At 44.0% G+C, this 71,409-nt stretch overlaps 1 protein-coding gene and 1 non-coding gene across 4 annotated transcripts; one reads left to right on the top strand and one right to left on the bottom strand.

The window, feature by feature from the left end:
* Nucleotides 1–5,123: 5,123 nt before the first annotated feature.
* Nucleotides 5,124–5,250, bottom strand: LOC141422943 (small nucleolar RNA SNORA51). Its single transcript, XR_012447634.1, has one exon. It is a non-coding gene; the product is annotated as a small nucleolar RNA SNORA51 (small nucleolar RNA).
* A 27,754-nt stretch (nt 5,251–33,004) lies between these two features.
* Lipg (lipase G, endothelial type) lies at nt 33,005–57,877 on the top strand. Of its 3 annotated transcripts, none has more exons than XM_074069847.1 (10): nt 33,005–33,282; nt 37,441–37,622; nt 39,219–39,398; nt 40,604–40,715; nt 45,969–46,190; nt 47,733–47,975; nt 48,762–48,882; nt 49,941–50,159; nt 52,824–52,928; nt 55,772–57,877. In XM_074069847.1, exons 2-10 carry the CDS (start codon nt 37,584–37,586, stop codon nt 55,791–55,793), a joined length of 1,263 nt encoding a protein of 420 aa, XP_073925948.1. In that variant the 5' UTR covers nt 33,005–33,282; nt 37,441–37,583; the 3' UTR covers nt 55,794–57,877. The 3 variants fall into 3 exon arrangements, with proteins under 3 accessions (XP_073925948.1, XP_073925949.1, XP_020037788.1); XM_074069848.1 differs by lacking the exon at nt 33,005–33,282 and adding an exon at nt 33,630–33,833; XM_020182199.2 differs by lacking the exon at nt 33,005–33,282 and adding an exon at nt 34,129–34,487.
* The last annotated feature ends 13,532 nt before the right edge of the window (nt 57,878–71,409 follow it).

Below are 71,409 nucleotides of genomic sequence, written 5' to 3'. Positions count from 1 at the left end.
ACAAACATGTTCTACTTCTGAGTTTATATATGGTCATGCTTGTTTTTGTGTATATGTTTATCTTTGTATTTATCTTCCACATACGAGAGAAAACACACATCTTTTGTGTTTCTGATCTTGGTTACCTTCACTTAACATGACATCCTCCAGTTGCATTCATTTACCTTCAAACCCCATGTCATTATTCCTTGTGGCTGAGTAATACTCCATTGTGTATATACACCATAATTTCATGATCCATCATCAGTTGTAGGGCACCTGGGTTGTTTCCAGTGCTTAGCTATTGTGAATAGTACTGCAATGAACATTGGTGTACAGGTGTCTCTACTGTATCCTGCTTCATGTTCTTTTGTGTAGATGCCCAAGAGTGATATCACTGGATCTTATGGCAGTTCTATCTCTAGTTTTTTGAGGAATCTCCATACTACTTTCCATAGTGGTTGTACTAATTTGCATTCCCACTAGCACTGTATAAGGGTTCCTGTTTCACCACATCTTCACCAGCATTTGTTGTTGTTATTACCCTTGATTATGGCCATTCTAACTGGGGTGAGATGAAATCTAAGTGTTTTGATTTGCATCTCTTTTATACACAGGGAATTTGAGCACTTCTTCATGTATTTACTGTCCATTTGTTCCTCTTCCTTTGAGAATTCACTGTTTAATTCATGTGCCCATCTCTTCATTGGGGTGTTGATTCTTTAGGGGCTGAGTTTTTTGAGTTCCCTGTAGATTCTGGATATTAGTCCCTTATCGGATGAGTAGCTGGCAAAGATTTCTCTTCCATTCTATGGGCTGTGTCTTGAGTCTGATGACTCTTTCCTTTGCTGTGCAGAAATTCTTTAGTTTGATGCACTTCCATTTGTTCGTTGTTTCTCTTAGATGCTGAGCCTTTTGAGTTCTGTTTAGGAAGTCATTCCCTATCTGTTCCAGTGTATTTCCTACTGCTTCTTCAAGTTGTTTCAAAGTTTCAAGCATTATATTAAGGTCTTTGATCCATTTTTGAATTGATCTTGGTAAAGGGTGAAAGACAGGGATCTAGTTTCAGTCTTCTGCATGTGGATATCCTGTTTTCCCAGCAGCATTTGTTGAAGAGGTTGTCTTTTCTCCATTTTGGGCTCCTTTGTTGAAGGTCAGCTGGCTATAAATGCATGGCCTTAGGTCTGGATCTCCTAGTCTGATCCATTGGTCTTCCTGTCTGTTTTTGTGCCAATACCATACTGATTTTATTGTTTTGGCTCTGTAGTAGTTTGTGGTCAGGTGTTGTGATGCCTCCAGCATTGGACGTTTTGCTCAGAATTGCTTTTGCTATGAGAGGTCTTTTGTGTTTCCATACATACTTCATGATTGCTTTTTCTATTTCTGTACAGAATGTCATTGGAATTTTGATAGGGATTACATCAAACACGTAGATTGCTTTTGGTAGTATGGCCATTTTCACAATGTTGATTCTACCAGTCCACGAGCATGGAAGTTCTTTCCATCTTCTGAAGTCTTCTTTGATTTCTCTCTTCAGTGGTTCCAGTGGTTTCTAGTTTTCATTAAAAAGGTCTTTGGTCTCTTTTGTTAAATTTATTCCAAGGTACTTGTTCTTGAGGCTATTATAAATGAAATTGTTTCCATGACTTCTTTCTCAGTCTGTGTGTTGTTGGGTATATAGAAAAGCTACTGATTTCTGTATGTTAATTTTGTATCCTGTTACTTTGTTGAAAGAGTTTATGATTTCTAGTAGTTTTTTGGTGGTTATTGGGGTCTCTCAGGTATAGGATCATGCCATCGGCAAACAGGGATACAATTACATCATCTCCTGACGATAGGCCTCTATCTCTGAAGCCACCCCTCAAACCTAATAGTGACCAAGCCAAGGTAACTGTAGTGGAGGCTAAAGATTTTAAAACAGACCATTGCAATTAAAACTGGTTATGGGGAAACTAATGCCTGGTTGAAATGGATTAAATTTTCTGTCTGCATCTTAAACAAAAGCAAAGTTACTAGTGTGTGATAGGAAGGCTAGACCCTCAAGTTGTCCCTTTCTCTTTGGGATGGACCTCAGACTCTATTAAGTAAAATATATAATAATACTCTTCCCAAAAAAGGACAGCCTGGCACAATGAGTCTTGTACAACCTTGTCACTACTGTTTCCTGTGGCTACTCCAAGTAGATTAGACCCCCATCCTAGAACTCTGACTTACACCTCGTGTCTCTCAGGGTTGGGGGAAGAATTAGAGTTCCTGGGAAATGCATCCAGGTACAGCGAAGGCCAATCCTTTGAAGAGATGAGCAATAAGTCTGCTCTAACTGTCGCCAGGGCAGATGTCTGGTGGTATTGCAGTGAACCTTTACTTAAGACTCTTCCAGTCAAATGGAGTGGGACTTGCACTCTAGTCCAATTGGCTATCCCTTTCATTCTGGCATTCAAGTAACCCAAACCTTCCCTAACCAAGGAAAGACAGAAACGAGATCTTGTTTCCCCTGGAGGATCGTTTGACTCCCATGTCTACATAGATGCCATTGGGGTCCCATAAGAAGTCCCTGATGAACTCAAAGCATGGAACCAGATAGCATCAGGATTTGAATGAGCACTATTCTGGTGGTCCACTATTAATAAAAATGTGGACTGGATTAACTGTATTTATTATAACCAGCAGAGATTTGTCAACTATACTAGGGATTTAGTGAGGGGAATTGCAGAACAACTAGACTCCACCAGTAAGATGACATGAGAAAACTGAATGGTTATAGACGTGATTCTGGCAGAAAAAAGGCGGGGGGGGGTTAATGTGTACTGATTGGGGGTGAATGCTGTACATTCATCCCCAGCAACACAGCTCCAGATGGAACCATAACCAAGGCTCCCAAGGCCTGACAGCCTTGTCAAAGGAACTGGCTAAGAACTCAGGAATAAATGAATCCCTTACTAACTGGCTAGAGCAATGGTTTGGGAAATGGAAGGGGGTGATGACCTCAATCTCAACATCCTTCCTTGTTGTATTTGGGGCAATGGCTTTAATTGGGTGTTGTGTTATACTCTGTATATGAGGACTAATTCTTAGACTCATAGAAACTGCCCTAACTAAACAAACTCCCGTATCATACCATTTGTTGTTGAGAATGGTGGAAATAGTCAGATAATGTTAAATGAGTTTGAAGAAAAGAATGGAAAATAAAAAGAGGGGGGAGCTGCGAGGAAAACAGACTTTTCAATCAAAGTGTGTTGCCATCTTAGCTGCTTGCAGTTCTGGGTTCTTATTCACTGAACTCCATTTTCACACCAAAATTACTACCTACCCTGCTCCCAAATTCTAAGTGTAGAGTTAGCCAATTGCAAGCAGATAGTGCACCTGAACTCAATTGATCTGAGTAAAGGCGTCAGATATAAAAATGCAGACCTATGGTCTACTCTTTGTGCGTGCTGTGCCGTGTGCCTGCGTACCCTTCTGCAGAAGTAAATTTTGCCTTGCCAATGACAATTCTCTGTCTCTGTGTCTTCAATTGTGACCCTGGTGGTCTTCGGGGGTCTTATTCTAACATTAGGTATGGATAGTTTGACTTCTTCTTTCCCTATTTGAATCCCTTTTGTTTCTTGCTCTTGTCTTATTGCTCTGGCTAGGAATACCAAACTATATTGAATAGGAGTGGAGAAAGTGGACAGCCCTGTCTCATTCCTGACTTTAACAGGAACGGTTTCAGTTTTTCTCCATTTAGTATGATGTTGGCTCTAGGTTTGTCATATATAGCCTTTATTGTGTTGAAGAATGTTCCTTCAATTCCTAGTTTCTTCAGAACTTCTTCATGTCTTCTAATATGCAATCTAAATTTCAGATTCCCGGGCTGGTGGAGTGGCTCAAGTAGTAGAGTGCCTGCCTAGCAAGCTCAAGGCCCTGAGTTCAGGCCCCAGTACTACAAAACAACAAAAACAAAAAACCCCAATAACAAATTTCAGATTCCCTAGTTGTTCCTCAAATGTCCTTTACATTTGCTTTGTTCAAAGCAGGCCCTAATCCAGGTCCCACAAGATATCTGGTCCTTTCCATCCTCCCCAGGTCCTTTCTCTGTGGTGAGGTCTGGCGGGAGAGGCCATGCCAGTCAAGCTGCAGAAGTGACATCCTCCATATTTTCACAGTGGTTCTTCACAGTACCTCCTGGCTTTTCACTCGGTGATGCAAGACAAGTGTTTTTGACGAGGGTACGTTCTACACTGACGTTGTCTTCTTCACACGATGGCACTCTAGAAGACACAGTGTCCCAGTGACCTGCCATGAGGATGCTAAGATTGACCACTAAGTGTGGGATAACAATCTGATCCCCTTGAGATTGCACAGAGGTTGGTAAATCTTTTTTTTTTTTAAAGGGCCAGACTACAAATAATTCAAGTTTTGTAGATTAACAGACTCTGTTGAAACCATTTGACTCTGTTGTAGTGCAAAATCAATGATAGACAAGTAAAAAATGGGCCTATCTGTATTGGGATAAAATTTTCTTTACTAAAACAGGTGGTAGGCATGATCTGGCTGTAACTTGTCAATTCTACAAACTTGAAAATAATCCATATGTTAGTATTGTGACTGTGTAAGTGTCAATTCCTCATCAAACATTTATCTAATATTTTGCATAGTGTGCACACACATTGGGGATCAAACCCTGGACCTTGTGCACATAAGGCATGTACTCTACCATTGAGCCATGTGCCTAACCCTACCTAATATCTTATTAACCAATTACTGATATTTTCCAGAATCAAAATTACCAGGGCCAGGCATGGTAGTGCATACCTGTAATCCTAGGGGGCTGAGGCAGGAGTTTAAGGCCAGCCTGGTCTACAGAGCAAGATTCTGCTTCAAAAAAATAACAAAAAATTATTAGGGCTTATAATGCAAATTTTCTTATTTCTATCATTTTTTACTTAGCTAACGTTTTTTCTTTTTAAAAAATTGTAAAATTTTCTACTTTGAAATAATTTCAAACTTACAAGGAAAAAATTTAAGTCTAATGCAATCATTGCAATATACTCTTACTTAGACTCACTAATTGTGAATACTTTGTCTCATTTCTCATTTTGTAAATGTACCTATGTATACACATGTATACACACATGTGTATTTATTTATTTTTCCCCCCTACCTCATGTTTCCCCACTCACAATGCAGACCAGGCATACGGCCTGGGCTGAGGTGCATATGGGGTAGATTTACTTTGCCTCCTCTTTCTATACAGTGTGAGAACACAGCTGTGGTAAGCACCAGGAGGCCACACATGTGTATTTGTATATAGACATGTTATGTGTATATTTACCTAAACATACAACATTCATGCTGTTATTTTTTTCTGACTCATTTGAGAGTAACTTACAGATATGTTGCTCTTTGTGTTCAAATACTTTACCATTTATTTTTGTTTTTTTTTCAGTATTGGGGTTTGAACTCAGGGCGTCATGCTTGCTAGGCAGATGTTCTACCACTTGAGCCACTCCACCAGCCTTTTTTGTGTTGGGTCTTTTCAAGATAGGGTCTCATGAGATATTTGCCCAGGCTGGCTTCGAACCATGATCCTCCTGATTTTGGCCTCCTGAATAGCTAGAATTACAGGCAGGAGCCACTGGCACTCAGCTTAGTATGGAGTAGTTTGATACTCTTTTTTTCTGGCAGCACTGGAGTTTGAACTCAGGGCCTCACACTTGCAAGGCAGGCACTCTTACCACTTGATCCAGATCCATCAGCCCTTTTTTGTGATTTTTTTTTTTTAAGACAGGAGCTTGAGAACTATTTGCCCAGGCTTTTAACCTCTGATCCTCCTGTTCTTTGCCTCCTGAGTAGCTAGGCTTACAGGCATGAGCCACTGGCGCCTGGCTTGTTTGTTTGTTTTTGAGATAGGGCTCTCACTCTGAAGTCCAGTCTGGCCTCAAACTCACAATTCTGCTCATCCTCCTCAGTGTTGGAATTACAGGCGTGTACCTGTAATTGTTTGACACTCTTTAAAAAAGAGCTTTCTCTCACTAATTAGGGTTGTTAGGTTTTCCTAAAATACAATTTCTAGAAGTGCAAGTGAAACACCAATTTTAATTCTAATGCTGTCCCAACTAAGTTATCTCAGCTGCCTATAAATGTAGTATTTAAAAAATATAAACTATAAGGGTGGGATTATAGCTCAGTGGCAGAGGGCTTGCCTAGGATGTCTGAAGCCCTGGGTTTCATCCCCAGCACTGCAAAAAGGAAAGAAAAATAAATAAATAAATACAAACCATATGATATAACATTCCCCCACTTCTGACCATGGTAGCTGCCAGATTAAGACTCTCTTTCTCTCTGTCTTTTTTTTTTCAGATTAGAACTCTTGAAAGACTTCTCAATTCCCTCAGAATGAAGTTTATACTCTTTCCTGTTGTGTGCAAGGCTGATCTCAGCCTCTAGGGTAGCTAGGATTACAGGCTTAAGCCACCAGTGTCCAGCCCAAATTATCTCTTTTTTATTAGTTTTCTTGTTAAATTTGTTACTCCCTTTCCAAAAATGTAAGTTTCATGAAAACATAGTCTTTGTTCCCCTCCACCACCAAATACCTTGAATAATTCCTGTTTATAACATGTGCTCAATAAATATTGATTGAAGTTGTGATACACAAGGCTGATCTCTTTCTGAGTCATGAAGTAGATACCAAGAAGAGAAAGAATAGAAAAGAAAAAAAGTTATGCACAATTATGAAGGAAGTTGATTGTCATAGGGGTTCCTTGGGAGCATGAAACAGAAACCCATTAAAGTCATGAGACAGACACACAGACAGATAATGCCTCAGGGAGGGTCTTCTACCATAATTAAACATCTCTGGAAACATGCTCGCAGACACACAGCAGAGGTGCGCATTACTAATCTTAGGTGCTCCTCCATCCAATCAAGTTCACCATGCAGATTAACCATCACAATGGCAGAGCAGGAAGAAGACTGGCGCCCAGGCTTCCTGGCGCGAATCCTCTCTGTTCAGTACTCTACTTCTGAGTGTCACTGAATATTCTGGGTAACTGGAAAGCAATTTGGGAGCTCAGAGAAGATAGGACAGATCCATGTCAGAGGGCTGGAAGAAACAGGAATGGAACTGATATTCAGCAAGCGTCTGCTTAAATGTCAATTGCTATGTATGTTTTCTCATACATGGTCTCCCTAATGGCTTTGTAAGGAAAGTTGACTTACCATGTTGCACAGGAGACAGACTGAGAGTCAAGGTCCTACATCCAATAGTTGGTTGAGTATGCATTTGATGTGGAGAGAGGTAGGCCTGACTCTGTTTGCTTTTTCATCATGTCTGCTTGTCACTGGGGAGAATTCCAGAAAGGGGTACTGGATTTCTGGGAGAAAAATGCCTTGGATTTTGCTAAGGGCTAGTCCAGAAAGAAACCATAGTACTACTCACAGACTTCACTGAACAGACATGTGTTATGAGTAGCTGAGTGGTACCCCAGGCCACTAGATGGCATCAGTTCAGCGTTGGAGAAGCTTTCTCCATCACTTGTGGGCAAAGGACACATGTGGCAGGTTTTCTTTGACATGTAAAATATGACTGATCTAAGGAACAATGTATTTCTTCAAAACTTGGCTGACTACATCTTTCAATGGTGAGATTGTGAACAGTGGTGGAGACTGAGAACGAGGACGCCTGAGTCTCGTTTAGGGTAGGGGATAATACAGTACTCAACCTATGATCCCACAGCTAGGAACACCTGAGAGTCATGGGGTTGGAAGGAGATCTTTTGACCTTACTCTATGTAAGTGAAGAAACATTTCTCCATTGTTCTATGCAAGGGAGCCCCTTCCCCAATTTATCCAATCAATCTAATACAAAAATATTGGCTGGACATGTCCTGTCTTGTGGCCTTCCCAGTTGAGGTCTGTTGTAAGGCAACCTTACAAAAGGGTGCAAATTTTGCTTCTCTCCCTTTGTTTCCTACGGGAATTTCTTTTCTCTTTGCCTACTTGAAACTCTCTAGATAATTTTTTCAAGCATTTTTTTTCTCCTTTAAAGCATAACACAGGCTGGGCACACAAGCTTACACCTGTAATCTTAGCTACTTAGGAGGCAGAGATCAGGAGGATTGCAGTTTGAAGTCAGCTGGGACAAGTAATTTGAGAGATCCTATCTCAAAAAAACCTATTATGAAAAAGCCAGGGGAGTGGCTCAAGGAGTAGGCCGAGTTCAAACCTCACTACTGCAAAAAATAAAATAAAATAAAAGTATAACACACATATAATGCGTATATTACATATTGGTATTACATTTATCTGGTTCCAAAATAAAAACAATTTAAGAAGGTAGCCAATAAAAAAATCTCACACCAGGGTTCACAGAGCTTCCAGATTTTTGGTCACATGAAGGTTTCTGAAGGGTGGAGTTGCTCTTCCCAACACCTCACCCTATACATCTCTTCACCTGGCTGTCCATCTGTATCCTTTGTAACATCCTGTATGATTAATAGGCAAATGTAAGTAAAGTGTTTCCCTGAGTTTTGGGTGCTCTCCATAAGTAATCAAACCTGAGGAGGGGGTCATGGGAACCCTGATTTATAGCATTGGGTCAGAAGTATAGGTGAAGAGTACTACTTGTGGTTGGTGTCTCAAGTGGAGGAGGGGCGGTCTTGTGGGACTGAGTCTTTTACCTGTGCAGTAGTGTCTAACCCCAGGCAGATAGGATCAGAATTGAATTGAATTGAATTATAGGGTACCTAGTTGGTGTCAGAAGTGAATAGTGAGTGGTGTTTGGGAGTAGGGAGAAAAAAAGTGTGTTTTCTTCCAATGCCTATACGGCATGGGAGATTACACAAGGGAATGAGTACCATTCAGTGGGTTTCAGAGGGGCATCTTAGAGGCTGTCTGTCATAGGATCTTTGCATGGGCATTTCTTTTCTTATCATATAGGTAAGGAAAATGAAGATTGGCAAGATTAAGTAACTTGCCAAGGGTGCTTAGGTAGAATGTCATAGGGAAGGAATTCCAAACACAGCCCATCAGATGGGATGCTCTGACTGCATTGTTACACTAAGCTGAAGGTATGGTGGCCTGGAGAAGAGAAGGCTTAGATGTGGGATTCATGCTGGCAGCCTTCTGGAATTTGGGTCACTTCATGGATGAGGATGGAGGGAATCATCAGAAATAGATTTCATGTCAAATAAAGGACTCACTCTTAGCATTACAGAGACCTGAATGCAGTGAGCAAATTGTTCTCCAAGTGATCATTTCCTTCAATACATGGGGTCAACCAGCATGCATGGTGACATAAACCCTACCCCTGGAAGGGGGAGCTGTTGGGGCCAGATTCTGGTTGTTCACGTCTGTAATCCTAGTTACTCAGGAGGCAGAGATCAGGATGATCGTGGTTTGAAGCCAGTCCTGGGCAAATAGTTCCCAACACCCTATCTTGAAAAAAAAACCTAACACAAAACAGGACTGATAGAGTAGCTCAAGTGGTTGTAGAATGCCTGCCTAGCAAGCATGAGGCCCTGAGTTCAAACCCTCATACTGCCAGAGGAGAAAAGATCGCACAGTCACTCTGCTTTTCTTAGAGTTATTCAGAGTGTGCAAACATCCTGGAGGAAGTTGAACTTCACCCTGATGACAATCTATGGAGGTTTGAAGCCCCACCAGAGAGCCCTGCCCCCATGATTCCCCTTCCTTCACTGCTGAGAGTCTGCTGGGGAGGTTGAGGTCAGGATGACGTCAGCAGTTGTTCCCACATGAAAGTGCCTTCTGAAGGCTCCAACAATAAGGAGGCTGACTGGCCAGGGTGGAGAAGGTGGAGGCCACCATGCTGTATCTTTGGCAGGTCACACTCAATCCTTTTCTGCTGGCTTCAGCCAGGGTTGTAACAGTTATGATGTATCACAGATGGTCACCTGATGGTGGAGCCAAGTACATCTGAAGGCCCCAGACCAATGAGCTGAGTGAATGCCTCACCCCACTCCTTACCGCCTCAAGAACAGATCCTTGTCTTGTTGCAATTGTGCCAAATGTTTTCAACTCTGGAATGACTTGCATATCTTTGCATGAAAGAGAAAGTTCTATTTGTTTTGCTGAATAGAATCACTATTACTTCTGTGAATGTCTGATGTAAAGTCAGGCAAGGCGGATGGAAGCTTTTCTTTTGTCATATTTACGGTGCTCATTGGATTTGGAGCTGGCTCTGACAGGGGCTGGGGACCTGTAGTCAAAGCTATCCTTTGGAATCCTGGCTCAGCCTATGCAGAGTTAGCACTTTGATTCTTGTTCCATGCTCTCTCAGGAAGAGTTGTACTTTAAGGTAAACAGGGAGGGTGCATGTGTGCGTGTCGCTGTGGGTGTAAGTGTGTGTACTTGTCCTTTGGGAATGGATCCCCACTTTTCTTGGCTTTTCTTTCATTGGACCAGTCAGCCTGGCTTGTCCACTCTTTCCCTTGTACCTCTGGGCCTTTCTGCCTGGCTATGCCCTGTGCTGGAAAGCCTTGTTCCTGATATCAGTTATTTAATAGGGAAACCTACCTGTATCCCAGATTCTGGCATTGCCATGCTGGCAACACTGCTCACAGCACCTGGCCTCTTTGTACATCTTGTCCTGATGGGTAGCAGAAAAATCTTTTTTTTTTCCCTCTCAGCACTGGGGATTGAATTTAGGGCCTCACTCTTGCTAGGCAAGTGCTCTTCTACTTAATCTATGCCCCCACGTGTTTTGTTTTTACTTTGGTTTTGAGACTGGGTCTTGATAACTTTGCCTAGGCTGGCCTTCAACTCAAGATCCTTCTGCCTCTGCCTCTCAGGTAGCTGGGATTACAGTTGTAAGCCATCACCTCTGATTTGTAGGAAATCTTTGTTGACTGAAATTGTGCCTGTGGGTTCATGAAGGGATCAAATGAAGTTTAATTAATTTAATTAACGAATTGAAAGTAGGATTCCTTTTTGACTCTATTGATTACCGATGCACAGGCTGGAGCTTCTGTGCTGCACCAGCACACAAGGAACATCCTTAGATCTGTCACTTCCCTAGCCTCATTCTGTCTGTTTTTTTTTTTGGGGGGGGTGGAACTGGGATTTGAACTCAGGGCTTCACATTTGCAAAGCTGGCACTCTATTGCTTGAGCCACACTTCTAGTTCATTTTGCTCTGGTTATTTTGGAGATTGTGGGGGGGTCTCGAGAACTATTTGTCCAGGCTGGGTTTGAACTTTGATCCTCCCAATCTCAGCCTCCCAAGTAGCTAGAATTATAGGGATGAGCCATGGCACCTGGCCTACCTTGTTTATTTATGATCTGTTTATGTGTTGTGCTTTATTCACTCTTCTTGCCCATAGGTCTTTCTCTGATCTTTTGGATCTTTTCAATGCCTAGGGTGATACCTTAATCATTCCTGGGTTTGGTATTTCTTTGTGGGTTGACTACTTAATTGAGGCTGGCACTGCACAGGAGGGGTATTTTAAAGGGACCACCCAATGCAAGGGCCTGAAGTTGAAATAATTTTATGCCCTCTTTCATAGTAGAATGAAGAATGAATAACACAGTCTGAATGAATAATTCAGTGTCTCATGAATTGAGAAAGGAGAGAAAAAGAAGGAATCTATACATGTCATTTTCAGTCATCTTGACTTGAATCGCCTGGTTTGTTTTTTTTTTTTTTTTCTGGCCAAACAATGTGAGCTGGGGAAAACTGTGAAACTTATTATTTGGGTCTTTGAGACAAATTAACTGGCTGCCTGTCTTTTCGTCTCAGCAGAATTTGCTGACCCTAGAAGCCACAGCCAGGGATAAAAGAGGCAATAGGATCATAGCCGGGGAGGAAGTAGAAACTAACAACATCTTTATTTTTGCCTTATTGATGTAACTTTGTTCACAAAGACACACAAAAGAAAGGACTTGAAGAATGGGAGAGGGGAGAGGAAAGAAGGATTGTAAGGAAGTAAATAAACCCACCAGGTACAGTCTGGGGAGTATTCAAAGTTACATGGCAGAATGAGGGGGTGGGGGCTGGCTCCACAGGCTGGGGAGCATTGCTTAGATCGGCCTTCCTCCCAGCTGTTCCCAGAGCATGGTCAGTGTCCAGCCTACAGGTGAGTGACACTCAAGACCCTGCCCACTCTCCTGTGGGCAGCAAAGTTTCCTCACTTCTGCCTTTGCCCAAATCTCTGCTCAGAGATTTCCTTGAGGCCTGGGGAGCTGCTGACAGTTCTTTAAAGAAACAGAACCACCTGGGGGTGACCGGGGGTGGGGGGGGGCATGCCTGTAATCCTAGCTATTCAGGAGGCAGAGATGAGGAGGATTGCAGTTCAAAGCCAGCCTGGGCAAATAGTTCACGAGACCCTGTCTCAAAAATACCCAACACAAAACAGGGCAGGCAGAGTGGCTCAAGTGGTAGAGTGTCAGCCTAGCAAATGTGAGGCCCTGAGTTCAAATCCTAGTACCGCCAAAAAAAAAAAAAAAAGAAACAGAACCAACATGTGTATGGAAATATCCCAGTGAAACTCCTTTGTACAATAAATGCACACTAAGAAAATAAACAGAAATTCTGGAGTTTTTTCTCTATTAGCCCACATTGATTGTCCAGACTCTTCTCGGAGCATCGGTACCCTCCCTGTGATGCACGTGGGGGCTGTCTCCAATCTGATGCTATTGCAAACCTCTGCAGGAAATGTCCATATTTGTCATTGAAGGGCTTCCTTCCTTCCGTCCTTCCCTCCTTCCCTCTTTCTTTCTTTCCTTCCTTCCTTATTTCTTTTTGGTGGAATTGGGGTTTGAACTTAGGCCTTTGCATTTGCAAAACAGGCACTCTACCACTTGAGTCATGCCTCCAGTCCATTTTATTCTGGTTATTTTGGAGATGGGGGTCTCATGAACTATTTCCCTGGACTTGCCTTGAACCGTGATCCTCCTGATCATAGCCTCCCAAGTAGTTAGGATTACAGGCGTGAGCCCAGGGCCCCTGGCTGAGGAACCCTTGTCTTGCTTGTACCCTTGACTCCCTGAATTCAGCCTTCAGATGAACTCAATCCTGTTTTTCTCTCCAGGTCACTCCTGCCTTCGTTGGACCTTTCTGTGCTGGGTTTCTGCCCCTTCTACAGGCCCAATCTGTGCCCCAGGAAGACGTTACTCTCCCTCTGATTTCCTGAGACTCCACCCACAATGTCTGCCTTTATTCCACCCCAGACATGGCTCTTCACGTCCAGCCGGGCTCCCTCTTTGTTGAAGAAAGCCAGTGTATGTTTCTAAGCGCATTTCTGAGGCAGCAGCATTCAGATTCAAATTTCTTCTGGCCCTGGCTGCAGTCAGAGTAACCAGGGAGAATAAATTGTACCCAGACAGGCCTCACAGTCCTCTCACAGGGCAGAGGGTTTTGTTGACTGCAAATCCTGTCACCAGGCAGGCAGACATCCTCATCATCCCTCTGCAGCAGGGTTGTGGGAAGCCCTGATGGGGAGTGAAGGCCCTGGCACTCCAGGCTCTGGCACTAATTCTAGTGTCCTGCTGCCCAGGCAGTGAGATGAGGGGCAGGTCAGCAGGACCTGGAGCCAGCTGCTGAAAGCCAGATCAGAGCAGGGACCATGAGCCCAGGGGGCCTCACCCTTTTCGGTCACAAACCTGTTAAGAAGCTGACGCACACTTGAGGCCTTCTTCTGAGCAACACAAGTCTATGCACAGCCACAAAGTGTTTTGTGTGTGCTGTGTGTGTTTCCATCAGGGAGGGGAGGGCATTCTGGGTTAGAGTCAAATAAGATGATACCTGGGAAAGGTTTTCTTAAAGTGCCACCTAGGTGGCACACTATCTGTAATCCCAGCACTTGGGCAACAGAGGCATGAGGAGCTCTAGTTCAGGGCCAGTCTAAGCTACGTATCGAGGCCCTATCTCAAAACGAGTAAGTCGGGCACCCGTGTCTCAAATCTGTACTCCTAGCTACTCAGGACGCAGAGATCAGGAGGATCATGGTTCGAACCCAGCACTGGCAAATAGTTTGTGTGACCCTGTTATCAAAAAAACCCAATACAGGTGTAGGCCCTGAGTTCAAGCCCCAGTACCACAAAAACAAACGAAAAGACCAAATAAATAAGAGTTAAGTGCTACATAAATACCAGGCTTTGCTTTGCTCTTGCTTTGGTCAGCCCCAAACATTTCTCCAGGACTTTGTCTTCAGTGGTCCTGGCATTACCGTGGCATCAGTGGACGGTGCTGGTTAGATAGTTAGAACGTAATGGTGACTTTTGTGAGAGAAAACTGGTTTCCAGCTCCCTGGTGGGAGGTGAGGACATGTGAGGTCAGCAGCTGTGGCTGCTGAGAAGCTTCCTCTGTTCACGCTGGGGACATGTGATGCTGCTGGGCATTCTGCCCTGGCCTATCTGTGGTTGGCCCACTTGGACCCACTGCCCACTTAGGGCAGATCCCACAGAATGGGGGCCCAGTGGGTACAAGATATAGAAGAGCTATTCCTCCTCTGTGAAAAAGAACTTTGTCTCTCTACTAGTGTGTGTGTGTGAACATGTGTGTGTGTGTGTAAACGTGTGCGTGTGTGCGTGTGCATGTGCGTGTGTGAATGCGTGTGTGTGTGAACGTGTGCGTGTGTGTGTGAACGTGTGTGTGTGCATGTGCGTGTGTGTGTGAACGTGTGCGTGCGCGCGTGTGCGTGTGCGCGTGTGTGAATGCGTGTGTGTGTGAACGTGTGCGTGTGTGTGTGAACGTGTGTGTGTGAACGTGTGCATGTGTGTGTGTGTGAACGTGTGCGTGTGCATGTGTGCGAACGTGTGTGCGAACGTGTGCGTGTGCGTGTGTGTGAACGTGTGCGTGAACGTGTGTGTGAACGTGTGCGTGTGTGTGTGAACGTGTGCGTGTGAATGTGTGCATGTGTGCGTGTGCGTGTGTGAACGCGTGTGTGTGTGTGAACGTGTGCGTGTGCATGTGTGTGAACGTGTGTGTGAGAACGTGTGCGTGTGTGTGAACGTGTGCGTGTGTGAACGTGTGCGTGTGTGAGAACGTGTGCGTGTGCGTGTGTGAACGTGTGCGTGTGTGAGAGCGTGTGCGTGTGCGAGAACGTGTGCGTGTGTGTGAGAACGTGTGCGTGTGTGAACGTGTGCGTGTGTGCGTGTGTGCTGGGAATTGAACCCAGGGCCTTGCACATGCTAAGCACATGCTCTACCTCTGAGCTACCCCCTGAGACCCCCCCACCCCCCCTCAATCTTAAGCAGTAGGTATGTAACTTGTTTTAGAAAATGCAGACAGGTAAATTTAGAAACTAGGAATCACAAATAATCCAGCCTTCACAGTATTAATCTTTGATGTATTACTTCACATCGCACACACAAACACACTCACACCTCAGGTACATTTTATACAATATGATTGTGTACTCTACTTCCTGCTTCAGATTTCATTATCTGTCTTTAAAAAAAAAATCCCAAAACTAAAGTGATCCAGTAATGGAGTTGGCTACTTCAAAAACACTGAAGCCACAATTCTGTAGTATTTAAGAAGAGGTTTGACAGAGGTGGTCATCGAAGACATTTCTGTAGCGGGGAAGCAATGGGCCTCAAAATTTTTTGTTTTTTTTTTCTTTTTTGAGATGGGGTCTCTTCTATGTGGCCCAGGTTGGTCTCAAGTCCTCCTGCCTTACCCCTTGTGCTGGAGTTACAGGCACACTATACTATCATGCTTGACTCTGTAGAAGCTTTTTATTTTCTTTAAAGAATTCCATGTACTAGAAGCCATGGTATAGTTTCGAAACCATGAGTTTTGGGGCCTCTTGGACAGGTGGCTCCCTCTTTCTATCCCTTCCCACTCTTAGTGGCTGCACACAGCCATTGTTGCCTCTCCCTGGAGGCCTCCGGGGCCCCTAGTGAAATCAGCATTCTCTCCACTCTTCTGCCAGCATTGTCACAGGCCCTGTCTGACTTGCAAAGGCTGTCATTAGTGCAGACCTTTTACTTTCAAGCAAACAGCTAATTGGTACTTTTTTTAATACAAGAGAGGATATTTTATTGCCATCCTTCTGTGAACTTTTTTTTTTCAGTACTGGATCTTGAACTCAAGGCCTACATCTTGAATCACTCCACCAGCCCTTTTTTGTGATGGGTTTTTTCAAAATATGGTCTCATGGAACTGTTTGCCCAGGTTGGCCTCAAACTGTAATCCTCCTAATCTCTGCCTCCTGAGTAGCTAGAATTACAGGCGTGAGCCACTGGCACCCAGCTCCTGTGGACTTCTTAATTAGCACTCTACAGCGGTAGTTGTAATTATTGTTTTGTGTGTCCATGTTTATTTTCTCATGTTCAAATCTTCTCACATGACCAGGGCTTCAATAAGTGGGTAAGTGCCTGGGCACAAGATGGTGAGGTAGTGAGAATTTCCCAAAGTAATCTGACCTTTATTTTATCAACTTAATCTAATTTTTAGATTTTAAACTATGAAATAATTCTAGAATACATAAAAGCACAGAAAAATCTAATTAGCCCTATCTGTCTCATTCTTTGATTTAACAATTTTGTTCAATCAAAATTAATTAATTAAATCTGTATTTTCTTCAGAACTTTCCTTTTGTGGCAGATACAATCTTTTTCTTTTGTTTTTTTGGTGAGACTGGGTTTTGAATTCAGGGCTTCAGGCTTGCAAAGCAGATGCAGGCACTCTACCAATTAAGCCACATCTCCAGTCTATTTTGCTGTGGTTATTTTGGAGTTGAGATCTTATGAATTATTTGCCAGGGCTGGCCTTAAGCCATGATCCTCCAGATCTCAGTCTCCCAAGTAGCCAGGATTGCAGGCTTGAGGTATGAGTCACTGGAGCCTAGCTAGGGGATACAATCTTAAGGGCACAGCTAAAACAGGACACTCATCTCTCCCAGCTTTCTTTCCTTGGACTAACCAGTAACCTGAAACTGCATGCTTTTAGTACTGCCCCCCAAAAAAAAAAAACAAAAAAAACCCCAAACTCCCACCCTAGCCAAAGACAGACACAGGAACAATTATGGAAAAGAAGCAGTGGAATCCAAATGCTAAGAGATCCAGAGGTAGAGCGATGGTGGGGAGATGAGGTGGGAGGGGGAGATAAGAAACTCATCAGTGGTGGGCATTGGACCCAGGTCCTGGCACACACTAGACAAGAGCCTGAGCTACACCCTAGCCCTCAGAAAGGAAAGAATTTTAAAGCTGAACACTGAAGTATGAAATGGGATTTTTCCAGGTAACAATGCGGCTGGTGTATAAATGTGCAGAAGTTCCTTCAAAAACTCAATCAGTAAATATGTCTGGAACAACCAGAGTACATCAGTGAAACCACCGATGTGTGAGTGACAAGGGAGAGGAGAGGGATTTAATGCTGGGTGTAGCTGAGGACCTGAGGAGCCCAGGGCAGGTTGATGAGGCACTCCAGGGATTTGCAATTGAAGGAAGAACTTCCTGTCCTTAGGTCAGAGGCCAAAGGAAGGAAGTGACGGCAGCTGGAGCCATCGCTCCCAGGGAGAAGCTCTCTGGGACAGAGAGGAGGACATCAAATTACCTGGTTTCTTCCTTTGAGCCACTTCTCACTGCTGAATGAGTGAAAATGGAGCATTGAAAAAACCCAGAGACACTAACTACAGCAAGCACCCAACAAGCTGAGGCTGGGGCAGGGAGGACAGGGAGAGGTTGGGGGCATGGCAGTGAGCTGTCAGGGAAGGGGCTGCCAGGAGCTGGTGCTCAGACTTTTGAGGAGAGGCGTTCTACTGTTCTGGGACCATGCAGTGGGAGCTCAGGCCCTGCTGAGTCAGTGCAGAATTTTTTTTTTTTTTTTTTTTGTGGTTCTGGGGTTTGAACTTAGGGCTTCACGCTTGCTTGGCAGGCACTTTTACTGTCTGAACCACTCCACCAGCCCTTTTTTGTAATGGGTTTTTTTGAGATAGAGTCTCAACAACTATTTGCATGGAGTTGGTTTTGAACCTTGATCCTCCTGATCTCTGCTTCCTGCCTGAGTAGCTAGGATTACAGGTGTGAGCCACTGGCCCCCAGTGGGCACACAGACTTCTGCAGGAGTCTAAGAAGCCTTCTGGAGCATAAGGCCTGCTCTGGCTGGGAGCCCACCCTGCTAAGAGCAGAGACTAACACTGAGCCCTATGCAGCAGTTCTGGGTATGCGGTCAAGGCCACCTGGTAGCAGGTTGATTTTGCTGGGTCCCTTTGTGGTGACACAAAGTGGGTGACACTTTGCTCCTGCTGGAATGGATATTATTCTGAATATGCGTTTTCTTCCCCAGCCTGGTCACATAGCCCTGCCACTGTCCGTGACCTCACAGAATGCTGTATACACTGTTATGGACCCCATACAACATTACTTCTGAGCAAGGAACTCATTTCTTGGCCAGGGTGCGTGTGTGTGTGTGTGTGTGTGTATGTGTGTGTGTGTGTGTGTGTGTGTGAAGTGACAAGGAGCACAAGCCCGTAGAACTCACTCTGTTTTTGTTTGTTTGTTTGATTTTAATTAGGATATATTCATTGTACAATTTCAATTTCAATTTGACATTCATTCAATTTGAAATTGTACAATTTCAATTGTACAATGAATATATTCATTGACAATTTCAAGTAAGCTTATATTGTACATTGGCTAGATGAACTCTACTCGATCTCCTCCCCACCTCACTTAAAGCAATTTCAAAAGGTTTTTTTGCTCTATTCATATATATGAAATATATGAGGTAGATATATGAAATATATATGAAGTCCATCAACCATACACCCTCACCTTCATTTCCTTCATTCACCCTCCCTGCTCCCAGGAACTCACTGGTCTTATGTGCTCCATTAGGCCTGGTTGGTGGAGGTAAAGATTTAGATCCAGGGCCAATTGGGGCCTGAAAGGTGGAGGTTTCAGAGGACAGGATGTGGTGTCTGCATCAGTGGTCAACATATGGTCTGCTTTTCCCACAGTCAGAACACACAGGTCTCAGAATCAAGGAGCAGATTGGGGGAGGCTCTGTGAATTATTGCACTTAACCCTCTCACAGAATATTGGCCTGAAGTTTCTGCAACTTTGGGCTCTTTTGGCTCGGAGGTCTTAGCTCCCAAGGGAGGACTCCTACTTTGAGGCACCATATGGGTTCCATTAAGTTGGGGGATGAGGGTGCCACGGGCCATGAACTATGGCTGGAGTGGTTGATCCCAGTTACGAGGGGAAATTTGGTTGCTGGAACATGATGGGGCGGAGGGGGACAGTGTCTGGAATTCAGGGCATTCTTGGAGTGCCTCCATGGACTGGAATACATCTATGTCCCAAAATAGAAGTTAATACAAAAATACAGCAACTTTTCTCTCTGTACTGGGGTTTGAACTCAGGGCCTTGTGCTTGCTAGGCAGGTGCTCTACCACTTGAGCCACTCTGTCAGCCCAATCCCAGCTTCTTGAGAGGCTGAGATCAGGAGGATCATGCTTTGAGGCCAGCACAGGCAAACAGTTCTTGAGACCCCCATCTCCAAAATAACCAGAGTAAAATGAACTGACTGGAAGTGTGACTCAAGCAGTAGAACCCTTGCTTTGCAAGTGTGAAGCCCTGGATTCAAACCCCAGTCTCCTCTTCCCTCGAAAAACAAGCAACTACAAAGGCAAGTCCACAACGGGTTGAGATTTGAGTCACTCACCAGGTAAAGAACTTGGCAAGCTGAGATAATGGTTGAGGAAGAGGAGCATGGAGTATGTAGAGGAAGAAGAAAGGAAGTCCTATCAACCACAGCCTGGTGACCAGTTACAAAAACGAGGATTGTAACAGCTCAATGGATTTTCCCTCATTTATCCGTTTATGGTTTTGGCTCACGTATGTATGTTATACATATGTATCAAGTATATTTTAAGTTTCTCTTCCTCTCCCTGTATAATCTCCTTGTTGGAACAACCTGTGCTATAATGTCTATTATATGTCTGTTCCCTGTTAGGTGGGATCTTTGAGAGAAAGGACCTGTTCTGTGTCTGCCACACACAGGGCCAGTCTGCTGGGCATGCCGCCTGGCCATTTTCTGTGGGAACTCTCTGCACAGAAACAAAGGTTAATTCAGCTCAAGAGCAGTTACTGCCGTTAGTTAGTTATCGCTTGGCTCAGCACGGTGGCCCTGTTGGGAAACCTGAGGAAGAAGAGTTCACTGTGTTTATGGAAGTTGCTATGATTCACATAAAATAACAAGCAAGCTCTCTCTCCCCTTCTCTTCCTATCTGTCAAACCCACTTACTAGAGTTTTCCTTTTTTTTGTTTGCTTGTTTTTGATGGGACTGGGGTTTGAACTCAGGGATTTGAACTCTACTGCTTGAGCCATACCTCCAGTCCTCTCCCCCTCTCTTTTTAAATGCGTATGTATGTACAATACTTACTAATTATAGCTATTAATAAGTAATATTATTAGCTAGCACTGGGGATACAGAGAAGACAAAGCCCCACTCCAGTAGGAAGTAAAGTGATGAACCCCGGTTCCAGCACAGGATGGTCAGTGGGTGTGTATGGCTGCCGAGCAACATCTATCTTAGACAGGGGATGGTCTGCAGGGAAGGCTTTCGTGGGGGAGGTGGCCCTTGAGATAAGACTAGAAGAGTGGGAGTTAGCTAGGGTCTCCAGAGTGGCCAGGATAACAGATGTGAACCTCTGGTGCCTGGTAAGGAAACAGTCTTAACTCTTGACTCTTTTTTTTTTGCAAATGTAATACACAACAGGAGTATCCAGTTTGATATTTATAATACATGATGGAAAAGGCCAATTTTTTTCTAGAGCACTGTTGACACTGAAAGAAAAAATGCAATCACTCAATTAATAGATATTATGTAATATATATTATTTTAGGATGAAATCTCCTTAGATGCCCTGCTGTTGGCTTTTAAAATAGTCATAAAATATTTATTCCAAATTATATAAATTGGGTGCTGAAATGCCTATCAGAAAAGTCTTCAAGAGATAAATCTGGGACTGGCAGAGTGGCTCAGGTGGTAGAGGACCTCCCGAGCAAGTGTGAAGCCCTGAGTGCAAACATCAGTACCCCCTCCTCCAAAAAAAGAGACAAATCTGGTCAAATAATAATTTATTCTAATATCAACTTGATTTTTTTTTTTTTTGCCCTCTGGGGGCTTGAACTCAGGGCCTTCACTTTGATTCACTCCACCAGCCCTTTTTTGTGATGGGTTCTTTTGAGATAGCGTCTCTCAAGCTATTTGCCTGGGCTGGCTCTCGGTCCTCCCCAGCTCTGCCTCCCAAGTAGCCAGATATAGATGTGGGCCACTGGTGCCCAGCAACGTGATGATTTTTTGCTGTCTGATTCATCTGAACCATATTTATAGCTTCAAGTGGTAATAAATTTCTCTACCTTTAAAAAAAAGAGAAAAGAAAATGAAGTAGTTAATGAAATACTCCCAATTTGACGTTTTCTTCCACAGTTTTTTCTTTTTCTCAGTACTGGGGTTTGAACTTAAGGCATTGTGCTTGTTATGCAGGCACTCTACCACTTGAGCCATGCCCCCAGTCCTCTTCTGTAGTATTTGACTTTTAATTTTGAGCTAATTTTTATAATTTTATTTATTTATTTATTTTTGGTGGCACTGGGGTTCAAACTCAGGGCCTCACCCTTGCTAGGCAGGCACTCTACAACTTGAGCTACTCCGCCAGCCCTAATTTTATAATTGTTGTACTGGATTTTGAACTAATTTAAACTATGCAGCTCAGGCTGTCCTTAAACTCTCAATCTTCCTTCTTCTTCCTCACCACCACGACAGGCTTCGAAGCTGGGCACCAGTGACTCACACCTGTAATCCTAGCTACTCAGGAGGCAGAGATCAGGAGGATCATGGATCGAAGCCAGCCCAGGCAAATATTTCTCTAAACCCTATCTTGAAAATACCAATCACAAAAAAGGGCTGGTGGAGTGGCTCAAGGCATAGGCCCTGAGTTCAATCCCCAATACTGCAAAAGAAAGAAAGATGCAAAAATAGCACCACCAACTTCCCCCTAATGTTCTCCCATACCATGGTACTGTAATCAAAACTAGGTGTTCAATGTTGGTTCCATACTATTAACTAAACTGCAGAACTTTCTTGAATTTTATTTTTAAAAACTTTTATTTTGAACTGATTTTAGCCTTACAAGACAAGCCTTAATTTTTCTTGAAGTTTTTCTGAGCTTTCTGCCATTTGGATGCTTTCAAAAGATAAAAAAACACATAAACAAAAAACAAAGGAACAGTAATGGAAGAACTCGAATCTGGCCAATGATGCCTGGGCAGCTGGTTTTTCATCTGTATTTGTAATCATATTTGCTGGTGTGTAAATTTAATTAAACTGACACTTTAGCTAAGTAAGTGGTTTTATGGGATCACAGTTTATGTGATAGAATAAAATGTGTTAACAGTGAAAGCCTTCAGCCAAAAGTGTCATGTCCTTAGGAGCTCTGCTGTCTGACTGAGTCCCAACACCCAGGCCATCTATCTGTTTGGAAATGTAAATCCCAGGAGATGTGGGCCTTTGGCTTTCTGGGCCAGGCTTTTCCAACTACTACTGCTGAGACTGTGGTGGGCCTCAGGCTGTCACTGTTAGGTCCTAGGATAAAAACCATGTGTCTTTTATTGGATTCACTCCTCCATCTCTAGTATTTAGATCCTCTGTAGAGTATTAATTTATTTGTATTTATATTTTAATTATCCATGTATCAAGCTGTATAGAAGAGCATCAAGTGATGAGTTAGAAGTCTCCTTCCAGCTCTTCTAAACAACTACTAGACCACTGCATCTCATGATGAGTGCTGAATCCTAGGGACTCCTTGGAAAAGAGTTGGGAGTGTTTTTGAGTATTCCAGTGATTCTAGGGTATCATGAGAGAATTTAGGGACCTGTAAAAACAAAACAAAGCAAAGCAAAACATTAAAAAGCTGGGCACGGTGGAACCTACCTGTAGTACAAGCTGAGGCAGAAGGATGACTTGAGCCCAGGAGTTCCAGATCATCCTGGGCAATATAGTGAGATGCTGTCTTAAAAGAAAAACAAAAACAAAAACAAAAACAAAAACAAAAAAGGCTGTGTGCCGGCAGCTCACACCTGTAATACTAGCTACTCAGGAGGCAGAGATCAGTTCAAAGTCAGCCTGGGCAAATAGTTCTAGAGACCCTATCTTGAAAAACCCATCACAGAAAAGGACTGGTGGAGTTGCTCAAGGTGTAGACCCTGAATTCAAACCCCAGTACCAAATAATAATAATAACTCAAAACAAACAGTGCCAGAAGGCAGAGTTCCTGTTTAACAACCATAAGGACCTGAATTCAAACCCCAGTATGGGCTGATATGGTTATTATATGTGGCAAATATTTTGTAACTTAGTTTTAAATTGTCTTCTGACTGTGTTTAAAATCTTTTTCACTGCAAAGAAGTTTCTTTGTAAAAATTTTTGTGGTAAAGTTTGTCTTTTGTCTTCTGTGTTTATGTCCTTCTCTTCCCTGTAATACCAGGAAAGTAGAGGGTTTTATCCATTTTTATCCATGCAATCATCCTTATTGAAGTTTCTTTCTTTCTAGGACTTTTTTATAATCATATATTAGTTGTACAAAGGAATTTCATTGTGATACTTCCACACAAGCATACAATATATCTTGATCAAATTCACCCCTCCGTCCCTCTCCTTCATCTCTCCTTCCTACTTTTTTTTTCTTTTAAACTGGTCTTGAACTTGTTGTATAGGCCAGGTTGGCTTTGACCTCCCATTCCTGCTTCCTCTGCTGCCTGAGTACTGGGATTACAGACATGTACCACCATGCCTGGTCCTGTTGCTTTTTTAATTTTTCCCTTCAGTATTGGGAACTCAGGGCCTCATACATGCTAGGCAAATACTCTACCACTGAATTATACATCCAGTGAATTATCTTATTCTAAGTTTTTTCAAACACCCATTGAAATCATTTAGTTTTATTGGCCTTTGATGCACAGTGTGGTGAATTACAGATTTCCTTGTACTGTGCCATGCTTACTTCAATTCTGGTTTGCCTTGTTTTTTTTTTTTTTTTTGGTACTGGGGACTGAACCCAGGGACTCTTGCATGCTGGGCAAACACTAAACCACTGAGCTACACTCCCAGGTTTCTTCAGTTTCTGGATTGGTTGTGCCTCAGTTGGTCATAATGTTTTGTCCTCTTTGATGTAACATTGAGTTTTATTTTCTAATAATTTATACAAATTACTTAAATGACCCTGGTTTATAGTTTTCTTTTTCTTTCTTTTGCATTTTAATCTTTTGCTGTGTTTGTTTTTCCAGTCAGTTATGCTATGTCGCCTAGGTTGTTGGCTTTGAACTCTCCGTCCTTCTGCCTCAGGTGGGATTATAGGCACGTGTCATCAGGCCAACTTGCATTTCAATCTTTTCTTTTTTGCAGTACTAGGGCTTGAACTCAGAGCCTACATCTTGAACCACTTCACCAGCGCCCCCCTCATCACCATTTTTTTTTGTGCTGAGTTTTTCTTCGAGATAGTGTCTTGAGAACTATTTGCCCAGGCTGGCTTAGAACCGCGATCCTCCTGATCTGTGCCTCCTGAGTAGCTAGGATTAGGAGCTACTGGCTGCACTTCAATCTTTGTCAGACTTGGTATCAGTATTATTCTGGCTTCGTAAAAAGAATTTTGTTGCTTTTATTCTTTGGCTCTGAAAAAGCTTAGTTTCAAAATTTATCACACATTTATTCTACAAGTATTTATTAAGTCCTAGCACTGGGAATTAAGCCATGATCAAAATAGAGAAAAATCCCTTTCATCTTGTTGCAGGAGGGCTCAGACAGAGACTAAGAGGGCACAAAACAACTTTACTAAGCAGGCCAGCAGCGACTCAGTAGACTCATGTCCAAAGGCTGAGCCCCAAGAACAAAGGGGGCTTTCCTAACATACCATTTACAGCAGGTTACAGAAATGGGGAAGGGGTGCAGCTTGTCCCATACATAGTCACATGTCATTTCATTTGCCACTCTGACCTCTGGGGCAAGGTGACCCTTCTCTGGTCTCCAGGTAACATTCCCCAACTCTGGTTTTTCTTTGTTTCACTGCAGCACTCATTAATCTCCCTTTACCCTCCCTGCCTTCCTGCCATAATCTTAGGGGAAGGCAGACTGTAAATCAATAGTTAAGATATAGGATATGTTAGATGGCAGTATTACGGAGAAAAGGAAGACAGGGGAGGGAGATAGGGGTATCATGAGGGGGTTACACTTTAAGTCTGGTAGTCATGGAAGCCTCACGGAGACAGTAACATATGAGCAAAGACCTGAGGCAGGTTGGGGAGTCAGCCCTGTAAGTGTCTGAGAGAATAGTGAGCACAAAAGGGCTGAGGCTAGGCATGAAAGTCAGAATGAGGGGACACACATTGTGTGTGTGTGTGTGTGTGTGTGTGTGTGTGTGTGTGTGTGGTATTGGGGTTTGAACTCAGGGCCTCCCGGTGAGGGAGGTCTTGCACTGAGGAGTTGGTGTCAGGTGGTTTGTTTTAGGTGAGAGATGTGGCAGCTGGACATGGTGGACAATGAAGGTGTTCAGAGGTGATCAGATTCTGGATAAATCTGGAAGGTGCAGCTCCTGGGATTAGTTGGATATCGGATGTAGCAAAAGGAAAAAATGGGAGAAGTCAACTCTGACTCCAGTTTTTGGCCAGATGACTGGAAAGATTAATTTGTTGCTTATTGAGATTAGGAACACGGAGGCAGGAGTAGATTTTGGAGCATAATCAGAGATTTGTGTGTGTGTGTGTGGTATTGGGGTTTGAACTCAGGGCCTACACTTTAAGCCACTCCACCAGCACTTTTTTGTGATGGGTTTTTTTAAGATAGAGTCTCTCAAGCTATTTGCCCTGGCTGGCTTTGAACGGTGATCCTCCTGATGTCTGCCTGCTGAATGGCTAGGATTACAGGCATGAGTCACCAGCGCCCAGCACAATCAGAGATTTTTTTTGTTTGTTATTTGTTTGGAGATGAGGTTTCATTATATAAAAGTCCAGGCCTGCCTTGAATCCTATTGCCTCAGCCTCCCAAGTGCTGAGATTGCAGGCATGTGCCACCACATACAGCAGGGATTCAGTTTAGAATTTAGCATTTTGGCTGACTAATGTGACAAACAAGTCTGGAGTCCAGGGAGGGGCTTCAGGCTGGAGGTATACATTTGAGAATGCATATCAATGACTTTGAAAGCCTGAGTGTAGAGAGATTATCAATGGAGTGATTTTATGTAAACACAGAAATCCATGGACTGCTTGCTGGGCACTCTAACAATGAGGAGTCAGTCAGTGGAGGGGATGGAGAAGGAGGTACCAGGGAGACAGGAGGGATGACCTGGCTCAGCAGATTCCATCCGTGAGCTGGACAATAGTGGTGTGGTGAGGTGGTAGGGGAACCAGGCCAGGCTGGAGCTCAAGAGGTAACGCTCAAGAGTTACCTATTTTGAGAACATAGGTAATTTTTTTTTTTGAGTCACAGTCTTGCAATGTAGCTTGGGCCTCTAACTTGCGATTTTCTTGCCTCAGTCCTCAGTGTTGGGATGACAGATGTGTGCCATCATGTAATTTTAATTCTAAAGGTTTTTTCCTGGAAAGGGCAGCAGAGTAACAGGACGATCCTGGAGTGGGAAGTGGAGTAGGTACCACTTGTTTTTAGATGGAGAAATTACAACTTGTTTTATGTTGATGGAAGTGATCTAGTAGGGAGGAAAACAGTTGGAGTGATGTCCTTGTGTAAGTGAGAGGGAATGGGGTGTGTGGTATAAACTTGTATGTGTGTGTGTGTGTGTGTGTGTGCGTGTGTGTGTGTGTGCCTGCCATTGACAGAAGCACAGACAGCCTCTCGCTGGTCATAGGAAGGGAGGCTGAGGACACTGGTACAGATACAAATGGTGGATGAGTGGAACACTGGGGCTGTGTGGATGTTTTGTTCTGATTTTTAATTTTTTGCAGTAAAATGGGAAGTCAGGATATAATCAGCTGAGAGTAAGGAGGGGAGAGATGTTGGAAGCTCATGGAGAGAGAGGTGAGGAATAAAGGGGTAAAATGGCCTAGGGAAAGACAGTTTTAAAACTAGGGAGAATTAGAAGACCAATTGGGGTTAGTGGTTACGAATTTAATAGCCAACTTGTGTTTTTTTCCCAGCTATGCTGTGCTATGTCAGCCTAGGGTGAAAAATCGGATTTAGGCAAAAGTTTGGCAGTACAAAGACATTTACCTGAGGACTCATACACATTTAGCACTTTGGAGTAAGAGTTGATTATTTTGTCAGTCTTTTCTTGTGGTTATTGGTCTATTTAGATATTCTGTACCTGTCAGGTCAGTTCTTTGGGACACGTTTTATGAGAAAATGCAGTATTTTGGATCAAGATTAATTTTGTTGTCTTCACAGAGCTTTGGAAGTGCCTGGAACACTTAAAAATGAACTTAATTTGGTAACGGAGTCCTGTAGCCTGTTTCCTATGCATCGGCCTTTGTTTTGCTCTGTTCCATTCTGTCGGAGCAATGGACAGGGAGGGTCTCAGCATGCTGACTTGCGTAGAGTGTTCAGCTGGGATCCCTCAAACAGTGCTGGCCACCGTCCTTCCCGGGGTGCAGTGAGGACTGGCTTCCATTCTCTAGGACTGAACAGAATCTTAGGAGTTTTTGGCTGATCTCAACAGTGATCAGTTAGCTTTTGTGGATGGAGTGGGGCTACCTGGAGAAAATTATTTATCTAGTAAATTAAAATAACACTCTGAGCTGAATCACTCTGGCTTTTGTTTTGTGGAGGGTTAGATATGAGTTGAGCTTAACAACTCTTTCTCAAGTCTCATTCTCTAAGTCAATCTATAACATGACTACTTTTCATGTGACTACTTTTCATGTGACAGGCTGGACTGGTTTCTAATGAATTCCTTTAAACTATTTAAAACCCTGATTGAAACTAATTTTCACCTGCACACACTGTGTGAATGAAGTCTCATATCTTTACCAAGGAGAATTGCTCAGCTGCTTTTCCATGTCTTTTTTTCTGGATGTTTGTTTTTGATATAGGGTCTCTCTAGGTAGCCCAGGCTGGTCTCAAACTCTGGATCTTCCTGCGTCTGCCTCCCCAGTGCTAGGATTATAGGTGTGCACCACCATACCCAGCTTTTAATATCTTCTTAATGGAAGAATTCTGGAAACCAGAGCTCACAGTTTGCAAAAGAAGTGACACAAAAGAGAAGGAAACCAAAGTAAACCCACCCATGGCTGCCTTCAAATATAGGAAAGCTGAGCAAATGCAAATGGAGATTTCAATTTAGGCTTCATTAACTTCCTCTTCAGTCTCCAATCCTATGCTTCTCAACTGTGTTTCTGGATAATTCTGATCCCTCACAAAACTCTGTGGGGTGAAGGTTCTTTGGTGCACTCAGGATATTCTGTTCCCCTCTGGAGATGTATAGCACACTTCAATTATGGAATCATTCACCAAATATTGAAAGGTTTCTTTCTGTGTGCCAGGCTCTGTGCTGGACTCTGGGGGAATCACAAACGAACCCCAACCCAACTGCTGCTTTCACGGAGCTTGTACTAACTGGGAGGTGGACATTAAGCCAAATAGTATAGTTATAAGGCAAGGTAAATTCTACAAACAAAGGATCTATGCTTATGGGAAACCTAGGCCAGCCACCGGGAATGTTTCTGGGGAAGGAGGCCAACAGAGATCTGAAACTTGAAAGCTAGTGTTAGCTAGGTCAAGGGGTAGGTAAATCTTAAGGCTTTAGACTGACTAATAAAAATACAACGTGAGTCACATCTATAATTAAAATTTCTCCAGCAACCACATTATACAAAGCAAAAAAAAATTGCTGGGTGTGGGGCACAGGTGTGTGTGATGTGAGTGCTCAGGAGACTAAGGCAAGAGGGTTATGAGTTCGGACTGGTTTGTGGTTTACATAGTGGCATAGTGGGACAAAAAAAGAAAAAAGAAACAAATGAAAGTAATCTTTTTTTTTTTCTTGGGGTCTCAGGGTTTGAACTCCAGGACTAACACTTGGTAGGCAGATGCTCTGCCTCTGGAGCCGTTCTACCAACCCTATTGGGTGTTTTCAAGATAGTGTCTCAAGAACTATTTTCCTGGGGCTGGCTTGGAGCTGTGATCCTTCTGATCTCTCCCTCCTGTAACCTGGCTGTGAAAGTAATTTTAATAATATATTTCGCCCAACTCAGAGTAGCTAAATATTGTCATTGCAACATTTAAGCAACATAAAAATTATTAATGCAATATTTAACTTTTTTTTGTTCTAAATCTTGAAAATCTAGTGTCTTTTATGCCTATAACACATCTTAACTTAGACTAGTCACTTTCTTTCTTTCTTTCTTTTTTTTTTTTTTTGCAGTACTGGGGTTTGAACTCAGGGCCTCATGCAGAGGATGCTTAGAATCAGAGGAACTAGGCAAGGCTGGTGTGGTAGGAAGCAGAGAAATAAGGCAGAGATGAGGGGCTGCCCATGCAGAGAGTTGTAGTCCATGTTAAGGACCTTGATCTTGAAGCTGAAGCCATTGGTGGCTTAAAGCATAGAAAAGGTCCTCAGATGTCCTGCAGTAAAAATGCTGGGTTCAGCTTGCCCAACCAGTGTTTCCACATTTATTCCATGTGACACCGGATAACATCCCAGGGCCCCATACACTGGGAAATGCTCTGGTTTACTTCGTTTAGAGCAAGTGTTGCTGTAGGCAGAAACTTATGCAGCTGGAAGCTTCCAATCTTTTAGTTATGGAAGGGAGAGCCATGCTACCTGCTACTCAGAACTAAGAGCCAAATAAGCATAGATGTTGCTCTCTCTCTGTCTCTCTTTCGCCCTCTCTGTGTCTGTCTCTCTCTCTTTGGTGGTACTGGGGTTTGAACTCAGGGCTTCGCACTTGCTAGCAGGTGCTCTGTTGCTTAAGCCACACCTCCAGCCCAGATGATGCTCTCTTGATGGAGGTTTGACAGTCCCTTTTGAAACTCTGCAGGCAGTAAATAGCCCAGAAGGATCCCAGTGCCTGGGAAGAGTTGGGGACCAAGGCCTTTTCATTCAGTAAGGTCTTCCCAAGACTTCCCCTCACTCAGTAGGCTTTCCTATCAACTTGATTCACTTGTATTTTTTTCTTTTCTAAACTTTGAGTAAGCTGTGCATTCAATTATACTTTTCATTTCTTTTTGAGTTTCTTGTAGCATCTAGCACAATGCCAGGAATACAAGGTGTTTAATAAACATTTGAGGAGGTCATGTTTGTGTGCTAGTTTTCTTCTTTTTGAACCAATGGTATGACTTTATTCCAGGTCTTCTATGAAGTCTGGTTGTCCCAGCCCTCCATCGTCGTTTCTGACTTTAAAAAGGGAGAGGCCATGAGAAAACTCCCATCTTGAAATTAGAAGCCTGGATTTGTGTCCTGTCTTTGCCTTTTTACCAACCATATGACCTTGAACAAGTCAAGGTCTGACTGGTCCTTCATTTTGTTATCTGTGAAATGAGATGGTGTACTAAATGATCACTAAGACAGCTTTTAGTTTTAAAACTCTAGGTCAATATTGTCCAATATGGTATCCACTAAACTACCTGTGGCTACTGAGTGCTTCAAACGTGGCTGGTCCAGACTGACAAGTAATACATAGTGGATTTCAAAACAAGAGTATCAAATATCTCAGTAATTTTTATATTGGCAACATGTTGAAACAACAATATTTTGAATATATTGCCTTAAATAAAATTTATCATGGGCTGAATACGTTCTTCTCTCAATTCATAGTTTGAAGTCCCAGTGTGATGGTTGTAGGAGATTGGGTCTTGGGAGGTGCTCAAGTTTAGATGAAGTCATGAAGGTGAGACCTATGATAGAATTAGGATCTTTATTAGAAGAGACACCAGTGCTTTTTCTTTCCTGGCCATGTGAAGATACAGTGAGAAGGCAGCTATCCAGAAGCCAGGAAAAGGACCCTCACCAGAACCTGACTTCATTGGCACACTGATCTTGGACTTCTAGCTTCCAGAACTGTGAGAAAAATAAAACTCTTGCTGTTAAAGACACTCAGTGGATAGTGTTTTGTCATGGCAGCTCCACCTGACTAAGTCATGTGACCTGTGTTATATTTCTATTGGATAGCACTGGTGTAGATATCAGGAACTTGCTGGGGATATAGCTTAGTGGTTTAGTGTTTGCCTCGCATTCAGGAGGCCCTGAGTTCAATCCCCGGTACCACCAAAAAATAAATAAATAAATAAATTTTACTACTGGTGTGGCTCAAATGGTAGAGCACCTGTTTAGCAAGCACCAGGCCCTGAGTTCAACCCTCAGTTCTGCCAAAAAAAAAAAAAATTAATAAGATATCAGGAACTCCTACCTACCAGCCTTTCAGCACTTTTAACTTTTTGCATTGTGTCTGTGAGAGCAGGAATGGTCTTTGGAATATTCCTTGAGACACTCAGCCCAGTGTTTCCTCCTAGTGGCTGCTTAGTATCTGACAATTATATCATTTTCTTAGATGTAAGCCATTCCCGTAGTCTCTGGATAATTTATGTTATAAAGGAACTCATTAAGAGGATATTGAGTAGCAACTGGAATCTCTGCAGGACAGAAGAACCAGGCTTGGAGCAGATCACAATGCTCCACTCCCCTCTGCAGACTAGTCAAGTGCAGACTCCACTGCTGTCCCAGAGAAGCAGAGGGAGCTGCCCATTGACAGAGAGGAGGAGGCATGTGCTTTCAGCCTCACTAGCTTCTAGCTCCGTCTGTTGGCTGTGTTTACCTTGGGAACCCTAGCTGCAAGGGAGGCGGGGAGAGTGAGTATTTGCTTTATAGCTCTTATCATAAGAGGGGGAATTCATTCCTCTAATTCAGGAAAGGTTTTTAGATGTCGCAGTACCCAAAGGGAATGACTGGAGTCCTTTACCAAGCACAAAGTCCATAAACTGGCAATTTTGGCTACAACACAATAGAAGTTTATGGTGAGGTGGCTTTGCTGAAAATTCCTCCACACAGGAGGCTCCTCAGATCTCCTTGTGGTTCTTTTGGAAGATATGAAGAATAACAATTGTTATGCTAATGCTATGATTATAATTTCATTATGTCCTTTGAAACTTCTCACATGGTATTTTAATATGGAGACACAGGAGGGCACTCTAACCAACCAGCAATAAAACTTAAACGGTTTCTTCATAGTGGTGGTAGTTTTAAAAAAATGGATGTCAATTTTATTGAACCTTTTTTTTTGGTTTGTTTGTTTTTGTTTTTTGTTTTCCTGGATAGGATAACTTTGCAGAATATCTACTTCCCCCAGGGTGTCTCACCTGTGACAAAAATCTCCAAGACACACCCTGCAAATTGTCCAGTTAATGCTATTGGGACAATGGCTGTGAAAAACTCAGAACAAGAAAGGGATTTTTTTTTTTTGGCGGTGGGGGGAGGTGGGGGGATATGGTGGGGTCTTGCTTTGTTGTGCAGGCTGCCTGGAACTTTTGGGTTCGAATGATTCTCCTGCCTCCTGCCTGGGCCTCCCAAGTAGCGGTTCTCCACTGATCCCAGGTAAGGCAGAAGGGTTTTGATCATAGACTACCCCTGCCTCAGCCACTAAAGAGATGGAAACAAATGTTGCCATATTTAGAGGTCAATTGGCCAAGTCAAATCTAAAGCAGGAGAGAGAGACCCTTTTGTCTTGAGACTTCCTTTAAGCTAGCAGTCTCTTTTCGGATTTGTAAAATGGAGACAACACCTGACTTGTGTCTCTATAGTCTGCCAATGGACAGGGAGAGCGGGAGGAGGCGGGGGTAACATTTGAGGTGACATTAACCATCCCATCCAGAACACTGAGTTTTACAGCTTTGCCTCCTGTTAATGAATGCTAGCACACGCGAAGGGACAAATCGTGTTCTGCTGGCAGCTGGAGTAACGAAATAACAAGGGAAGGTCAGAACAGGACCTGCTCGCTCGGGATAGGTTTCCTCACACTGGCCCCTCAAGCTGGACCACAAACGCTAGAGAAAAAGGGGCTCGGGGCTGCTGCGGGGTTCTGTTCTCCAGGTAGGGGTGGGACCGGTTCCCGGCAACCGCGGGGTTACTTGCGGTCAAGGGTGCCGCTTTCTCCGGCTGGAAGGAGGCTGGATGGCGGTGTGCATCCCTGCCGCGGCGGGTTCCGGTTCTTCGCGGCTCTCAGCCTTCAAAAGCTTTGATGCGCAGCTGCTCCGCTGCGGTTCCCGGCTCAGACCCCGCTTCCCTGCGCGGGACGCAGACTCCGGACCAAGGTCTTGGGCGCTACCGGCTCTCAGTAGCGGGACCCAAATCAAAAGAGAGGAGAGAGGCAAAATGATGGACTGAAGGGCGGAAGAAGGTGCATGATTTCGCTCACCAGGTAGTTACAGAGTATCCGCGGAGGCTGGGCCACGCGTCTTGCGACCCTCTTCATTGTTCCCTGAGGGAAGGGTCGTTCCGAATGGTAGGAGAGCGCCTGCCACATGCCCCGCGCTGTCTTAAGCGCTTTCCTACGCGGGGTATTAATTTTCCCAAGATCCCTAAGTGGTAGGAACTGTTATCACTAGCGTATTGCAGACCAGGGAATGGCCTTGGGGAAGTTGGGTGGCTTGCCCGGAGTTGTGCAGCTAGTGGTGGAATTGCCTCTGAGAAGGGTTTATGTGACCCTGAAGCGCGGGCCGCAGCCCACAGTCCATTGTCCAATCACGCTGTGTGCACCTGTTGCGGCCCTCGCAGGGCGAGAGGGGAGGGAAAGGAGAAGGATCCAGGGAAAGATCAGATGGCTCCCCCCTTCCGACCCTCGGTTCGAGGCGCCGAGAGATCATCCGGCGCGGGATAGCTTTGCACCTTGGAGAGGATGACCTCCCTTTTCCCGAGATCGCGTCCCCAGGGGGCGCACGGTTTCGGAGCAGAGTCCTTGGAGCGATAGGGGTGAGTGGAGGGTCTGGGTGAGTGGAGGGTCTGGATGTCTGGGAGGGGGGGAAGGCCCTAGGGGACAGTAGTGATGGTAGGAGTCGTGGCAGTCTGCTGAGCCCTCCAGAGAGGAAGAGAAGCCGCGTGTGCGGGCGTCCACGCGGGTGGGTGGGTGTGCGGCGCTTTCATTCAAATTTTTGGGAGTCTCGTCAGCGAAGGTGTGACCAATCAGAGTCGAGAGAGGGGAATAAATTATGCAAATAGCCATCTGGCGATGGGTCAGATGACTCGGATACTTTTAAAAACTACCTCGCCAGGAGCTCTCGGGGTGACAGCGGCGAGCCCTGGCGTCCCGGAGGCTCTGGACGAGGGCAGGTCTAGTTCTGGATCACGGACCTCCACGCACTCCTCCCACGCGCGGGCAGCCAAGTGTTCAATTTCCACCTCCTCCTCCAGCCGTCTAACTCATCACCTTCTTCTACCCACTGCTAGTGTTACTAGCCCGGGAGGTGGAGGCAGAATTTTTTTTTTTTTTTAAAACCCTCGTTTCGGGGGAGGGGGCGTGGCGAGGAAGGATGAGAAAGTCCGTGTCTCTGTTCTGCTTCTGGAGCATCTATTGTTGCTTTGCGGCGGGAAGCCACACACCCATGGGTCCCGAGGGACAGCTGGAAGGTAACGTGCAGCGCGCTTATTATTACTGTCCTCCCCACCTCCTTTCTGTGCTGGGCCCCCTCTGTCCTCCTAACTCTTCCTCGGTCCCTTCTTTTGCCTGCTACACCCTTCCTCCGTCCCCACTTCGCTGTTCATTTTCTTTCCCCTCCTCAGCCTTGGATGGAGGCCACTTGTTTCTGGCGCTTCATCCCAGAGGCAACAGGTGGGCAGGGTGCACGCTCTTGCGCCCTCTCTCTTCCCCCTCCCTCTTCCCTTGTACGGTTCCCTTAATCGGTGCTGTCCAGCCAGCTGAGTTGCCTGTCGCCAGGACTTACACGTTCTGTGTTAAATTGTGTCTTGTCTTTGGAAATTGGAGAGACCAGAGGTTGTTAGAAAGAGCTCTGTGTTCCAGCACCTCTCCCTTTATCCTGGCCCAGGTGTTCTGAAAGTTCAAGTGACAAGGTAGCTGGCTTTGGCTTGAGGAGTGCTTATAAGGAACATCTGGTTGGGAACTTGGTCTGAGAAGCAGCCTGGCAGGTTCATTCCTCTTGGTTGTCAACCTCTTCCTCACCAACGCTCTTCCTTCCCCACTCTTCCCCTTCCTCCTCCTAGCTTCCAGGTTTACTTCCTTCTCAGTTCTGTAGGGAAGTTTCTTCCATTGGACGCAACTTACCCTGGCAGAGTGAGAGTAGGGTCACCCAGAGCCAGCTAGTTAAGAGATGGAAGGGCTGGAGAGCCCCTAAACCCAGTCCCAATGTTGCATGCAGTCTGCAGAGGTAGGCCCACGTGCTTTTCGTCTATGTTAAAGTTGAATGAATGGGAAAGCCTAGCGTTAGCTTGTGCTAACTAGAAGCATGACTGGGGTAGGTCCCATCTCTTCTTCCTCTGCTGAAATGTACTCAAGTTCCTTCCACCTTCCGGGTTCACTGCTTCTGAGTACAGGGGGATCATCTCATTCATTTGAAAAGGAATTGCCAGGCACTCCTTCAGGAGCTGGGAAGACAGCAGGGAACAGATGACAGTCCCTAACTTACACGTGGTGATGGGAAGACAGACAGTGAACTAAGAAAACTAGGTAGTGTGCTTCAGGGTATGGAGGAAAAGAGGGCAAAGGAGGAAGGTGTAGTGTCCTGGGGCGGGGGAGGTGGTGCACTTTAATGTGTGGTTAAGGAAGCCTTTCTGAGAACCTGGCCCTTGAGCAAAGAGCCACAGGCTCTGGGTGAAGAACAATCATATACCCCAGAGGCTAAAGTGACTGACCCAGAGTTGCAAGAATGAAACCAGAGAACTGTGGGTCAGAGCAAGGCAGATGCCAAGGTGAACCTTCTTTGTGTATGTGCAGGTTTATCCACGTGTGCCTCAGGAGACCAGCAGACCCTGTTTCTCCTCAGCTTCCCCATCTGCTCTGGGTGTGGATGGCTTTCTGACGGAAAGTTGGGGAGCTGTCGAACTAGTTATGTGTGTGGCTCAAGTTTCTGCTGCTTAGGGCTTCCATTCATTCTTTTCATGAACGTTAACTTGAGTTCTGCTCATAAGCATTTAGCTGCATTCTCTGGAACCTTATCCTTCTTACATCTGGTATGTTTCTCTCCCATCCTTTGTCCCTTTCCCCCCATGACTATGGTCTTTCTTTCCATGATTCTCTTTGTTTCTAGTTTTTTGTGGGGAGAGGTGGTACTGGGGTTTAAACTGACTTCATTTCTGCTATGTACACGTTCTACTGTCTGAGCCATACCTCCAACCCTTCCTTAACCCTTCCATGAATTAAGCTCGCAGATGCTCATTTGGCATCTCCCCCTGAGTGCTGGTGACAGGAGCGTATCCTTGCCATTGTGAAGTGGTGTTTACCAGAATGACTGAAAGAGTGCCGGCGAGGGTCTGTGGATGACCATTGAAAATAGTGTGGGGATGACACTATTGATGCCTCGTGTTACCTGGTCGTTGAGACCATCAGCCTCAATGATGGTCAGGCTTTGGGAACAGGATGTCTCCTAAGCAGCACTGTGTGTTAGCAGTGGAGCTGGTAGTGTGGCCTTGCTGCTCCCAGAAGTTTCTCCATGGCTTCAGTCATTCTTTTAACAAACTGGGTGAATGCCTGGTGTCTGTCTGCACTGCCGGGCCTTGTGAGCATGAGGTCTTTGAAGTTAAGTGCTGGAGTTGAGTTGGGAGTGCCCTGGAAAGCCCTTTGTACGGGTCAACAGTCTCTTACCTGCAATTGCAAAATCCAAAATCTCTCAAAATTGGAAAATTTGTCAGGTCTTGTTTGGCAGCAAGACCTGGCCTTACCTGATCTGAACTCATCTGGGAATAATAACTGGCCTGAGGTGGTGGGAAGCTATTTGGTTTTTTGTTTGTTTCATCTTTTTTTAATTTTTTTCTTTTAATTTTTAAAATTATTTTTGTACTGAGGGTACATTGTTTCATTTACAAAAGTTCTTACAATATGTCATAGTTTAAGTCACCTCCTTTATCATTCTGGGAGGCTATTTTTAATCTTCATGTTTGCAATAGTCCTGTGTTTCTCTGAAGAAATACTAATGCACTTGACATCACAGACCCACTGGGAGGGTTATGTAATATGTGGCATATGTTCCAGAATGCCTTTCTAAAATATGAAAATTTGTGAATTCTGAAACTTACCTGCTCCCAAGCAAATTGGGAAGAGAACTGAGGACCCATACTCCAGAAGTAGGAATTTGAGGGAAAGGAAGGAGAAGTTTGGTAGGGAGCAATAGATAAAAGCAAGAGAGGTACCTATGTATTTCAGCCACAGTAATTAAAAGTAATTACTCATTAAACATAGATGAGATGTCTAATTTATGATGTCTAACTTATAATATCTTTATGATTTTCCTGAAGGAGAAGAGGGAATACTCAGAACATATAATTTGCTAAAGATGAAACTCCAACTAGACCCTAGATCTCTTGCTCCTCTAGCCACTAGAAGCACTTATGCTGTGTTCTTCCTCCCCAGATGAGCCTCACAAATCCAAGGAGGTACAAGATGCCACTAAACCCTCGGTGAGGTTTAACCTCCGCACCTCTAAGGACCCAGAACACGAAGGATGCTACCTTTCCCTTGGCCACAACCGAGTCTTAGAAGACTGTGGTTTCAACATGACAGCCAAAACCTTTTTCATCATTCACGGATGGACGGTGAGCCCGGGGTGGGAGCTCTGTGGCTTTATACAAGATTTGCTTCCCTTTGTTTTGGTCAATTAAAAAGAATACTGGTGTTTCCAGATTCCAAATGCTCTCCCCCCTTTTCCTTGTGGGCTGCTTGTGTTTTAGACAGCTGTGAAGAATGTAATGGTTCTTTGCAGAGAGGACAATCTGGACTCCAGCAGGGTGGCGTTTAGTGCTGGCACACAACGGGCTTTCAGAAAGTGGCTCTCCTGAGGGCAGCAGCCCAGCTCCACTGGCTCTGAAGGACCTTCTAATTACACTTAATTACATTGGTCAACCGCTGCCTGGAGGGGGCCATCCTGCAATGTAAGAGCTGAGCTGAGCTGAAGCAACTTGACTAGCTCAGAGGATCTGGGAGGGGGCCAGCTGGCCTGGATGGCTGGCTGCTGTTGGCATGGTGCCCTCCTGTTTGCATAGAGATGGCCCCGTTTAAAGGCACTGTGGCTCTTTATGTGCCCTAGCTGAGCAATTCCCATTGAAAAGTCCATGACAAACTTCAACAAAAAAAGGGCTATAGTGCTCAGCCCAGAAGCTCTTGGGCAGCAAGGGATTTATTCATTCATATAATGACAGTCTGAAGGAAAATGGCACTATTAAGTGAGCAGGTTTCTGCCTGGGCTAATTGGGAGGGGGACATTCTTCCTCTTAATGATGAGATATTCATATGTGTTACATTCTTTATGCAACTTTAGGTCTATCACCAACAGTTGGGGTTGGGGCTGGGAAGGGTAGGAGCCTACCTTCCTAATGTGAATAACAGAGTGATTTAAGGGCCTGTCCATCTGTCCTCATCCCATACCCTGCAGTTGGAATCATGCATTTGAACCTTTTTAAGGCCCTCCTATCAAAATGCAAATACAACATGCAACTAACAAATGGAGTGCATTCCAGAAAGTTCTTTTGTAATGTGTTTGGAACTTGGAACAGCCGTTTCCCATAGAAGCAAGATTGTAAATAGTGTTTGGATTCCCAGGCTAGGCACAGAAAAATCCATTTATTTGGTAATATACTTGTGGATAGGTTTACAACTGGTCACCATTTATAACTGTTGCTGTGGGAAAATGTGTTCTGAGTTCTAATTTGGGATTCCAAGGATGGATTTTCCCTACTCTGGGGTCAAGAGAGATGGCAGAGATGGGTTTTGGAAAGGAGTCATTCATTAACTCTTTGTTTGCCTAGGCGACAGCATCTCCCTGCATCTCTAAGGGAAGAGCTAATTCTCTAAGGCAACCCTCCCCAGCTGCCTTTGAAGGATGGACCAGGCCACTTGCCTGACAGTGACAGGAAGTCAGAATAACCGCCTGTAGCATCACTACCAATACCTATGTTATAGATAGCTCTGAAAGTTTTGGTGGGAAAAACTGGGGATTTAAGGAGCACTGGAAGAAAATACCTATGTAGCAATTCTGCCTCTGGCTGGTCCTGCTCATGTGCAAACATTTGGTTCCTGAGCAGCCAGTGTGGAGGTTCTAAAATCAAATGGGAGAGGGTCATGGGATGGAATTCCATATTCATTGGGGTCTGTGAGGCCCAGGAGAATTTCTTAAAAAGTTTCCTCTTTTGTAGATGAGTGGCATACTTGAAAACTGGCTGCACAAACTTGTATCAGCCCTGCAGATGAGAGAGAAAGATGCCAACGTAGTGGTGGTTGACTGGCTGCCCCTGGCTCACCAGCTGTACACAGATGCAGTCAATAACACCAGAGTGGTGGGACACAACGTGGCAAGGATGCTTGACTGGCTACAGGTAAGTGAGGAGGAAAGGAAGTCATCTCTCTTATGAGCAAGATCTTAAAACGCAAATATCCTCAAGCAAAGCAGACCACATGTGTTCTCTCCAACTTCCGAGCTCTGATCAAAATCTTTGTTATTTATTTATTTTTTTTGTGCTGAATTAGGCATTGCATGCAATCCTTGAAAACTGAGACTTTTAGAGTCTTTGAATTATTGCTAAATCTCTAGATTTTTCTTGTTACTTTATTTGCTATAAGAAAATTTGCCTTATGGGTTGTTACTTGCTGATCTTAGAAGCTGATCCCCTTTGGTTGGTTGGGGATGGCTGGGAGCCAGGACAGGCTTACAATCTTAAATAGCTACGAAATCTGCTCTTACAGTGTGGCTATGCTAAGGGTGGGAAGGAGGGTGGTTCAAATAAATGCAGCTTATTACCTCATTTAAAATATTAAGTGTGTAGAACAGATTTTGAGGTCATGTATTTGCTTTTTAGAGATTAATGATTTGCCTGAGACTAGTGGTGCAGGGGTGCACTAGCAAGGTGACCCTAGGGTTGGGGCAATTCCAGCCTGACTTTGCTTTTACCTGTGGAATCTGATGAATCCAGAGTTCTGGGCAAGATTCCTTGCCTAAGTTGCTTTAGAGTTTGGTTCCCGAACCAGGGGAGTCAAAGCCCCACCACCTCAGCCCCCACTAGGCCCACCAGCTGAGTGCTCAGGAAGGGGGTACAGCTCAACTCTGGTGTTTCAGGTGGGCTTATGGTGGGGAGGTCAGCAGCTCCTGGGGGCAGAGTAGAGATCAAAGGCCTAGGAGAGCAGTCAGGGAGCAGCAGGCTGCTGCAGGCTGTGGCTGGCACTTCCCTCTACAATCAGTGTGGTATCTTTGACCTCTACACTCCCTCTTTGCCCCCTAGATACTGCCAAAAAGAATGGAAGACATGTAAAGAACATGTGGGGAACAGTCAGGCGTGCAGCATGTAGTCACATCCTCTACCATGCCCCCTTGGCATTTGAAGTGCCACCAAGTCCTTTAGCCCTCCTGTCCCTGGCTGTGACCCGTGCATATTTTATGACCAACAATGTCGATGATACTCTGGGAGTCTCTGTCCCTATGGCCCCGTGACTCCTCCTTTGTCATGATGGACTTATGAAATTGTTGGTGGCCCGAAGGGCTCAGGACTACATTCTTCAGCTCACACACTTTGGTGACTTCCTGCAGGGGGAGGATGACTTTTCTCTCGGGAACGTTCACTTAATTGGCTATAGCCTTGGAGCACATGTGGCTGGGTATGCTGGCAACTTCGTGAAAGGAACAGTGGGCAGGATCACAGGTAAGCTTCTCCTCCAGGACCACCAGCTAGCCTCCTAAGCCCCCTTGGCTACTCTCCAGCCTGGGTGTTCTGAACTGGATGGAGTGCTTCCTAATGATGTTGCTTGAGTGAGTTGTACGGGGCTATCTCTGAAAGGACCCTGGGGGGCATCCAAACCAGAGCTTTCCAAATGTTCTTTTTAATCACAGAACCCTTTTTTCAAATTGAACTTGTGTGGGGTGCTCCTATACAAAACAGATAGATGGAGATATTTTTGTTGAAGATGGGTTTTGGTAGCCTTGCCTTTTGGGGCTTCCCTGGAGGAATCTCAGGCTCTCAGAGTCTAGGGAATAGTTTGGAAACCACTGGTTTAGTCCAAAGGTGAGGAATTAGTCAGAGGTGAGATCCTTACCCAGGGCAAATAGCTAAGAACTAAAGAGCCAGGATGGAGTTTTGACTTCCAAACTTCTGGGTTTCTATTTCATTACTCTCTCTGATGTTAAAGAAGCATATTTATTAACTATACTTACCTGTTTAGAATGAGTGTTGAACTTTGTAATTTTTCTGGCAGAACTGGGGCTCGAACTCCGGGGCTTATGCTTGCTAGGCAGGCATACTTGAGCCCCATCCCTAGCCCTTGAACTTTGTAATTAAAGAGACTTTTCTGATATTGGTATTTGGGTACCCATAGAAAAAAATTAAGTTTTCCATCCTGACAACTGAATCACAGTTAGCTTTTAATGTTAGAGTTTGGGTTAAATCATTTAATGATTGTGAAAAGTGTGAAAGACTTTTTTTTTCCATTTTGGGGCTCTTCAGATACATAAGTGTTTCGTCTTCACTAAAATTAAATGTATGGCCCCATCCTTTTCCTTCCTTCCCACATTCTTTTACATGGATTCATCTCCAGTTTTCCCTTCACCTCCCAGATACTACTGGTGGTATCTTAGACTGTTTTCTGTTGCTATAATTGAATAGCACAGACTACATCATTTATAAAGAATAGAAGTTTATTTAGCTTCTTGGGTCTGGTAGGGGTCTCCTTGCTGCATGGAGGGGCACATGATGAGACAGAACAGACATGTTACCTTTGGGTCTCTGTTTCCCTTACAGAGCCAATAATGTCATCACAGGGACCCTACCCCATGACCTCATCTGATCCTAATAACCTCCCACAGGCACCACCCCAAACACCATTAACAGATGAATTTGAGGATTAAATTTCCAAATATGAATTTTTGAGCCACATTTAAATCATTTGACTCATTTCTTTCCCTGTGGTGTTGTCATTTTATGACAGGATGCAGGCAGAAAGGAATCCTTAGATAAAGAATGGTTTAGTAAGGTATTCACAAAATGAGCTGGCAGGGTAGGTTTTAAACAAATAATCTGAGGTTTTATTGACCCTCTTCTGTTGCTGTCTCTGGGCTTACATGAAATATGTGTGTGCACACACAGACATATGCACACACATTTCTTTAGAGCCAGTGATTCCATTCAGCAAAGCTTGAGAGCTTTGGTTCTGATTTCCAAGATGGCAGGGCTTGAGTGTCCACAGTGGACTGTGATTGTGTGGCCAGCCCCAATTTCTCCTTAATCCACCCACAAAAAGCTGCTCTACCCACAGCCACTCTGGGTCCTGCTGTCTGAGTACCTCTGCCCAGCCCCTGAGTGAGAGGCTTCACGTTCTAGAGCTAGGCCAGCCCAGTGCAAACTTGGCACTCACACAGTCCCTACCAGGGTCAAGGCCCAGATGTCCTTGGCAACAAGGACAAACTGCAGAATCTTGTCTTTCCCTGTTTCTAAATCTGAAATGAGGCAGTGCTAGCGAGGGAGCTTTCCAGTTCTTTCCTCCTGCTCATTTGGATGGCAGCTGCTGATGTGAAGGCTTCTTGCCTATGGCCAGCTGTGGGGCTTAAAGAATGCTAACCAGTGGTGCATGGAACAGCTGCATATCTTGAGGGAAGCCCCTTTCCTCTGGCTCTCTGTGGAGCATGGGCTGACCTCTTTCTGGCTGCCCAGCAGCACCTCAGGTGGTATTTGACAAACCGGCCCACACTGTTGAGCCTGTCTGTTGGGGGAGGCTGTCTCCTTTGTTCTTCCTTTCATTGGTAGACTTCATATGGGCTTGTGAACCAGGGGGTCCTGACTGGTAAGAGGATGGCCCTTGTAGCTTATGTGGAGTCCTCAGGCCAGTGATGCTACTGTTCAGAGGCCACCACAGGGTCCTTAGCCTGGCGTCTGCAAGAAGGTACCTGTACCCAAGTCTTGCTTGGGCCAGAGAGTGTAAACTGGGGCTTGCTGGAGTTACCCACTTGGACTTCTGAGGGAAGTTTGTTAGTGGCTAGTGAAGAGATCATATATTTCTCTCTCTTTGTACTGAGGTTTAGATTCAGGACTTTGTGCCTGCTACAAAATGTCTGTAGGACAGAGAGCATTTATTTCTAATTGAACCTGTGTCTAGTTAGTTATAGACAACTAAGCAAGCAGGTTGATTCATTCCAGAAACAGGGATGAAGTGTCCACTGTATGCAGGCTCTGGGTTACATCAAGTACCTCAAGCACACTTACTTGATGGCTAAGTGACAATGTACTTCATACGGATTTCTAAGCCACCTAGCAATCCTGTACCTTTAACAAATGGAGAAAGAAGACTCAGTGATTAAATAATAAGCCCAACATCCTGTGCCCTGTGAGTAGCAGAGCTGGGATTCAAGCCCAAGCTGCCAGACTCCTGTGTCTGCCCCCAACCACTGAGCCATGTTGCCTCTCCTCTGGATGTACAGATAAAAAGTAGAGTAGAAAGAAAATTGTGTTACTTTTCCCCTTAGTCCATGGACCACAGATGTGCATGAGGGACAGTCTGAGCAGGGGGCCAGCCTCAGTCTGGGTAGGTGCTGGCCTGTGAGACCCCATCAGCTGCTGGCATTCCTCCCACGCAGCTTGGTTTCCATAGTGCTGTCTGGTGAGGACTTTTGTTCACACCAAGCAAAGAGCCTCTCTCATATTGGTTGCAAAGCAGAATGTTTCTCTCCTTTTCTTTTTCCTTTTATTGCACATGGTGAGAGGCACGGAGAGGCTGCTTATGTCAGTACTGTGGTCCTTGTACCCTCTAACATGGATCTTTGTGAACTGTTCTGGAAGGGCACACTTGTGTGCTACCTTTCTTTTCAGTCCTGGGCTAGGGATGAGCCCCCAAGCAGCTCCCTTTCTGCCTTGGTCATCCATAAAACCACTTAAATATCTTCTGGAAACTGGTTTCATCCTCAACCAATCTTATGAGTCCTATAAGTTGACTCTTTGCTCTAGTCAGTAGCTCTGCCTTCTGTGTATCCTAAAATTAACTTCTGCTTCCCTGTGTTCCCTGGTTCTCTGTGCTGGACAACACAGCTATGGTACACATCTCCTTAGTTCTTGGACACATTGCCTCTTGGCCTTGGTCTTTTTTCTCCTCTCCTTTCCCTTGCTCTCCCCTCCTCTCCCCCTTTCCCTTTCTCTTTCCCTTTCCCTTTCCCTTTCCTTTCCTTCCTCCTTCTCTTTAGATTATATCTTGCTATGTAGCCCAGGCCAGCCTTGAACTCATGATCCTCTTGAGTGCTGGGATTATAGCAAGCACCATCGTGTCTGATATATACTGGGTTTCTCAGCCTGAGCACTACTGATATGTGGGGCCAGGAGATGTTTTTGCTGTGTGTGCCTGGAAGAGGGTTGTCTTGTGCCTGTAGGATATTTAACTCTATCCCTGGCTTGTCCCCACTACATCCCCCACAACTGTGACATCCAAAATGTCTTCAGATATCACCAAATGTCCCCCAAGGGGCAAACTCTCTCCCAGTGGCTAACCATGATTCTAAACTAAACATAGCCTTTCCTCTACTGCACATCTCATTCCTTGACTTTCTCCAGGTCATCTCTGCATGTCTGTAGGACAGAGAGCCTTCCTGGTTGGGAGGAATCCAGTTCCTAGACTCACTTGCACTTGACATTGGTACCTAATGTCGACATTACTTGATCTCTTAATATCTTACATGAACTGGATGAATTCAAGTGTCCAGGTTCCATTTCATAATGACACTGAAGATTTTCAATATCTGGTCCACACACCACTGACTTTTAGGGTCACCTGGGGAACCAATCTTTGTTTCTGGATTCCACACCTGAACTTACTCATTATGGTCTCTGGGAAGTCAGGGAGTTGGAAAGGTACATTTCCATTTTACATTCTTTTTTTGGAATGGTTTTACATTTATGTGGCTTAGAATTGGAAGGCAGTAGAAATTCTGTCTTATTGCTGTGGTTAGCTTCCCAGTCCCTTCCCTACCTGCCCCACCAGTGCATCTACCCACAGATACTCCAATGCAGAGAATTCTGTGTTCATGTGTGTTTTTGTGTTATTGTTTTTTGCAGTACTGGGGCTCAAACCCAAGGCCTTGTACTTGCTTGGCAAGTGCCCTACCACTGAGCTACATCCTCAGCCCTCTTCCAGAGTTCTTTTTTCAAATAGTTACCTGGTTGAATCCAAATTCTTAACAAGCTCCCAGTATTGTTTGAACAGTTTCTGATGTGTGAACCTGCACCCTAGCCAGTGCTGCTTACCTGCTCAGAGAGTTTGGAGGCAAGAAGTTCTCACTGTGGCTGCTATACAGAGAAGTTTTAGAGGTCTGATATTCAGATTCTCACTGTACTGGAACGGAAGACACTTCTCTCTCACCATCCCATTCCTGGGCCTGACCCATAACTAAGGGAAGGGTGAGGGTAAATTCAAATACAAATTTCCCAACTTGGGGAGGCTAAGTTCTTCCAGAAGATTGGAAGCAACTTAGTTGTTCTATAAAAAAGTCTGTGAAGATTAGAGCTATGAAAGACTCCCAGTGGCAGATGATAGGGATGAATGGCTTAGATCCAGGCAACTGAGTTCTTTCTAGAACTGTGCCACTTCTGAACACCCGTGGTTCATCAGAGCTGGTGGCATTGAGAATCTTGTGACTTGTTTACTGGGCTAGCTGAGGCATTGGGACATGTGGTAGCTATGGGAGACAGTGTCAGTCCTGGGACAGTAGGGTTTGATTCCTGATGACTTGGGTAGGGTTTGATCACTCCATGATGTCTTGGGTCAATTGTATATGGAATTGGGTCCTTATTTTCTTCCATGTCTGGATTCATCGTGCTGGGCTCAGAGGGTGTCTTCATTCTGTATACTTGGATGTGACTCTTAAGACTCATTCATTGACTTGGCACACTTGACATAGTCTGTCTTGGCCTCTCCTGCTGCAGGTCTGGATCCTGCCGGGCCCATGTTTGAGGGGGCAGACATCAACAAGAGGCTGTCCCCTGATGATGCAGACTTTGTGGATGTCCTGCACACTTACACACGTTCCTTCGGTTTGAGTATTGGGATTCAGATGCCTGTGGGCCACATCGACATCTACCCCAATGGGGGTGACTTCCAGCCGGGCTGTGGATTCAACGATGTCTTGGGTTCGATTGCGTATGGGAGTGAGTTTCTAATTTACTGCTTTTAATGCCACCAGTGTCATTCTATTCATCATTGTCCCCTCCTTACTCAGTAGCCCCAACACTTTAAGGTTTTGTATTATCCTATTAACAGCTGTCCATCTGCTTTCTCATGCTTCGCGGTCATAGTCATTATTAATTTATTTTTTATGACAAATGAAATATGTACTTGTTTACTGAGAAAAAAAATCAAAATAGAATTGCATAAAGCCAATAGTATGGTTCCACTGCCTCTCCTACTTTTACCACCACCTCCCCTCCCCCGCTCACTGGAGATTGCACTCAAGGCCTCACTTGCTAGGCGGGTGCTCCACTACTCGAGCCACACCACAGCCTCTGCATTCATTCTTGCAGTGGCAGCCAGTATGAACATTTTAATTCCAGTCTTTTTTCTTTGCAAATTTGTGTAATAATATATTTTTTTCAAAACCACACTTTCTTTGCTCAGTCATAATATATTACAGATATTCTTAAACTTCAGTGCAGAGAGATTTACTAACCTTACTTTTTATTGTAGGCTGTATAATATTCTATTGCATGGACACACAGTATTTTACTTTTTGGTAACATTTTAGAAAAGCAAAACCAAGAAGCTTTTTCTATTACAATTTATCTTCTGAATACCTAAGCCTATTCTGCAGACTTGGGCTGAAGTCACTCTGCTGCTGAAACTACTATATGGCCCAGTGACCAAGCCCTGAGAGGGTTTCCCATACTGCCCTGGGTGCTAGCAGCATTTCCCAAGTCTTGGCTCTAGTTGGCTGTCTCTACACTGACACTCTGCCCTTCGAATGTCCCACTGTGTCACTTGGTAGTAAGATCTCCCAGTGTGATGAAAAATCAAGAAGTCCCACAGGGTTTAGAGTCCTGTTCACCCTGCCCTGGACAATGGGGTGATGGCATTTCTCAAGGCTGGTGGTACAAAAAGGGGTGGAGGTGGTTTGACCACATCTTTCTTAAGGTCCCAGGAGTTACTTAGACTATGGCTTTCGTCTGTGGTTGCAAGAACAATGACATATTGGCCAGAAAAATCCAAATTATACTCATAAATTCACAACGAACTGAGTGACTGAGCAAATTATCTCATCTCTGTGGGTCTTGGGGTTATAAGACATAACTGAAGGGATTGGACTAGAATGGTGTTGGCATTTCTCAAAGGGTCAGTGAGAGATATTGTAGGCTTGCAGGCCACACAGTCTGTGCGTCAACTGCTCCACTCTGCTATGCTAGTGTGAAGTCATCAGAGAATACATAAGCCAATGAATGTGGCTATGTTCCAATAAAGCTTTATTTATAATAACATGTAGCCATCCCGCCAGCCATGTTTTGATAAACCCTGGACTAGATGCCTTTTGCATTTGATGCATTTCCTGCATTTTCTAATCAAGCAGCTGCATGTATTAAGAGTTACACAAGCAAAAGCATGGCTGTCATTGATGAGGTGTATAGGAATTATTGATTGAGTGGTGTCATCACGGAGGAGAGGCTCTTCCTGCATGTTCTTTGTTTTTTCCCCTTCTCCAGCAATCACGGAGGTGGTGAAATGTGAGCACGAGAGAGCTGTACACCTCTTTGTCGACTCCCTGGTGAATCAGGACAAGCCAAGCTTTGCCTTCCAGTGCACAGACTCCAACCGCTTCAAGAAGGGAATCTGTCTCAGCTGCAGGAAGAATCGTTGTAACAGCATTGGCTACAATGTGAAAAAAATGAGAAACAAGAGGAACACCAAGATGTACCTAAAGACTCGAGCGGGCATGCCTTTCAGAGGTAACTGTGAGCCCCTCGTGCTGGGCTCCTGAGTCTTTCCCTCCTGCTTAGTACCTTGCTGTAGAACACGGCCTATCCCAGCCTGTGAGCTGCGACCAGCTCAGTTACACCAAATTACTGCAAATGAGAGCACAGTGTGCATGCCTGGGGAACATGGTTCGTTCAATCAATCGTGAGGGCTGCTTCTGTGACGGATCATTCCATGACGTAATATCAATAACTTAAATTTCTACCTTACATTTAACTTCTCAAAGCTATTTCATATTTGTTTTCTCATTTGACTTCAACAAATGTGAAGTAGGGTGAACAAAGAATCAAAATGATAGCTTACCTTTTCTTTTTTGGTGGTACTGGGGGTTTGAACTCAGGGCCTCATGCTTGCTCGGCAGGTGGTCTACCACTTGAGCCACTCCATCAGTCTGATAGCTTATGTTTTTATGCCATTAATTTAACATTAGATGTATTTAATGGATACTTTTTTGCATATGAGGATGGTAAGGCTCAAGAGGTTGATATCTTGGTCCTTAATCCAGGGTCACACAGATAGAAAGTAGTTAGGCCAAACTCTCCATACAATCTCTAACCTCCAAGTTCAGTTCCATTACACTGCACTGATGTCTTACGCCCTTGGACAGAACAAGCCCAGATGGGGGCTGGAGGCTGGGCTGGACCAAAAGGCTGTCAGTCCCTACAGCTCAGTGTGCTAGGTGATTCAGCATGGGTGAAGGATGGGGAGGCCTGAAATGACATCAGGGATCACAAATGTCTTTGCTCCTGTGTCTGCAGTTTACCACTATCAGATGAAGGTCCACATTTTCAGTTATAAGAACAAGGGAGAGCTCCAGCCCACTTTCTACGTCACTCTGTACGGCACCAATGCAGACTCCCAGATTCTGCCTCTGGAAGTGTAAGTCGTGAACTTTCTCTGCAACTCAGGTTCAGGACAGAGAACAAGCTGATCTGACAATGAGAACACACACAGGAGCATTGGAACAAGTGGTGGAGTGTGTGGTTGCATTGCCCAAGGGAGGAGCTGGGTGGTACTTGCTGCCTCCACATCCTCTCTTCCACTGTGTATCCTCCAAGCTCTTGACTCAGAGGGTTTCTGGGAGGGAGGCTTCTGAGATGAATCAGCAGTGTGAGAAGCTGATGGGTCAGCTGCACAGAAAGTGCTGTTTCATTTCAGGCAACACCTCACGCCTGAGGCTTTAGGGGATCTGGAACTTCATGAACGTCATCCTTGCACCTTCCCAATGATCAGCTGTGGGAGAGGAACATGGCAGGTTGTAAATATTTGTTGAGTTCCCACCAGGGACAAAATACCCTGCCAAGTAATGTTGGAATTATGAAGAAATAGCACAGAGCCAGGCATGATGGAGCATGACTATAATGCCAGCACTTGGGAGGCTGAAAAGATTGCAGAAGGATTGCAAGTTCCAGCCCCAACTGGGCTATCTAGTGAGAGATCAAACAACACCAAACAAGAAAAGAAATATCATCAAAGTAACTTGTTTCTTTCTCAGGACTCAGGGCCTCCTTGGGAGACCAGGTTTGCACACACACGCTCAACACAGAACTTGTGGTGAGGCAGGCCATACCAAATGACAGGGACACGTAGGAAAGGATTAGGAGCTGAGAGGGAGACCGGTGCCTGTGTGCAGATGCCTGAGGATGCGACTTCTTCATGTTTTCTCATTTCTGCTCCTTCTTGGTTCTGTCTCCCCAGAAAGTAGAAGCCTAAATGCTGAGATGCTCAGGACTGGTTTTGATAAGAAGTCAGGGGCTGGGAGGCAAACTTATTTCCCTGTTAATGTGGAGCACGATCGAGCTTCCTCCTTGGTCCTGCGAGGTGCTGAGGTGTGGGAGGGACTGCACACTTGTTTCTCTCTAGTTGATATGGGGGAGGTGCTGCCACTGTCACCCAGGTGGCAGGGGAGTGAAATGAGCTCGTGTCTCACCTTGTAGAGTGGAGCAGATAGAGTTGAATGCCACCAACACCTTCCTGGTCTACACAGAGGAGGACTTAGGTGACCTCTTGAAGATCAAACTCACCTGGGAGCGGACATCTCAGTCCTGGTATAGCCTGTGGAAAGAGCTTCGCAGCTACCTGTCTCAGCCCAGCAACCCCTCCAGGGAGCTGCATATCCGACGCATTCGTGTCAAGTCTGGGGAGACCCAGCGGAAGTGAGTGCTCTGCCCCTTCTGCCCTGTGCTATAGTGGGTGGAAGGCTGTCTTTGCTTCATTCTTTACTTTACTCTGCAATGCATCCACAACCCTTCCTGACCAGATCACACCAGTAAAACCTTAAACACCTTTGCAGGGAACAGGCCTCTCAGATCAAGGTTTCTGTCAATTGCTGTCAATCTTATGCCCTGATCACCGGCCCTTGGTTGGGCAAGGGGCAGGGCTGGAATTCAGCTCTTGATCTATTTGCCAAGCCCTTTTGGGGGCCTTCCCTGGGCTAGGCTTCTCAGAGTGCTGCCTGGTTGACCTGTTCACTGTGGGCAAAATGGAGCTTCCCACCCTGTACATGAGAGCTGTGAGAAGACCCCCTCTTCCCTAGGTCTCTGTTTTCAGTGTTATTGTGTCTTTCCTTCACTGGCTGAGTCAGACATGCAGGGATGGGGTCCTAACTTCAAGTAACAGAGAGCCCTCTGTGTCAAGCCAGCTGGCAGCCTCCCCATTTCTCTGAACCCAAAGCTTATATATCAGCTCTTGATACTGTGCCCTGACTCTGGGAGCAGGCTTCTGTCTAAATAGAAGGCAAGGAGGGCTCAGAGCCAGCAAAGCCTGGGAGACCTTTGTTAAGAGAGGAGGGTTTTCTTAACCAATTCCTTCCCCTGACCTCTGGAGTGGTCACTGCCAGCCCTATTGGCCCTCTTGTGACATTTTCTCCATTACTGTTCTTTACATGTCTTGTTTATATCTGTGACCCAGCTTGGCAGCAGAGGGAGTGAATCGGAGCTGTAGATCCCTCCTCTGAGCCATTCTGGTCTAGAAACCTATGAATTTGGGGATCTTGTGATGGGGGAGCTGTTAGCACCAAACCTGGGATCTATATAATTGTGTGTCTTTTTCACTTCTCTGGGCTTATGTTAAGTACAGTCCTATGCCTATGGGTGTGGCAACAGAAACATGATCATTTTTATCAAGTATTTCAGGTATAATTAACACTCATTAGATCACTGTTGGGACTTAACAAATATAAGCAGCTTTCTATATTGGTTTCAGAAGTAAGATTTTATAAGTAAAACATAGATACAATTGGAGCCCTGCCCTAACTAATTGACTAACTAATGGTAATATTTCTTTTCTTCATGATTTTTTTTTTGAGACAGGTTCTTAATATATAACTCAAGCTAGCTTTGAACTCCTGTCTTAGCCTGCCAAGTGCTGGGATTACAGGCATGAACCACCACACCTAGCCTTCTTTCATGTTTTTATGTTATTAGTACTTTTTTTTTTTTTCAGAAGTATTGGAGTTTTGAACCTAGAACTTCCCTCTTGCAAGGCAAGCACCTTACCACTTGAGTCATGCCTCCAGCCCCTAGTACTTTTGTTTTTATCCATAAACAATTTGTAGAATTATTTTGGTTGCTTCTGAATATTTGTGATTGGACATATAATTTTACAAGTTTTTTTTAATTCAAATATTGTGAAATTTATCCAATACATGTTGCTCTGGTCTATTCCTGTTTAACTCCTATATGTAAACTGCAGAATATTTAAGTTGTTGCTCCTTTTTTTTATAGTTACAAATTGTGCTAAGGTGAACATTTTTGTACATGTTCCTTGCACATGTGTGTGAGGGCTTCTTTGTGGCATATATTCTAAGATGTGGAATTGCTGGGCTAGGAGACATGCATTCTCCATTCTGACCAGATACTATTGAATCCCTCTCCAAAGTGGTTGGACTAGTTTTCGATCTTGGCCATAGATCTCTTCCTCCTCTTCCTCACCACCATTTGGTGGGAGGTCCTTGCCGTTCTGTTAGATGTGACTGAGTCCCCTACTGCTGTATGAATTTGCATTTCCAGTTTGTGAGTGAGGTGGGTTGGCTCTAAAGTCCTTAGGACTTCCTGGGAAAGGTTCTTAAATGGTTCTGAATGTGGTTTTTGTCCTGTTTCAGCAATGGGCTCTAGTGTCACACACATTGTTGACCTTGCAGTGTGTGTTACAAGGCCGTATGGGGCAGTCACAAGCTATTGTGAAATCAGGTCCTTAATTCTTTCTTGTGATCTTGGCTGCCCTTTTGCTACATCTTTGGTTGTGAATGGCAGCTGAGTTTGCTCTCGTCAGTGGATATGTGTGGAGCACAGACTAACAGCCACCTTGAGTGCCTTCATTCAATGAGCTTACAGTCTAGTGGAGATGTTGATCACAGATCTAAGAACCCAGTTCAAGAGATGTGTAGACTATTGTAAAATAAAACAAGACATTTATTTTTTAACTTCATGGCATAACTAAATAACAGTGATGAAAGCAACATTTTTATAAGGATATGCCTTTGCACAAAGTAGAAGGTGCAGGGATGGCTGGGTTCATGGGGACTGGACAGGCAAGGAGGCTTCCCATCGGCCATGGCCTTAAGAGGCAGGTCGCCTCCTGGGAACACAGGAGAGAAGGGGAGAGAAGTGTGATTAAGGTTGCATGAGGCTGAATTATAGAAGTCTTCAAAGCAAGACATAGTTTGGAGTCCAGAGAGATGGGTAGTTCTGTATGCTCTGGTGTTGAGCGTGGCATGATGAAAACATTCCTTTCCCCCTTCCGTCTGCCTGGAATCCAGAAGACACTGTCTGGATCCCACTACAGTTTTGGCTACATCCCCCTTTTCTTTTGCCTTTTAGATTGACATTTTGTGCAGAAGACCCCGAGAACACCAGCATCTCCCCTGGCCAAGAGCTCTGGTTTCACAAGTGTCGCGAAGGCTGGAGAATGAAAAACGAAACCAGGTACCCAGGACTTTCTCTGTCCACTCACATGTGCTCGCTGTGGACCTGTGCACTTGGGATGCAGCATGAACACAACCGATAAAATGTTCTTCCTTTATGAAGCCTGCCTTCTGCTGGAAGAAGATAGACAAATGCATAAGTGAAAATATTGGGTGTCGGGGGTTGGATGTCACCTCTGCCCCTCGTTCTGCTTCACCCTCTAGGGTCTCAGTGAACACAATCCTACTGGAATGGGGTTCTTTTGGTCACTGAATCCCCAGGGTTGGTGTCAATGCCCATCACCTTAGATTGACATCTCCTTTGTAGTGACCAGGGCTGTGGGAGGGTCCAGTCTTCCTAGCTTCCTCCTGGACACTGGGTTGGCATGGGGAGTGGAGTAGAAAGGTGAGGAGAAGCACAAGCATTGCCCTTTTTAGGTTTTCTGGAACCTAGGTTGGTATGAGTGGATGGAAGTTTGTGAACCTGATTCTTCCCTTCTGTGAAACAGGGATGCTCACACGTGAGGAGCAGGGTCAGATAGAAAGGCTGTCTGCTTCAGTATACCTCGGCTCTGTGCTGGAATCGCACAATTTCAGAGGGAGGAAGACCCATGCTGTGGAGGGAGGTGGTGGGTTTCTCCCCAGGAACCTGCCATGTGTCCTCCATGGGGGCGGAGACCATCTCTCCCACTCCTGCCCCTTGCCTGCAGCAGGGTCCTGCAAACAATCACCAGTATCAGCCTGCGCCTACCCTGCGCCCAGCAACTTATGTAGTCATTTTCTTTTTAAATTTTTATTTTATTCACATGTGTTTTTTGGCCATTTGAATTTCTTCTTTGGAGAAAGTTCTGTTTAGTTCATTTGCCCATTTCTTTATTGGTTCATTAGTTTTGGGAGAATTTAGTTTTTTAAGTTCCCTATATATTCTGGTTATCAGTCCTTTGTCTGATGTGTAGCTGGCAAATATTTTCTCCCACTCTGTGGGTGTTCTCTTCAGTTTAGAGACCATTTCTTTTGATGAACAGAAGCTTTTTAGTTTTATGAGGTCCCATTTATCTATGCTATCTCTTTGTTGCTGTGCTGCTGGGGTTCCATTGAGCAAGTTCTTGCCTATACCTATTAATTCCAGAGTATTTCCTACTCTTTCCTGTACCAACTTTAGAGTTTGGGGTCTGATATTAAAATCCTTGATCCATTTTGAGTTAATATTGGTATAGGGTGATAAACATGGATCTAGTTTCAGTTTTTTTTACAAGCTTTCCGTTCCTGGTTGTTGGGCGCATGGCGCCACTCCTGCCTTCTCTGGCCCGACTTGTTGTGAGGGATTGCCCCTCCTCCCTCTTCGGTGCTCAGGGTGCCCCGCCCTCTTTGCTACGTGTCTTTTTTGTTGTTATTGCTTATTATTCAATTTTTTTTCTTTTTTCCCTGGGTGGGGGTCTGTCTGTCCAGGGGGCTATGCTGATCTGGCCCAGGGTTGTCTGTGGGAGTTCCACGTGCCACTTAGCTCACCTTGTGGTCTGCGTCTTCCCAAGCAGTCTGGGCGCTGCCGTCTGGTGGCGCGGGAGCCCTCCTGGTTTCTCCATTTAACGTGAAGTGGGGATGCGATGCGTGGGCTGGGGGTGTGGAGGGGTGAAAGTTTTGCCTCTTCTTGGTGGTTTTTCCTATAAGGTGTGTCTGCAGCGTCTCTCCAAGATTTTACTTTAGGAGGCACGCTTTCTAATTCTTCCTTCCAGCCACCATCTTGGAATCTCCCAATCATTTACTTTTATGGTCAACCTCTGGAGGCAGATGTTGTGCCTGTGTACAAATGAGGAAATGGAGGCTTGGGAAGATGAAGCCCCAAGATCCCCTGGCTAGTGATGGCAGAGCGAGGATTTGAAACAGGTTGTTTTATTCTAAAGCCTTCTCATTTGAGCACAGACATTCCACTTGCTCAGATAAATAACCTCACCTGTGTCTGGGTACCAATTTTTCAAGCAGCTGTGCCCATGCTCAGGGGTCCCCTGTGATTAACTGTCTGCTAACCCTGAGGGCCGGGTTGCACCCCAGCTGCTCTGTCTCCTGTTTAGGAGCCTCAACAGACCTCAAGCTCAGTGATCACAGGACTTGGGGAGTCTGAAGCCTACCCATCTCATTAAGGAACTCAGACTAGTGCAGGCTCAAATGGTGCCCCCTGCCCCCTGCCCCATCATCATAATTTTAATTCTTTTTGTGTTCAAATTTATACCTTTCAAAGTGCTTCTGTATATAGTAACATCATTGATTCTCCAAACAGCCATGTATATTGGACACACCCAGGAAAGATTGCTATTCTTATAAGGGATAAAATATTTTATTGTATTTGGCTCCAGAACTTCCTAATAGTGGAGAACTATATAATCATGTTACTTCTTGTTCAGAAAACAAGTCACCCCTTCCTTTTCTCCTAAAGGCACAGAAAACGATAGGGGTCCAAGTAATAAATGAACACTAGGAAGCTATGGCAACTCTAGATGGATGGAATGCCATTAGTACTCTCCCTCCTGATGTGGATACTGCCCACCTGCTCCCTGATAAGGAGACTAAGGTTCAGAGAGGTTCCATAGCACCTTTGTGTAGTGGAGACTAGAATCCAGGTCTCTTGACTCCATCTTGCCCTCTTCCTGTGGGGTATGTCTCAGAGTGAAACTGTGGCTTGTTGGGTGTTGAAAAGAAAGAAGCTCCCGAGATTTTTCCATTGCTTCTGAAAAGAAAGTGAATAACATAGCCCCATGGGTATGTCAGAAAGCTTGACCTTAATGGCGACAAAGTGCACCTTGATACAGGTTTGCCTGTGTGCTGGTGAGCAAGCTAACTAACACTGTATTCTCACACGGTTTCTTTTAGTCCCACTGTGGAGCTGGCCTGAGGGGGCCAGGAAGTCCTGCAGCATGCACTCCAATCCTGCTGTCCACGCACATGGAGGAAAGTTACTGCTGAGACCCACCCGATGAAAGACCCCTCTTGGTCCTGACCCTGGAGCCCCAGGAAGAGCTTGCTTACTGGGCACCCCTTTATCCCCTATGGCAACTACAACTGTAACTTCTCAGGAAGGGACTGTCATTGCTGAAGCTCCAGTTGCCACTTTGGACCACTCTAACTCCAACCTTGGTTGACACCTCCAGATTTGTGTGTGTGTGCCAGAAGGCAGGGCATCCATGCACACTGGGTGGATCTCTCCCTTTCTGGGGATCCTGATCCTTGCCTGGAAGTGGACACTGGCTCTGAAGTGGCTCTGTGTGGGAGATGGGCAGTGGCTCAGCTTTACTTGTGTCTCAGTGACAGATCTTTCCCTTGGGAGGTGACTCATATCACCATGGCAGACCTGCTATCTTCGTGGCCCAGAGTGGGGACAGTAGATTGGTCTGGTATGGAATGCCTGCTGTGGGGGTTCCCATGGGATGCATTGGTCAATACTTGCTATATATTAGACATTCTGTCCTGCTCCCCAGCTCACCCTTGGAAGCACACCTCATTGGCTTTTCCCTTTTTCCACTGTTCATACTTTGACTGAACAAGTGTTTGTTGAGCACTTAAATTAATTAGCATGTGGCAGTAGATACATTAGTCATCCTTTGCATTTGGAACCTAGTGGCACTGGAGTTACTAGAATCCCTTCCAGTTTAGTGGTCCATGAGTATTCATACGTGTGGTGAAAGTCAGGAGGGGCACAGAGGAGGGTCACAAGATAGAGTTGGAAACCCTGAGGTTTTAAGTGATTCCTACCTATTTCTTCTTAGTTGACATGTGTTGTTTCTTCCACGAGTGACATATTTGATCACTAGCAGAATAGCAAGCAGAATGTCATACATCTTGGGGCCACAGTGGCCCCATCCTGGGACTAATTGCTAAAGATGATTGCTTTGAAGCAAAATCTCTTCTGTTTAGGGAACTAGAAGATATCACATGTGTTCTACACACCTGCTCATTAGAAACTAGTGCCTGTCAACAGAGCTGGCTCTAAGATTTGTTAGTGTCTTTCCTCCTTGAAATATCTTGCCTTCCTGCCAGTGCCTTTTCTGTATGGAACTTCTTGGAGAAGCCTCCAATTCTAGATGTTGATTTGAATTGGGAAACGTGGTATCTGAGACACTCATACTTTTCAGAGAGTTTGCATGTGCATCGCCTGGTTAGAGTGAGGTGAGCAAGGCAGCTGTTATTGTCCTTACTTCATAAAATTGAGGGTTATGATATTCAGCCACATGCTTACGATTACATACCAAGTTGGTGCTGGGGAGAAGCCGAGGACCCAGAGTTCCTAGAGGCAAAGTTCATGAAACGCCTCTCAGAAACTTCATGAAGATGTCTATAGCCATTCCCTACCAATTTGCCCCAGATGTGATAAGCAAGAAATTTTTTTCAGCGCGATCCACAAAATCCTGAAGCCTTTTGTTAATGTATAACCAAGAGATTACCTGTGCCTCCAGGTTGGGGTTTATTTTTATTTTTATTTTTATGACTGAGATTTATTTGGGAGAAGTATGGTATCAGGTATATGTGTGTGTACCTGGGTTTTTAAAGAACATTGTTTGAGCCTGTATTGTGCCAAAGTTGTATTACTGTTTAATGCCAAACTTCTGAAGACATAACAAGTCGGGTCTTAATTCGAAGTGTGCTCTCCATCCGTTTGTGCGCTTCTGTGATGCTTGCCAGCCAAAGCAAAGCTTGTGTTATTGGCTATACATCCTGGTTACTTCTGACTTCTGTTTTTAGTGATGGAAGTTTTAGGAACTGAATCCTCCCTCAGTGGGTTATGTATTTATCCTTTTGGCTTGAAGCCTTACTTGTACATAATGATGCTTTTTTTTAATGCCACTTAGAGCACTATTTATTTCTCAAGTGTATATAATGTATAAAGACAAATATATGGCTAGTTTTTTCTTTAAGATTAACCGTTTTCAAGATTTAAAAAAATGTAATGGTAAAATAATAAAAAACCCACAAAATTCTTAATGGTCTGGCAATTCACTTCTTAAATTTTGGCTTGGCTGCCCAAGGCTTATATTTGACAAAAATGACTTGAATGTAAGCTGTATTCTCTGTTTAATCTTTCTTGGACAGCGACTCCTTTTACTAAGGAATAAGAAGAAAAGTTATTTGTTTCTTGGCAGTGGTGGGGATTAAACCCAGGGCCTTGTACATGGTAGGTAAGGGCTCTACCACTGAACCACACCCAACCCCAAGAAAAGTTATTTGGATTGAGGTAGGAAGGTTGGTGGATGTTTGGAAGAACAGGAAGGTGGCTGGATATCAGGAGACATTAGTGAGCATTTAGGTTTGATTGTATGGGGCCTGATAACTGTGACTTAAACTGTCTGAAGCTGATTTCTCTATTACTTGAGGTTCTGTTCTACAGGACCAAAAGGAGCCACCCACAGGGTGACCTACTAGGTCTCTTTCCAGCCAGTGGGAAGGTGGGAAAGGAAAGAGGTGGATGGTCCCTCTTATGGGGTTGGCTGAGAAGTTGCCCACATTCTACTGGCCAGAAATCAGTCACATGCTGGGTTTTGAGAAAGGGAAAATGGATATTGCCATCTGTTTAGCAGGAATAATTTTTATCCCCTGGAAGTAGAGGGTATAGAATAAGGAACCTTATAAATGATTTGATCCTGTGGTCAATTTTTAGTAATCTTAAATTGATCTATCACTAGAAAGTCAGATGGGTTGCACAAATTGGAGTTTATTTCTAGTATTAAATGTCAAAACATTTATATTTTAACATTTAAAATGCCAACAGTTAATTACAAGTGGCTTTGCGTACATGCCAACAATACAAAGTGCATTAGGACTATTTCAAAACCAAAGGGAATTGATGAGACCAATGTGTGTTTTCTGTTTTCCATTCCTGTGCCTTTAGGCATGGTGTATGCCTGTAATCCCAGCTACTCAAAAAGTGAAGACTGGAGGATTGTGAATTTGAGGCCAGTCTGGGAAAAAGGTAGTGAGACCCTATCTCAATAACAAAATAAAAACAGGACTGGGGTTTGTTGCTCAAGTGGCAGAGTGCTGGTCTAGTAGATTTGAGGCCCTGGATTCAACCCTTGTATAGCAATAAATGCATAAATAAATAATCCCCTACTAGTTGAGTTCCAACACCAAGAGGAGTCACTAAGCTAGTGCCTGTAATGATGATCCATCCGTGTAATCTAGATTTGGCACAGCTCTAAAGCGTTCCCTTTTATTTCTTATTAACCACTGGCATGATTTGGCATAATTGTGTTGGTGCTAGAACAACATGAACATGTTCAAAGAAGGGCTTGAAATTTTTAGGAAATTTTGTTAACAGTTTGATTCAGATGATCAACATTCTTAGAACAGGGCTTATACCCACTGTGCAACCCTTAATGTATTTTAAAATGAGAACAAAGCTCTCTGGAAGGGGCTTTAATAATGGAGAAAAATGGTGCTGTTTATCTCCTCCAAAGATGTTCTACCAGGTTTAATCACAGCAGCACAGATTTGGATTAGACATTATCAGGTATGCTCTTCATTTTTTGAGGGGTTAATACAGATATCACTTGTCAGAGTAAAGGGCAGAAATAGTGTCTCAGGAAATTTTTGAAATTGCTAAAGGTAGAGGCACTGGGTGACTCCAAAGTGCCTTGTTTGACTTGAGTATTCAGAGCTACCCTTCCCTAATTAGAGCCAGGGAGACCTCCATGGATCTTCCTTGGACTCCCTAGGCAAGCCAAAGACCATACTGCTTGGAAGGATGGATACCATGTAGGAACCAGAACAGTCACTGTTATCCAATGTGGTGTTTCTGTGTTCAGAGCTACCCCAGGTTCTCTGCCATATAAACTCTGTGAGGACAGAGATTTTAGTCTGGCTTATGTCCATCCTGATATTGCCCTAGATCCTAAAATACTGTCTGGAACAGAGTAGGTGTTCAATGACTACGTAAATGAACAGAAGAAATTAGGTACAAGAAACCAGCTGCTTAAACAGGCAGAGGGGAGTGGGGTAAAAAGCAGTTAGTTTAGAGTCATTAAATCCTGGTAGGTCATTCAGTATTGTGTAAGCTTTAGACTACATTTATAGTATAAGATTATATTTAATCTTTCTGAGTCTGCCTGCATACTTAAGAAACAGACAGTACCCTCAAGGCTGTTGTGAATATTAAATGAATGTGATATAAAAAACCATTAGTGTTTGGTAAACATTTGAATTGGAGAAAAGACAGTGAGATAAAGATAAAATAAAAATAAACTCCTGGATTGGCAGAGTGGCTCAAAGGTAATATGAGCACCTGCCTAGCAAGCATGAGGTCCAGTTCAAACCCCTGGCCACCAAAAAAAAAAAAAAAATAATAATAATAACTCCTTTCCAGGTTGATGTAGAAATTATATATATGATAAAAAAGGGGTCTATTAAATAATCATTGGGAAAAAAATGGATGGTTACATGGATGACCATGGAAATGGAGCCTCATCTAATAAGGGAAAACACAAAATTTGATGTCTGTTTTACACCATATACAAAGATGGATTCCACTGGAATGAAAGGCACAGATGTGAAAGAAAAATCATAAATCTAATAAATGTTACAAAATAGAAATTGAAACTCCATAACTGAAAAATAAAATTTCACAATTAAGGCATAAAAAATATACAATTTGAATATGTCAACACATATTGAAGAAATGGAAATGCTAATACAAGACTTTGCTTGATTTGCACATTCAAAAAACTCCCTACTTATAGAGGTTTTACTGGGAAATACTACCAAGATTTCAAGGAATGTATAATCCCTAATGTATATAAGCAGTTCCAGGTAGTAGAGAAAGCTTTCCAAATCTTCTCAACCCATTTATGAGGAAAATTATAGACCAAATTTTCTTGTGAACATAGACGTGAAAGTTCAAGATAGTAGATACTCTTGTGGGGTACACTGTGTCCTCTTCTAATTTGTAAATTGAAGCCCTGTATTTGGAAATAGGGCTTTAGAAGAGGAATTGGCAATGAGGCAATAGTGTGTGGCTCAGCGGTAGAGCCCTTACCTAGCATGTGCAAGGTCCTGGGTTCAATTCCAGCAGAGGAAAAAAAAATAAGAATAAGAAGGAGGAGGAGGAGGAGAAGAAGAAGAGGAAGAGGAAGAAGAAGAAGAAAAGAAAGAAAAAAAGAAAGAAAAGAAAAGGTAGCTAAGGTTAAATGAGGTCATATGGGTAGGTCCTAATCCAATCTGGCTGGTGTCCTTATGAGAAGAGGAAGTTTAGCTAGGCAAAAGAGAAACCAAGAATATGCACACAGCGGAAAGGCCATGTGAGGACACAGTGGCTATCTGTAAGCCACAGAGAGGCCTCAGAAGAAACCAACCTCATAGACACTTTGATCTTGGACTTCTACCTTCCAGAACGATGAGCAAATAAATGCCTGTCATTTAGGCCTCCCAGGCTGTGGTATATTGTGTGGCAGCCGTAGCAGATCAGCACAGCTACCGAATGCAACCAAAGCTATAGAGCAATACATCGAGAAATATGTTTTCTACATCTTCTGTAACTTGATGAAGACTCTGTGCCAAAAATTTACAGAAAATATACTTAATAAAGAAGTTTGGGACTTACTTTGTTAAGATTAGTAAGAAGAAGAATTCTTGCTGTCATTTTTCTACTATTTGGCATAGTACTGTACAACCGGCCCATGCAATTAAAAAAGAAGATGAAATAAGGAAACACAAAAACTCCTATTACTTGCAGATGATATAATCATCTACACAGAAAACTTTAGGAATTAAATGGACCAATGGTTAGAAATAATGAGAGAACTTGGTAGTGTTATCCAGTAGAAGACCAGGTCAGCAAGTAGTCCTGCTCAGCAGCTACTGCAACTTAGAAAATTTGAAAGGAAGTATGTTAGCATTCATAATATACTCCAAACTCTCAGGCATTCCAGAATTAAGCTAACACATATTGTGCAAAATCTTTATGGAGAAGTTTCAGAAACTATTCTTATACATAGACATGAATAAATGCACTTTTAGAGGGTGAGATTGCTTACTAGCAATGAGATATCAAATTGTTACACAATACAATGCATTCTCAATCAAAATTTCAACAGTATTTTCTCAAGAACTGGAAACTTTACTCTAAAATACACATGTATCATCCACAAACATATCATTTAACTTTGAAAGAGTAGAGTAGAATGGAAGGATTTTCCCTTACAGATATTGATAGGTTATGAAGCCATGATAGTCAAACAGCCTGTTACTGGCCCATGCGCAGGCAACTTAGTGAATGGGATATGCAAGGGATCTCAAAAGAAAACCTATGCATGTATGGGAACTTGCTTTAGGATTAAGGTGGTACCATAAAGCATAGAAGAAAAGTTATATTTAATAAATGATGTTGGGGAAAAACCAGTATGGAGAAAAGCAGTGCTGGGTTCCTGTCTTGCACCAGAGAAAAAGATGGGCTGTACATGGATTGGAAGCTTAAAAGAGGAGCTGAAACTATCAAGATAATTGACTAAAATATAAGAAGAAGTCAGGCCTTGGTGGCCCACTCCTGTAATCCTAGCTACTTGGGAGGCTGCGATCAGGAGGATTGAGGGTTGAGGGCAGCCTAGGCAAAATAGTTCTGGAGACCCCTATCTCTAAAATAACCATAGCAAAATGGACTGAAGGTGTGGCTTAAGTGACAGAGCACCTGCTTTGCAAGTGTGAAATCTTGAGTTCAAATCCCAGTTCTGATAAATAAATAAACAAACAAATGAAAATATCATTGATATCTTAGGGCTAGGAAGATTTGTTAAATATGACCTCTCAAAGTGTTAACCATAAGATTGAAAATTGGTAGATTTGATTACATCAATATTGAGATTTCTATAGAATAATAATTACAACATTAATAAATAATAGGCAATATTTACTCTGCACTTACTATGTAGCAGTACTATTTCAAGAGGTATTCATATGTTAACTCATTTAATTTTTTTTGGAGGCACAGAGGGGTTAAGTAACGTGCTCATGGTTACCTAGCTGGTAAGTGACGAGAGTCAGCATTTAAGCAGGCAGTCTGGCCCCGAATTCTGCATCCTTAATTCTGTGCTATATGAATCAGACAAAATTAATGGCAGATGGCAGACTTAGACAAGGTATTTGTGACATATAAAAGTGATCAGAAATGAGTATCTGGGTATATACAATTAAATCTCTGTAAGTCAACAAAGAATAGACAGGATTCCAATAGAAAAATGGGATACATATGTAGAAAAATGGTTAAATATATGAAGAAATGCTCAAACTCCTAGAAATCAAATAAATGTAAATCATAGGAGATGTTACTTTATGCCATTTGAATGGCAGGAAAAAAACACCTTTTAAAGGATACAGTAGTCTGCTAGGCCACAGAAGTCCACTCCATGTGTCATGTAGCTGAAATATTGTAGGAAGAGACCCCCCGCCTTGAGTTGTGTGTCTGGAGAACCTTGGGGTGAGAAGAAGGAAAAGAAGAAAGCCTTCAAAGCCAACTTTAGTAAAAATATTTAACTAGATGAAATTTATGTCTGTCAATCGCTGTTACTCATTTTTAGGCCTCTCGCTTCTTTCCACATCTGATATCAGGAGAATTGCCCTTGTTTCAATGGAGCTTAATGATCATTTTTTCAGTGGCCAAAGAATTTCCTTACAGTGAGGGGACAGTTATCCTTTGCACAATTGTTCCTCTGCCTCTGTCTACATTCTGTTTCAGATTACTGTCTCCTGTTGCCTCCTTTCCTGGTCTCTCACAGAACTTCCCCTCACATACCCTTCAGGCGCTTCACTTTCCAAATTTATTTGACTTCCCACGCCCTGGGTCCAAATTCTCTTTTATTCATTGTTGCTGACTTCTACAAGGAATTCGTTGGAAGCTTTTAACCAAACTAAGTCCTGCTCATGTATAACAGCTCATAGACCTTATCTGGTCCAGAGTTATTTATGATGTTTAGAGAAAAAAAAACCTGTTAATCCAAACTAGTCTTTGATTTGCAGTCAGGCAGCAGGACAAATCAAAAGGAAAATCCTGGCACAGGGAGAGCCTTAGACACAGCCCGGTTCTCCTTGGGAATCTTTGCACCAATTGAGTCTCCTACAATCTCCCCAATTTTCACAGTTGGTTTCATCCCTTCACTCTGGAACTTACAGATCCTTTAAGTAAGCGCCAGCATTTGTCTCTCCCTCCATTCCCCATCGTTTCCATGGCAACAGCAGTTGCTATGGAGAGATAGGGAGAGGTGTCAAAGCCTTTTGTAACTGTGGGTTATCTATAAATTGGGGATGGCCACTAAGAAAAGATTAGTAAATAAGCAAAAGGAATATGAGCAGAACAAATGTAAGCCAGGACCCAAGCTATTCTGGTTATCAATAGCTTTTCTTACCTAGCACCTGGGCATTGATGTGTTGCAGTGGGAACGGGCTGATGGAAGCATCTGGAAGTTAGGGTAGGTCTGAGAAGGTGAGGGCTCGGGTCCAAGGCCAGCTGGGGCAGCAGTGAACAGAGCCATTGGACTAGTGCTAATTAGCTCTGCCAGAACAAATTCACAGTCCACCTCATTGTGTATTTTCACCAAAGGCAGATAAGTGGACTTGGACTCCCAAGGATTGGTCATGGACAGGGGTCAACATGTGCACCTTGGAAGTGCTGAGGACAGGAACAGAGGCCCGACCTGTCTCTCTGGACTGGAGAATCTAAGACTGCATCTTCAAAGTACAGCTCTCTTCTGCCCTGGTTATCAGACCAAGACAACTGCAGTAGACATGTTTGAAGTTAAGCCTCAAGTATTGATTGTGAAGAAAGCTATTGTGACCTCAACAACTCAGTTTCTTATTTCTTTTCTGTTTCCTTCCTTTTTTTCTTTTCTTCTTTCTCTTCCTTTCCTCCCTCTCTTTTTCCCTTTGTCCCTTCCTCCCTTCCTGACGGGACTGGGGTTTGAACTCAGGGCTTCATGCTTGCAAAGCAGGCACTTGCGTAACAGATTTTCTACCACTTGAGACACATCTCCAGTCCTCTTTCTCTTTTGGCATGTAGCGCTAGTGATTCCCTTTCCTCAACTTTTGAGTGCTGGGATTGCAGGCATGTACCACCATGCCCAGCTTTTCTTTTCTCTACTGGAGATATTAGTCCTGCTCTTTTTTTTCTTATTTTTAGTGCTACTCTTTTCTTGTGTCTTTTATTAGACAAACACAGTTTTCTTCCTTCTGACTAGGCCACCCAAAGTGGCCTGGTTGAAAAGAGACCTCAGAAATGTTTCTCCACAGGCCTGTAGTTCATTTCCCTGGAAACTTCATTGTCGCTGACTTTCTCCCCTTCAAGGCAGGCTTTGTCACCTCCTTTTTTAATTCTTGCCATTGTCATCATCTTTTGTCTTCTCCTCCTTGAGGTGTACTGGACACAGAATGAACTAAGCACATGCAAATCATACAATTTGACATTTTGGTAAATGACATCATCATGAAACTGTAAAATCATTACCACAGTCAAGACTGAATGCACCACCTCTGGAAGTTTCCTCACCCTTCCACCACCTTCTCCCTAGGCAATCTCTGATCTGTCAAGACGATTCATTTACATTTTGTAGGACTTTATGGAAGTGGAATGTGGGTACACTGTGTTCTCTGTTTTGAATGCCTTCTTTCACTCAGCACAATCATTTTGAGATGCATCCAGGGTGTCACACGTGTCAGCGTTCGTTCTTCGTTATTGCTGAGTAGTCGTCTACCGTAAAATTATACCACAATTTACTTAACCATTTACTTGCTGACAGACTGAGTTGTTTTCAGTGTTGGGTTATCACACATAAAGCTGCCATGTAGTCTTTATACGAGTGTGGACATTCATTTCTCTTGGGTTTTAAACACCTAGGAGTAGATGATTCTGTTATGATATGTGTGTGTTTAGCTTTTTAAGAGACTGCCAAATCATTTCCTAATCACAGCTGTACCATTTTACATTGTGGTCAGCAATGCATGAGAATTCCAGCTGTTCTACATCCTTGCCAGCTTGGTACGGCCAGTCTTCGCAGTTTTGGTCATTGTAACAGCTTTGTTTTTTTCCTTTATTATTTTACAGACAGGGTCTTGCGCTTCTGCCCGGGGCTGATCTCAGACTGGAATCCTGCTACCTATGTCCCTGAGTAGCTTGGACTACAGGTGCATGCCACCACACCAGCCCCAGTGCAGCAGGTTTATAATGCTATCTCACTGTATTTTAGTTCGTGGTGACTTCATAACCAGTTATGTCAAACATGTTCTCAGGTGCTTATTTACCACTCATGTGTCTTCTTCGTGAAGTGTCGATTCAAGTCTTTCGCCCATTTCAAGAGAGGCTGCTTGTTTTCTTATTGGGTGTTGGGAGTTCTTCACCTATTCTGGATATAAGTTCTTTATCAGGTATGTGATTTACAAATACTTTCTCCTAGTTTGTTGTATCTTTTTTCATTGTCATAACAGTGTCTTTTGAACAGCAGAAGTTGCAAATTTTGATGAAATATAATTTATCAGATTTTTTAAAATGGTTGTTGGTATTATCTGTAAGACATCTTAACCTGATCCAAGAATTTTTTCTTATGTCTTCCTTTGGAAGTTTTATAGACTTAGGTTTTACATTTAGATCAATAATTCATTTTACATAATTTTTGTGCATAATACAAGTTTAAAAAGTTTTTTTTTTTCAGTACTGGGGTTTGAACTCAGGGCCTCACTTGCTAGGCAGGTGCTCTACCACTTGAGGCACTCCACCAGCCATTTTTCATGTTGGGTATTTTTGAGATAGGGTCTCTTGAACTATTTGCCCAGGCTGACTTTGAACCGTAATCCTCCTGATCTCTGCCTCCTGAGTAGCTAGGATTATAGGCATGAGCCACTGGTGCCTGGCACAATACAAGATTTTAATCATTAGCTGTAGTTCCTTTTTATATATGAATACGTAGTTGTTCTGTACTATTTATTGAAAGGCTATCTATCTGCTCTTTACAGAATTGCTTTAAGTCCTTTGTCAAAAATTAGTAGTCCCAATCTGTGTGGGTTTGTTTCTGGGCTCTGTTTTGTTGTTCTATTTGTATTTTGATGCTGACGCCACACTGTCTTCACTATGGTAGCTTTGTGAGAAACTTTGAAGCCTGGTACCAGTAGTCTTCCAACTTGAACTTTTTTTACTTGTTTCAGTTATTCTAAGTCCTTTATATTGTCATGTGGATTTGTGTCAATTTCTGTAACACAAAGACTGTTGGGAGTTTGGTAGATTTACACTGAGTTTATAGATTTATTTTTGGAGAAAGAACATCTAAACAATTTTTCAATCCATTTTCACCAGTTCACAATTTGAATCGGAGCATTCTTTACACAAAAGTTGGAATTTTCTGAGCTTGGCTTTTGGCTGGTAGGATTTTTCTAGGGAGCCGTGGCTCATTCTTTCTGAGTACAGATGCTCCTTGAATTACAATGGAGTTATGTCCTGATAAACCCATTACAAAATGAAAATATCAAATACACCTAACCTATCAAGCATCACATTTTAGCAACAGCACACTGTGGAGAATTGGTTGCTCATCTTGTGACTGCTTGGGTGCCTGCGACCTGTAGCTCACTGTCACTGCCTGCATCTCTGGAAAGGATTATGCTTCATATCACTAATCTGAAAAGGATCAAAATGTAAAATTCACCATACAGGCCAGGTACAGTGGCTTGTAACTTAATTCCAGCTATTCAAGAGGCAGAGATCAGGAGGGTTGCTGTTTATGGCTATCCCAGGAAAAAAGTTAGTGAGACGCCATTTCAATAACAACAAAAAAGCTGGACATGGTGGCCTATGCCTGTCATCCCAGCTACACAGGAGATCATGATCCAGACTGATGGGGCAAAAACTACAAGACCCTACCTGAAAAATAACCAAAGCAAAAAGAGTTTAAGGTGCAGCTAAAGTGGTAGAGTGTCTGCCTAGCAAGCTCGAGGTCCTGAGTTCAACCCTAGTATCACCAAAAAAGAAAAAAATTCACAATAGAGGACTGGGTGTTATACATCATGCCTGTATTTCCAGCTATGTGGGAGGCAGAGGTTGGAGGATCTCGGTCCAAGTCCAGCCCTGGACAAAAGCAAGGCTCAACCTGAAAAATAAACTCAAGCAAAAAGGCCTGGGGATAGAGCTTAAGTGTCAGAGTGCTTGTCTAACAAGTGCAAGGTCCAAGTTCAAATCCCAGTAACACCAAAAAAAAAAAAAATTCCTCCCGAATTTGAATCACTTTCATACCATCCTAAAATTAAAAAGAAAAAATCCTAAGTGGTGCCATCCTAAGTTGGAGGTCTTCTGAATAGAAAAAGTGTTTTTGGATAAAGAAGTTCTAAGCAAATACATAATTCCTAATTATAATGGAATTTTTATTTTTAAAATTAAAAACATGAACATTCAGGAATGTCAAGATGAACTTTAGATGGGGTGTAGATGCAGTGGGGACCATCAGGCCTGAGGCACTCAGAGGGCATTGGCAATGGAGTGCGCTCTGCTGAATCTCTCTTTAGGAATTGCGCTCAGCTAATCCAGGGGTTCAAAGTCACAGCCCCTCCCCAGGAGCAGTGCACCTCCAATGACTGGTGGGTAAGGCCTGGTCCCCTTGCCTTGAGACAGGATGACTCTGCAGGGCCATGCTGACTGCAGGGCTCTTGGTGGCATCAATAGTTCATGTCTTCCCCGCCCAGTCCTGCTGCCTCCCTGGGCTAGAGTGGTCCTGACAGTGCGCTCCAGGAAATTTGCCAGGCACAAATCTCCATCTCAGACAGTGTTTCCCAGGAATCAGCCCAAGACAGGTGGTTATGTCCTAATCAGCTTGCAAGTAATGCAAAGGCTTGAAGGAGTGGAGGTGGAGACCCCAAGGCCAGCCCTTGAGATGGAAAGAAAACAGAAAGCCGGTTTATCAGTGGCTGGTGACACTGTCTGCTTACGGTCAAAGTCACTTACCTCCCTCTGAGGTGATTTCCCTTTCATACATCACAGGAGTGAAAACACCCTGACCTAGCAGGCTTCGTACCTCCTGGACATGGCAGGGACACGGATGACACAATGGGGAGAGAGGAAAAGGATAGGCTGGCCTTATGGGACAGAGAGGCTTGTCCGTGGGAAACAGGGTGTTCAGAGCTGGAAGGGAGCCCTGTTCAAGGAGGTGGAGAGGACAAAAGTCCTCCCGTCCCGTGGGGATGGGAGTGTGAGCTGGGAAGTAGGTGGGAACAGTACCAAAACGGTTGCCAAATTAAACCTTGGGATTCTCAAACATTCTTACTCACTTACTGATGCTGATGAAACACAGAGTGATCAAATGCAGGTGGGTCGACAGGATCTAAATGAATTTCCTAGTTATTTTTGTTTGTCACAGACATTAGCCAACATTCAGTCTTTCACCTTGACATGAAGCCTGTCTTACTCTGTCCTCGAAATATGAGCCTCATGGAATCTTTCCACATTTTTTAAGTTAGAATGGTATCTTTAAAGATAACCTTGGGCTGGGCGCCAGTGACTCACATCTGTAATTCTAGCTACTCAGAAGGCAGAGATCAGGAGGTTCGTGGTTCGAAGCCAGCCTGGGAAATACTTTGAGACACCCTTTCTCGATAAACCTTTCACAAAAATAGGGCTGGTGGAGTGGCTCAAGGTGAAGGCCCTGAGTTCAAGCCCTAGTACAGCAAAAAAAAAAAAAAAAAGACAACCTTGGGGTTTCTCATGTGAGTGGGAGTCACTTTATGCACCAGACATACTTACATAGTTTATAAATACATTTATAAAATAATGACTGGTGATAAATTAATTGTATTTTAAAATTCTTTCACCTATGTTTCCTCTTTTGAACTTTATAGTAATCTTTGTGGGAAGCATTTCTCCTTGGCAGAAGAGAAAACAAGTTCAAAGAGGTAAAGTGGCTGGTACAATTCTCTCACTAAGACGATGAACTTGGATTTAAACTTGAATTTGCAGATACAAAAGCCAGTGCTAATTTCTTCCTCTCTTAATAGCACTAGCAGAATGTGCCTTTCGTGTACACGAATAAAAATGTCATAATGACACCCATTGTTTTGTACAATTAATATATGCTAATTGCAAAAGAAAAGTAGGATAAATTAAATTGGAGTAATATTTTAAAAAGGTAACTTTTCAGAGGACTCCCACTGCAAGTCTGTCCTCTGTATAAAACTGGAGGTTCATCTGTTATGCTGTGGACCACCTGCTTTCCCTGGGGGAACCCTCACTTCCAGACTTCCTACTAAGAAAATGGCAATGAAAAAACATCACCAAGATTTCCAGACTTGCCCAGCTGGTTCACTGTGGGATGGCCAGAGTCACAGGTTTTTCTAAAGAATGCCTGGAGGTGGCTTACCAGCAGAACCACTTTGTGTGATGGGAGGATGTGTTACCTAAGAGGGCCGGGAGGCGGAATCCGTGAGGTGAGGCCTGGACACACTCCAGCTGTCAGGTAGGCAGGTCCTGGAGGTTCTAGAAAGAATGGAGGACTTGGTATGAAACTAAATTCTTTCCAGGCCTATCACATTCATTGCTGTGAGATGAATTTTCTCTGTCTTTATTTAAAAAGTAGAAACGGGCTTGGAGAGGCTGAATTGTGAAAGGTCAGCACGGTTAAGTGATGGTCAGGATTTGAGCTCACATCTCTCTGATTACAAATCTTTTTTTTTTTTTTTTAATCACTGTGTTGTATTGGATGCAGAGCTGGGCAGGACAAAGATTTGTATTGCATATGTTTGGGCCCATATTTAACATATTTCTAGTGGAAAGATGAAGGCTGGGGGCAAAGGCTGAAGGTGGGGAGCAGAGTATACCATTGGATACCCCCTCCCCCAGAAGACAAAGGGCAGTTGTTGGCATCTCCTCCCTCCTTGGAAGGCAGAGAAGTGCTGTTCTGTGCTAACCTGAGTTTACTATTGGAAGGTGCCTTCCTCCCACCTGTCTGTTAGAGAACCCTAGTAAGCACAGCTTGGACCCTAAGAGGTGGCCCCCTACACGACTCTGCCAGGGAGGTTGTAGGGCTGAAGGCTGTTTTCCCAGGCCCTGTCGCTGTCCCCAACGTGGTCAGACTCCACACCACATCTGTGGATACACAAAATTGCTAGAAACTCTCTGGAGATTTCACATTCTGTTTCCTGGTCTCATTCATTAAGGCCTGCAGATTTGCTCTGTTCAGAGCTGGGATCTCACTAGAAACACTGCCTTCTCTGGCCAGAGGCTCCATCCTGCCTTTCTCCATCTGGCCATGCTTCCTTCCATCTGCAGTGGGGTGCTGTCCCTCCTCTGTCCTGGGGAACAACAGGAGATGAGGGACCTTGAATTACTGGACCTTTTTCCCAGTAATTGCTACCCACTATATGTGACTTCCTCCCAGATTACAGCCCCGACTTCCCCAAAGAATGCCAACAGCCTAGGAAATCAGATGGCATCACCCCCATATACCACAATCTGAAGAAAGTTTGGATTATATGAAGATCGTCTTTAGGGAAGCCCATCCAAGGACTTA

The sequence above is a fragment of the Castor canadensis genome, chromosome 4 (assembly GCF_047511655.1).
Source record: "Castor canadensis chromosome 4, mCasCan1.hap1v2, whole genome shotgun sequence".
NCBI lineage: Eukaryota > Metazoa > Chordata > Mammalia > Rodentia > Castoridae > Castor > Castor canadensis.
This window is presented reverse-complemented; position numbering and strand designations above follow the sequence as displayed.

Coding starts and splice junctions, on each gene's coding strand:
- Lipg (XM_020182199.2), top strand. CDS start 34,391: ATGAGAAAGTCCGTGTCTCTGTTCTGCTTCTGGAGCATCTATTGTTGC. Junction 46,191..47,732: donor GGGTTCGATTGCGTATGGGA/GTGAGTTTCTAA, acceptor CCCCTTCTCCAG/CAATCACGGAGGTGGTGAAA. Junction 47,976..48,761: donor AGCGGGCATGCCTTTCAGAG/GTAACTGTGAGC, acceptor CTGTGTCTGCAG/TTTACCACTATCAGATGAAG.